The sequence below is a fragment of the Hemicordylus capensis genome, chromosome 5 (genome assembly GCF_027244095.1).
Source record: "Hemicordylus capensis ecotype Gifberg chromosome 5, rHemCap1.1.pri, whole genome shotgun sequence".
Lineage (NCBI taxonomy): Eukaryota > Metazoa > Chordata > Lepidosauria > Squamata > Cordylidae > Hemicordylus > Hemicordylus capensis.
The window spans coordinates 232,500,978-232,572,233 of NC_069661.1; the positions used below are offsets into that span (position 1 = coordinate 232,500,978).

General features: G+C 45.6%; 2 long non-coding RNA genes across 2 annotated transcripts; one reads left to right on the forward strand and one right to left on the reverse strand.

The window, feature by feature from the left end:
* The first annotated feature begins 26,996 nt into the window (after positions 1-26,996).
* On the forward strand, positions 26,997-49,968 carry LOC128327895 (uncharacterized). The gene is made up of 3 exons (XR_008308863.1): positions 26,997-27,087; positions 34,523-34,655; positions 49,583-49,968. It is a non-coding gene; the product is annotated as an uncharacterized LOC128327895 (long non-coding RNA).
* On the reverse strand, positions 40,827-50,886 carry LOC128327896 (uncharacterized). The gene is made up of 5 exons (XR_008308864.1): positions 50,793-50,886; positions 49,647-49,732; positions 43,748-43,842; positions 42,067-42,167; positions 40,827-41,415 (listed from the first exon to the last, which is right to left on the reverse strand). It is a non-coding gene; the product is annotated as an uncharacterized LOC128327896 (long non-coding RNA).
* Positions 50,887-71,256: the final 20,370 nt, after the last annotated feature.

The following is a 71,256-nucleotide window of genomic DNA, read 5'->3' on the forward strand; positions in this document are numbered from 1 at the left end:
ATTAATCCAAATGGTCTTTCATTCTGTGTGTCCTATTCTGCCTGGGGGGATGTGCCTTCTTCTGGTCTCTTTTGTGTGAGGATTCCATTGAGCCCTTTCACCATTAGGAGCCCCTTCATCTTCATGACCTATTGGTTGTAATTCATCCAATTCAGCTTGGAGAAGGCAGTGCTGCTCACCTCTGGCTCCATGCTGTCTTACTAACTCACTCAGCTGTGCTTTAAAATAAAATCTCTGCTCAAAACTCTTGGGCTGCTGGGCCCATAACCTTGTTGGGGTTTGTAATTATTTAGCAAAGCGCCAAAAGGAAGCTACCCACTCTAGTTACAGAGCAGAGTGCAGAGTTTAGTTGCTGCAGTCATTTGAAGAATACACATGGAGATTGTTGTACAATCTAAATTAAATAAGTTTATTGGTGAAGTACATTTTGGATAGGAAAGACCTAGTCCTATCCAGGGGCGGAGCTACCATTGGGCCAACGGGTTCAAAGAACCTGGCCTGTGCCCAATCAGGGGCTGCACTTAGTGGCCCCGACACGCCCACCAGTGTCTGGTGTCAGATGCAGGGGTGCTGGTTTAGCACCCCAATGGGGGCCGCGTGCCCCCTTTCAGAAGTTAAAGGCTGCTGCATTCACGGCACCACTCCAGGCTGTTTTACTCCTGAAGGGGCCATGCGGCCCCTTCCTGTATTAAATGGCCGGCGCTGCATTTGTGGCACAGCCTGGAGTGGCTTTTCCCTGCAGGGAAGAGCTGCTCTGGGCTGGGCTGCGAACGCAGCGCCAGCCTGAGTCTAGTTCCTGAAGGGGCTGCGCGGCCTGACTCTCTCCCTCCCGTACAGAGCTGTGAGGCTCTGTTCAGGAGCCAGGCCATGCCTCCCACGTCTGACGTCAGATGCAGGGGCATGGCTAGCCCCGCATCTGACATCATACACAGGGAGCAGGGGGAGCGGGGCCGCTGCCACACACAGGCCGCTGGCGGTCAGGCTCCGCCACTGGTCCTATCTATTCACTACAAAATGGATAGCTAGGGAGAGCGCGATCTTTCCATCTACTCTCAAAGAGGAAAAGAAGAGGACTAACTCTATACAGGAAGTACCTGAGGAGTCAAGGCAGGGGCCATAGAACAGAGGCAAAGCAGGGACAGGTAAGGATACCCTCACCAACTACCTCTACTCCCAGTGCCCCCAGTGCTTATTAGGCTAGTTGGCACAAAAGGTTGATGCATGGGAACTCCATCTCGAACATTTATATCCTCTCAGTCTTTGAAGATCTTTGATGTCATCTCAGGGGCCCATCTCAGAAGAAGAATCTGCTTTCCTGGTCTGTTCCCTTTCACCCTGGTGCCATAGCTGAGGCAACCCATCATTCTTATCTTCTGTACCCAAGATTTAGAGAGTAAGGCTTCTTGTTATTCTCCCGGCCCTTGACTCTACTCCCTGCTTTGGCCTTGATTGTCTTCCAAACGTATGTTGCTCCTTTCCTGGCATTGGGGCTTTATGACCTCAGTTGGAATTCCAGAGGAGGGGAGAAGGGAAGGAATGTGGGGTAAGGTATAGTATAGTCTTTATTTCGGTCTTTGACCAGCACAACAGCAAAACAGACAAAAATGGTTCAATCTACGTCTACAAAATAGAAATCTCTGTAAAGTTACTTAAAGTAATAAATGGAAGACGTTAAAAGTTAAAACTATGGAGGGGTAAGGTTACAGCTGGCTTCCTTTCCAGTACAGAGGCAAACATCAAATACACTACAGAATATATACATGATTTCTCTAGTTTCTATCTCTAGCTATGGTGTGTCTAGCAGGGGTCTGGGGGTTCATCTAATCTAGCTTCTATACAGTTTGTAGGTGGCAGTCAATAAGGCTCTTGTGGTTTGTGCAGTATGACTCAGTCCCTCATCTCCATGGCAAACATTGCTTTGGTGTGTCGTGACAATTGAGCCCCATAGGATAAGCTCTGTGCAAAGCAAATGGAGGTGCAAAAACAGACAATCTTGGTAAGAGGACAGGGTACCCATGGCAGCCTCTGATGAGAGGCATATGGTACTAGGTACCAGAGCCAGCAGAGGTTTTGCTCAACAGCTTCTGAAAAATTTGGAATAAGAATTTGGAATTCCAGCAGCAGTGCCCTTAAAGGCCTAATCCTGCTCTTGCTCGCTTGCTCGCTCTCTTGCTCTCGCTCTCTTTCTCTCTCTTCTTTTTGGTGAACTGATTATGAGAACAGACCCTGTGGGCAGCCTCCTCCAGAAAATACAGCCAGCAAATGCATGTGACCCAAAGATCTTCAGCAAGCGTGTGTGTGTGTGTGTGTGTTAAAGTCACAGGAGGGGAACAGAAATTACTGGCTCTTACTCATGGCTCAAAATATGAATTGGCCCTGATCCTGGTTCCAAAACAAAGGCTGTATTTGTGTGTGTGTGTGTGTGTGTGTGTGTGTGTGTGTGTGTGTGTGTGTTTTAAATATAGTGTTGGTAGCGACAGCATGTCCTGGCTTCAGCAGAAACAAACACTCATCATATAACAAGAAAGTGTGGGAGAGCTGTGTTCTGTTTCCCGAGGAATACAGCAAAATTGAGTTGGCTGTTCATTCCTCAATAAGGATCCATGGTGGGGAAAAATCTCAGGCTGTTGAGGCCTATAGTTCCAGTTACTCTACATTTCAGCACAATTTGCTAGGAAGTATTCCATCTCTTTTTCTCCCTCATATCCCCTTAGCCGGGCGATCATGCACACATTGCCCCCAAATCAGCCCTACAAGTAATCTCTCTGAACATATTTTCTGGAAGTATTGGCCCTGTGTGGGTGAGAGTGATCATTCTGAGGAAACAATAAAAAAATCTGAGGAAAGAATTAAAAATCTGGAGCAATCACCTATGTCCAGTCTGTGCTTGCCCTGGTGAGTTCAATCAGAGAGAGAGAGAGAGAGAGGGAGGGGGGGAGAAGAGATCGGCTAAGTTCCAGCCTGCTGAGCAAAGGCAAGTACAGCGAGGAAACTGGCTTGTGGAGGTAAATCAGGGAGATGTGAAAGAGGCCCATTCACACGTTAAGTTCAAAACTCATATGAGTGTACATTGTACACAAGTACAGATCTGTACACGGGTGCAGTCATTCACATGCTATGCTGCACACAGGTACAGAAGAACATTTTTGTTTGTAGCATGCATTTGAAGGGCCTATATCCTGCTTCACTTAAAAATGTACACAGGTACAGTCACTCACACAAACATGCATACAAGTCTGAATTTGGCTCTGGATGTTGTGATTGAATCCATTCTTGGTGGACTGAAGGGGCGTAATTAGAGAGTGGCCCATGGGACACAGGCCCCCAATGAATGCCACAGAGCCCCAAATCCCCCTTCTCCTCCATCATCTCTTCCAGAGAGGGAGTGCAGTAGTGGAGGCCCCTGCACAAAGCATGGGAGAGAGTGTCTAGCCTCACCTAGATCTATGCTGTTTCCACCTTCATAGATGCTTTATTATAATATACAGACTTTCAAAAACATGCATAATTATTTGGGGGTGGAGTATGGTTAAGTTTAATTATCAGAAGGGGGCTATGGGCCTAGGCCCCCGATATTTTAAGTACCTAGCATTGTCCCTGGTGGACTTCATGGCCTGTTCCACACATCTGTATTGCACAGTGACCGGATGTGCATTTGCTCATATCCAGAATACCTTTCATCATTCCATTGCTGGAAATAGGGACATACTTGCAAATTTATAAGGGCATGGCCAAGCAACCAGGCATGGCTTACAATGTGTAGGGAGTTTGGCCAAACAATCTGGGAGGGGTGGCAAACTGTTTGTATCATAAACATGCCACAAATGGAAGGCAGGTAATGTTATGCAGAGCACATTATTTCAGATTACCAAAGCATATGAGCCAAGCCCATAGCATCTAACAGTCTGCAGGTGAAAACAGGGATACAGATTTATAACAAACAATTCTCATACCAAAGATGGCTGCCACCCCACCCACCCTGGTCAGTATCATTTATTTCTTTATTTTATTTATTGTTGCATTTCTATACCGCCTTTCATTGAAAGACAACCCCAAGGCGGTTTACAAAAGTTAAAAACATACAATAAAAGGACAATAAAAACATCAAGCTAAAAAATATAAAAACATATTAAAAACATGCATAAAAACAATACAAATCATACATTGCTGAAGACTGGATTCCACCTGCTGGATGCATAGTGATGTATTATCGCACACCCATTTTCGTGCAGAAGCACTAGAGAAACAATGCATCTTCCCACCCATTTAAAGATTTAATTTCTAGAGACCCTGGGGATGGAGCTGCATGCTGAAGAATGACAACTCTCATGGAAAAAATTGAAAAACAAAATTGAAAGAGGCATCCCCAAGAGTCAAAAACAGGGACAGAATAGGGACAGTGATTTACCAGGGACAGGTTCCAGAAAATAGGGACTGTCCTTGATGGTAAATAATAGGGATGTGCAGAACTTTTCAATGTAGAAAGGTTTTGACTCAAAACAGGCCATTCTAAGTGCTCTGAGTTTGAAACAGAACATCCTTTAAATAAAGGTCCTGTTTTGAGCTTGGAGCAAAACAATCCCGTTTTGACCAAAATGTTTAAATCTTTCGAGTGCCATTTTGGAGGCCTTTTTCCATTGGTGATTGATTTTCTGGTACTGGCTTCCGATTGGCTTGCGATGTCTTTGCTTCTTGGTTGGCTTATTACCATACAAATCAAGTGTTTTCATGGGCAACTGTGCCTCCATTGGTTGGGGGGGGAGAGAAAGGAAGGGGGAGCCCACAAGGAGGGAGTTTCAAAATGTATTCAAAGGGACTGGGAGGTCCCTCTTGAAGAGGATTCATCAGGAGAGGAGGAAGGTAGGTTTGATTTTGTGGTTTCCTTTTCTCAGCACTGAGGATAATATGCTGTGCTAGTGCTGCTATAACTATCTGTTTCTGCTGGATCTCAGATTGACAAAGGCAGAACTTGGGTGTGTGCCTTCCTTGAGTTGTGGTTTGTTTTGTTTGTGAGATAGTGCTGTGATGAGAAATGGATAGTGGCAACTGTGTGTGTGTGTGTGTGTGTGTGTGTGTGTATAAGAGAGAGATATTTCTTGGTGATTGCTGTGATGAGCTCCATGTGCTTCACTCACTGCTCTGGTCTGCTCTGCAATCTGCACTGCAAGGTGTAAGTCAGAATGTGGCTGAATTTGCTCTAAAGGTAAAGTGCGCCATCATGTTGGTGTCAACTCCTGGTGACCACAGAGTCCTGTGGTTGTCTTTGGTTGAATACAGGAGGGGTTTCCCATTTCCTCCTCCCACAAAGTATGAGATTATGCCTTTCAGCATCTTCCTATATTGCTGTTGCCTGATATAAGTGTTTCCTATAGTCTGGGGAACATACCAGTGGGGATTCGAACCAGCAACCTCTGGCTTGGTAGTTAAGCCATTTCCCTGCTGTGCCATGAAGTGGTGCTCTAGCTAAGCTTATATGCTTGCTGCTAAGTAAGGGTACTGCTGTGGCAGCTGTTGCAATGCTAGGAAGTAATGTAAGGAGTCATAATTGTGTTGAGAGAGAGTAACTTGTGCCAATGATGTTACTGCAGCGCAGGTACTATGGCTAGCAGGATGTGCAAACTGGCTTGACCTCTAGCCAGTTTGACATTGAACTGGTTTGGCTCAAGGGTTTGCCCTTGAGCTGGACTGGGCCTGGTTTGGCTCAACCTTGAGCCAAACCCCCCAGGCCAGCTTGGGGCTGGTTCAGGGGTTCTATAGTTTTTCAAAGAAATTTTTAACTTATCGCCAAGTTTGACAGTGGTCTCAGGGGGTGCTACTGTGGCTGGGGAGGGGGGTCACTGGTGGTTAGCCCTCCCCTGCCGGCCTCCCCCAGTCTCCAAAGGGCCATTTTGACCCAGTTTGGGGCCACTTGGGCTCTTTATGAGGTAGCGGTGGCCATTTTGGAGGCTGCAGTGCATGCGCCCTGGCCATTTGCACCCTGGCCTTTCCCCACCAACCAATGGCTCAGAGGAAGGCTAGATACATAGGCTACAACTATCCTTATTTACTAGGGATGTGCATGAAATGGATTTTCTTTTTTTTTTTTTTTTTGAAAAAAAATAACTCAAGAACTCCTGAACCGGCTTGAATTTGAGCCGAGCCGGGCCCCTCATTTGGGGTGACAAAATCAAACATGACCTGTTCGGTTCAAGTCCAGTTAGGACTCCAACTGAACTGGGTAAACTGGTTTTGTGCACACCCCTAGATTCTAGGTCAGTTATTCTTTCTGGGCCATTTTTGGACTGTGTTTGAAATGTGTGTTCTGTGTTGGGAGGGACAGATTCCCTTTTACTGGTCCCATGCTCCTACAGACACCAAAGTGGGTTGTATGGTAGAGCATGGCGGGTGCCCACAAAAGAAATTGGCAGGTGAACGATTTAAAACAAATTTTTAACCTCTCCCCCCCAAGTGAAAAATTTGTTAAAAATCACCTACTTGCCCATTTGCTTTGTGGGTTGCGTGGTGGGTAGCACCCGTCATGACCTACAACACATCCCACTTTGGTGTCCCTAGGCACTACCCATGGGGAACAATGAGGTGTTTCAAGTTTCCTCATTGTTCCCTGTGGCCGAAACACTCAAAACATTTCAGTTTGTTTCTTCAAAACAGGCAGATCAACTGCTGTTTTCAATAAAATGTTTCAGCCATTTTTATTTCATTTCGAGCTCGAAACAGAATGCAAAATCTGTTTCATGCACATCCCTAATAAATAAGGATAGTTGTAGCCTATGTATCCAGCCTTTCTCTGAGCCACTGGTTGGTGGGAAAAAGTCGGGTGGTTTAGATTGGAACCTAATATTAGAATCTAAGGGTCAAGCAGCATGTGATGTTTAAAGCTTATTAGCCCTTACTAACTTAGTTTGTCTATAGCCAGTTGGATTGGGCCCCCATGGGAGACTGATCTGGCTGTTATTCACTAAAGAAAGGTGAATCCCATCAAGGCTAATAACATTTTAAACTTCACATGACCCTAATTTCCTAAAAAGAAAAAGAAAAAAGACAAAACACCTGTGGCACACATTAGCACAATTCCTGCCTAAGAGCACATTTTTGTAAAGGGCAATTTTGTAAAGCAGAGGGGGAGAGTTCTGTTTAATCCTCCCCTTTACCACTACTTTTGTTCAACAAACAAGTTCCTTCCAGCCATATTACTCCTGAGTGGACTTTTACTCCTGGTCTCCCAGTTTGGCTGGGAGAAATACAGCTAGTCAAAGAGTTGCAGGGGGCATAAACAATGGGTGTGGGTAAGGGTTTAGCACCCCTCTCCCTCCAGCCACTCCTTTCTTTTCAAAGTTCTCAATTCAGCTTTAAAGCTCTGCAACAGATTTGTGTTCCAGAGGTTGAGGCCCCTGTAAGAGTTTAAGGTGTTCCTCTTTTATTTCATTGAAAGCTGCCGCTGCCACCACCACTCCAGTTGCCAAAGCTAATAATCCATATCTTCAATCCTCAAAACACATTTTTCTCCTCCACCCTAAAATCTGTTTCTTCTCCCCTCCCCAATTTAAGTTAGGAGTTGCTCCTCAAGCTCCCCCTCTGTCTGCACTTCTGCTACATTCTAACACATGGGTCATATGAATATAGGAAGCTGCTTTATACTGAGTCAGACCATTGGTCCATATAGCTTAGTATTATCTACACTGACTGGCAGCAGCTCTCCAAGGTTTCAGGCAGGAGTCTTTTCCAGCCTTACCTGGAGATGCCAGGGATTGAACCTGAGGCCTTCTGCATGCAAGGAGATGCTGTCTCACTGAGCTACAGTCCTATCCCCTAAGGGGAATATCTTAAAGGAGACAGCACTCAAATTTAGTCACCCATCCAAATGCAAACCAAGGCATATTCTGCTGAGCAAAGGGGACATTTCATGCTTGCTGCCACAAGACCAGCTCTCCTCCCCTAAGACTGACTGACGTCATCCCAGCTTAGGCATGATTCTAAAGGATCTTTCACTCCCAGAGGTTTCAAGGCCCCTATTTGTCCTGTAAGCTGCAAGCTGATTAGCATTCCTCCAAAGATATCCATTCCTAATGTGAAAGAAAGACACCTTTGATTCTGCTCTGGTAGGCGCTTTAATTTCTACTGGAATGAAATTCCTTGAATTCTGAGTCCACTTCTCTCCCTCCCCCTCCTTTCATTAGTGTGGTTCTTCGGTGTTCTCTGCTTGATAGGAACAATGTCTTCAAACTGCCTCTCAGGGAGGGAGCTCTTGAAATTCTTAGGAAAAGAGAAATGGCAGTGATCCAGGCCAAATTGTCAGCAGGTTTTGAAAACTGCAGTTGTTTCTCTTCCCCCTTCTCTCTGTAGTTTTCATCATTGGCATTCTCCTAATCTCTCGAGATTGCCCTTCACTTTCCCCAGACAGCCGTCTGCCCTTCTCCGGAAACTTTTTTTAAAACTTCCTACTATTTTGAATTTTTCAGCCAGCATTCAGTCCTAGGGAATGATGAATAAGAGCTGGAAAAGAAATTTGAACTTTTTATCTTGCTCGCTCGCTCTCTTCAAATATATGAAGCGATTTTTCATTTCGGCTTGGGGGTCTTAGAAGGCATTAGGCGATGGCTCTTTTATCATCATGGCTGCTGCACATGGCGAAAGTTGTTGCCATGAAACTTTGCCATGGCCATTTGGGAGCAGGGGCTGCTTCCAGAGCTTCATAGCAAAGGTGTAGCTATCATGGAACAAGGTAGAGGGACCGATGTCCCTGGGTCCCTGAGGGAGGGCCCCCTGTCGGCAGAATGACACCCTACTCTTCAATCTTCACTGTTAATGTATGGATATATGAAGTGGTTGTGGTAGCTATATGTGTTAAAAATGTTTCTGAACTGGGGAATGTGTGTGCACAAGTGTGTGTGTGTGTGTGTGTGTGTGTGTGTGTGTGTGTGTGTAAGTGTCTGTGTCATGCCTGGGGAGTGTCTGATATCATTTGCACAGGAGTGAGAGAAGAGGCATGCCGAGAAGGTTTTGTTCAAAACCATGTCCTTACAGCTCTTTTGCAGCAAAGACACAGGGGTAGGAGAAGGAGAAAAAGGTGGGGTGGGGCAGGGGGTTCATCTTTGCTTCTTGTCTCAGGACCCACTCCAATCTTGCCATGTCCCTCCTGTACAGTGCTGCTCCACTGGGCTTGCCCCCACTGGGAGTGAGGATAGTGGGGGCAGGTGTAGGGGGCACACAGCCAGTGAGGTGCAGTTTTGTGGGCATCCAGATCAGGCTTTTGAAAAGGGGCTGGATCATGCAGGCAACCACTTCCCCTTCCCCCAGAAGCCCTCTGTGCCCCTGAAACTATGTCCCTGAGGGCTGTGCAACCCTCAGTGACATATTTTTGGGTGGCACAGAGGGCTTCTGGGTTGAGGGGAGGTTGTCGAAAATCTGCCCCCACTGCACAAGTTGAACCAATCAGCAGCACCAGTGCTTCTAATGTGGCATTGGAATTTCTTAGTTGGGATGGCAGCCAGTGTATTATCCATACCGATCTATACCCATGCAATGGAAACCAAAACTTGAAAAAGATCACGCGGAAATGAGTAATGACTAAAGCTCCCTCCAGCCATGTTACCATACCAATAAACTGAAGCTGAATCCAGATAAGACGGAGTTACTTATTGTGCGGGGTCAGAACTCCGCAGATGATTTTGACCTACCTGTTTTAGATGGGGTCACACTTCCTCAAAAGGAACAGGCTCGCAGTCTGGGAGTATTTCTCGATCCACATCTCTCCCTTGTTTCTCAGGTTGAGGCCAGAGGTGCTTTATCTCAGTTCCGGCTGATACGCCAGCTGAGCCTGTTTCTCGAGATCAATGACCTCAAAACAGTGGTACATATGTTGGTAACCCCCAGACTTGACTTCTGTAATGTGCTCTACGTGGGGCTGCCTACTGTACGTAGTCTGGAAACTTCAGTTGGTTCAGCATGCAGCAGCCAGTTTGGTCTCTGGGTCATCTCAGAAAGACCACATTACTCCCTTGCTGATGGAGTTACACTGGCTGCCAATAGGTTTCCGGGCAAAATACAAAGTGCTAGTTATCCTCTCTAATAAAAGCCTTGGTGTCCATCCGTGGACACCCAGGCGTGTGTCCGTGCCTCCCTTGGCCATTCTGGGCATGCGTGGAGTGCATGCCCAGAATGCGCCGAGGGACACACGACCGCGGCGACCAGGCGGCCATGATGGCCGGGAGGAGAAGCCGGGCGGGGGGAAGAGGCGGCGGGGGAAGCCGGCTGAGGTGGTGGTGGTTGATTTTAAATTGAATTGTTTTACATTTTTATATGTGTTTTACTTGTTTTATCTAACTGTTAACCGCCCAGAGATGGAAGTTTGGGCAGTATATAAATTTGATGAATAAACCCCTGCTAACTGGGCAAAGAGACACCTTTTACCATGGTGATTCTCTTTATTTAGCAGGGGGAGAGTAACTGGCCCTGTCCACCCCCAGCACAGTACTGTGACTGTTGCTGGTGCCTATCTTATGTTGTTGTTGTTTTTTAGATTGTGGGCCCTTTGGGGACAGGGATCCATCTTATTTGTTTGTCATTCTCTGTGTAAACCGCCCTGAGCCATTTTTGGAAGGGCGGTATAGAAATAGAATTAATAATAATAATAATAATAATAATAATAATAATAATAATAATAAATGACAATATAAGTGGAAAATCAGACATCACCAAGACCTGGCAATGGCTTAAGAATGGCAACTTGAAGAAAGAAACAGAGGGTTTAATACTGGCTACACAAGAACAGGCACTAAGAACAAATGCAATAAGAGCAAAAGTCGAAAAATCCACCACAAACAGCAAGTGCTGCCTTTGTAAAGAAGCAGATGAAACCGTGGACTACCTAATCAGCTGTTGTAAAAAGATCGCACAGACTGACTACAAACAAAGGCATGACAAGGTAGCAGGGATGATACACTGGAACATCTGCAAAAAATACAAGCTACCTGTGGTCAAACATTGGTGGGACCATAAAACTGAAAAAGTTGAAGAAAATGAAGATGTAAAAATATTATGGGACTTCCGACTACAAACAGACAAACATCTGCCACACAATACACCAGATATAACTGTAGTCGAGAAGAAAGAAAAAGAAGTTTACCAGGGGATAGCAGAATAGAAGAAAAAGAAATAGAAAAAATAATCAAATACAAAGATCTACAAATTGAAATTGAAAGGCTGTGGCAGAAAAAGACCAAAATAATCCCAGTGGTCATTGGTGCCCTGGGTGCACTTCCAAAAGACCTTGAAGAGCACCTCAACACCATAGGGGCCACAGAAATCACCATCAGCCAATTACAAAAAGCCGCTTTACTGGGAACAGCCTATATTCTGCAACGATATCTATAACAATTGACAATAAAATTCTGGCATCCCAGGCCCTTGGAAGGACTCGATGTCTGGATAAAACAAACCAGTCAATAACACCTGTCTGACTGTGCAAACAAGAAATAATAATAAATAAAGTTGCATTCCTGTGTGCACAGGAGTAAGCCATGCTGAGTGCAGGTAACATTCTCCTGAGTTAGCCTGTATAGAATTGGACTCATCATCCTACTGAAACCGATGGAACAAAATTGCTGTGACTAATTAAATCCCATTGCTTTGGTTGAACTGAACCCAGAACTTAATGTGAGTCAGGTCTCACCAACTCTTAACCTTGTCATAATATGGCACCACTTGGGCTCAGAATGCCTTAGAGCAAAGTTTCTTAACCTTGGGCCCCCAGATGTTTTTGGACTACAACTCCCATCATCCTCAGCCACAAAGGCCATATCTGGGGATGATAGCAATAGCACTTACATTTATATACCACTGTATAGCCGGAGCTCTCTAAGCGGTTTACAATGATTTAGCATATTGCCTCCAACATTCTAGGTACTCATTTTACTGACCTCGGAAGGATGGAAGGCTGAGTCAACCTTGAGCCCCTGGTCAGGATCGAACTTGTAACCTTCTGGCTACAGGGCGGCAGTTTTACCACTGCGCCACCAGGGGCTCCTTTGATGAGTTGTAATCCAACAATGTCTGGGGGCCCAAGGTTAAGAAACCCTGCCATAGAGCATGGGTGGAGTGCCATTAGGAACATTGGAAGCTGACTTATAATGAATCAGACCATAGGTCCATCTAGCTCAGTATTATCTCCACAGACTGGCAGCAGCTTCCTAAAGGTTGCAGGCAGGAGTCTCTCTCAGTCCTATCTGGAGATGCCGGACATGGAACCTAGGACTCCCTGCTTACAAGCATGCAGGTGCTCTTCCCAGAGCAGCCCCATATCCTAAGGGGAATCTGTTATAGTGCTCACACATGTAGTCTCCCATTCAAATGCCAGCACAGCATCGTGGTTAGAGTGTTGGACTAGGACGGGGAAGACCCGAGTTCGAATCCCCATTCAACCTTGAAACTTACTGGGTGACTCTGGGCCAGTCATGTATCTCTCAGCCTAACCTACCTCACAGGGTTGTTCTGAGGATAAACATAACCATGTACACTGCTCTGAGCTCCTTGGAGGAAAAGCGGGATATAATTTCTTTTTTAAAAAATGCAAACAAATTGAATGAATGAAACCAGGGTGGACCCTGCTTAGCAAAGGGGGCAGTTCATGCTTGCTACCACAAGACCAGCTCTCCTCCCTGCAACTCTCTAAAATTTCTGGGGCCCAATAATCTGGGATGCAGAGGAATGGCTCCCAGAGCAGAAGCCATGACTTGCAGGCAGGCCAATGTGTGCTCTGATAGCTCTCATTCTGGACATGACAGCCTATACAAAGGTGCTGTGTTATCAAAAGAAATCTCTCAGCATTCCTAATTGTCATGCCGCTCTGCAAGTGGAATGGGAAATCGTGGCCCATTTTTTATTTCTGCTGCTAACTCGGTTTCTGAGTGGCTGTCTTTCCCCTTGCATTCTGAAGAAATGCTAATTCTTGTCAAGGTGAAGGAGGTGGCAGTGGACATCAGTCACACCTCCGGGTGGAGAAACACATAAGCTTTATCATCCTGAAATCTTTGGTTATTACACTAAATGCATAGATGCTGCCACTGAATGGGGACTTATCACAGATAAGGGAAACGGAGCCTGCATAATGATGAAAGGGAAGGAGCCAAGCATCCTTCCTGGGCATGGACTACAATTATTTCTTGAAGCAATTTCCCCACTTCTAGCCCAAACTACACTAGAAATGACTGTGCAAGTCTGCTTTCTCCAGTCGATGATTATTTATTTGTATCTGGTTGTCATCGGGCTTTCCGGGACCGTGTCTCGTTTCCTTGTTGAGCATGTGGGTGTGCTGCTGGGTTTCAATAAGGGACGGACAATTGCACCAAGTCATGCTTCATGGGGGCATCTCAGAAATCCCTCTGGACCATCTGAGACCATAAGGCAGTGGCAGAGAGCTGGGAGGAGAACTGGTTGTGTGGTAGCAAGCACAAATTATTCCCTTTGCTAGCAGGATCCACCCTGGTTTGCATTTGGATGAGAGGCTACATGTGAAAACACTCTGAGACAGTGGTTCCCAAACTGGGAGACTCCAGATGTTGCTGAACTGCAACTCCCATCAGCCCCAGCTACAATTTATTTTGGAACATCTGCTCTAAGATATTCCCCTTAGGAGATGGGACCACTCTGGGAAGAGCACCTGCATGCCTGCATGCAGAAGGTTCCAAGTTCCCTCCTATGGTCCTAAACTCATGATGAGGGATGTGTGCACACATGCTCATGTCCCACTCTCACTCCCAGCACGCCAGCATATTTCTGCACAGTCATGGAGAGGCACAGACCACCCAGATCTCCCTTCAACATACAAATTAAATATGACTTCAATGTGTTTAATTTTCACATTAAGCGGCAGTTCCCATGTGATGTTGTGGAGGTATGTGTGTATGCCAGGAGAGGAGAGCTGGTCTTGTGGTAGCAAGTATGACTTGCCCCCTTAGCTAAGCAGGGTCCACCCTGGTTGCATATGAATGAGAGACTAGAAGTGTGAGCACTATGTAAGATATTCCCCTCAGGGGATGGAGCTGCTCTGGGAAAAGCAGAAAGTTTCAAGTTCCCTCCTTGGCATCTCCAAGATAGGCTGAGAGAGATTCCTGTCTGCAACCTTGGAGAAGCCGCTGCCAGTCTGTGAAGACGATACTGAGCTAGATAGACCAATGGTCTGACTCAGAATATGTCAGCTTGCTATGTTCCTATGAAGTGCTATGTATGATATTTATATATTCACCCCTATTTATGAGTTTAGAAGGGCTGGTCAGGTGGTATCACCCAAACTGGCCTACTTTCACTTTCGAAAACAGAGATACCAAGTCTCTGTCATGTCTGGAAATCACAACATCTGATCTGCATGCCCTTCTCTGGAATTCCAGGTGCATAATATGCATGTTATGTTAAGAACGTCACTAATTTTACTCTACTGTATATAATAGCCATGAGGGCCTGATCCAGATCAGAACTGTGGCATGGGTGGACAGAGTCTTGAACCTCTTTTGGTAGATTACAGGAGGAGTCTACCATTGCCTCCTACGCGCAGTATGAGATGATGTCTTTCAGCAGCTTCCTATATCGCTGCTGCCCAATATAGTACCAGTGGGGATTTGAACTGGCAACCTTCTGCTTGTTAATCAAGCATTTTCCTGCTGCTTACCCTTCTGTAATGCCATTTGTGTGCAGTTGTGTGTCTTCCGTCTATGCAGTATTACTGGACTGATATACCCTTGTGTGGTATGTCAGCCAATAACAACAACAACAACAACAACAACAATTAATAATAATATATTTATTAATAATTAATGAGGAGGCCCTCATTTCCCACAGGTTCTCCCACTGTGGTTTTAGCTGTTCACAGTTGGACTATAGGCACCTGGTTTCCATTATTGTGTGGTGATAGTCCCCTGCTAACTGAGCAAAAAGGCACCTTTTAAAAGTGGTGCTTTTCTTTATTTAACAGGGGGAGAGCAACTGGTCCTATCCAACCCTAGCACAGCATCCCTCCAGTGGCTGTTGCTGTTGTCCATCTTATTTTTCTTTTTTAGATTGTGAGCCCTTTGGGGATAGGGAGCCATTTTATTTATTTATTTATATTTATGTAAGCCCCTTTGGGAGCGTTTTTTGAAAAGCGGTATATAAATATTTGTCACATTCATATTTTCAGCTATTCATGGTTGCTGCTCAAATGTTTCACACTTTTGGTGTCATTTCTGGCTTTGAGGCAGTTTGGAGCCATGTTGGGGCTTTCCCCCATTATTTTGAGGGTTTTTCGGTGGTGTGTGTGTATGTGTGTGTTAAATTCATAGGATTTAGGGGTTGGGAGGCCATTTGGGGCTTGGGAGAGCCAGCGTGGTGTAGTGGTTAGAGTGCTTGACTAGGCACCGGGGAGACCAGAGCTCAGATCCCCATTCAGCCATGAGACTTGCTGGGTGACTCTGGGCCAGTCACTTCTCTCTCAGCCTAACTGACTTCACAGGGATGTTGTGAGGACAAACTTAGTATGTAGTACACTGCTCTGGGTTCCTTGGAGGATGAGTGGGATATGAAATGTAAATAATAATGATAATAATAATTACTGGAGGCACTGGAGAGCTGGAGGGTTCAAAGTACTGTGCTGTGCTGTGCTCCTTTTATTTCTGCTACCCTCCTTTCTTTTTGGTGTTTTTTAGCACTTGCTCTGAAGAACCTAACCCCAAGATTCCTATAGGTGCAAGCTTTCCAAAACCACAGTTTCCGCATTCACAGTTGTGAGTGGGGACGTAGCTCATGAAAAACGAGAGCCTCCTGTAACAACGATAGCCGACATGACGGGCAACTGCGTGCTGATCCCGAAGACCTGCTGGGGCTGCAAGAAACCTGGAAGGCAAGCCGCTATGTGGTTGCACCACAGGACTGCTTCCGAACAAATTAAAACTGCTTCCGGGCAATCATGCAGTGCTGCTTCTGTTGTTTGCCATGGAAGCATTATTGTTTTTCTTTATTTAGTACATTTGTATACCGCCCCATACCAAAAGGTCCCTGGCTGGTTCACTAGTAGCGCTGCACAACTGACTGGAAGCAGGTTTAAGGTATTCTATAGCAGCCCCGAAGCTACATCTGTGCAAGTTGTGCAGCAGCAGCCTCAGTGGGTCCCTAACATCAATGTAGGACTGCCTGTCATATCGACTAATAACAATAATGACAACAACAATAATCAATATAAAATAAGTGGAGGTGCCTACTAAAGAGATGAGGGAAAGACTTCAGGAGTCGATCAGACTGTTGCAGAGAGGCCCTGTCTTAAGAACTCAAAAACCTCTGAGCATGTGTTGGTTGATGAAAATTGTTTCCGGGGGGTGGGGAGTGTCCCGAGGGGCAGAGAGAAATTTCTTAAGCATGTTTTTTAAAAGTGAAATCTTAATTTACTCTAAGGAATATCAGATTGGAGCAAAAGGAAGAATTTCCCCCCTCCCAAGGGATACATATTTAAAGGGACTCATTGCAAGGATTTCTCTTTAGTAGCAAACTAGAACTGTCATAACAGATTAATAAATGAGCATTTTGACATTCATTTGCAATTATGAGTAATTAGAAAATGCATCTAGAAGGATGCTTAACTGAGTCTTGCCATTCATAATTCCTGAATATAATTGAATATCCTCATTTGCAGTGACTCAGAATGCTTAAAAAGTACACAGTAACTCCACATGTTTAGTCATAGTTCCCCTCAACAATAATTCCTCTCAACAATAATCTATCCTTTTCTTCTTCTGTGATTCACCTTATCTGTTCTTCTCCTTCCAAAGTTTTTGAGAGATCTGAACGGTGCTGGAGGCAAGGAGGAGCTTACTTCTGGTTGTTGGAACATCATCTGTTTTAGAGTCTGTCTCTCTCTGAGACAGACGAAATTACTCCTGAGTAGTTCTATTGAAATTAATAAGTCCTATAGAGTAAGTCCTGAGTATTACTGTTGAGTAACTTAGTCTGGATGCTGCTTTTTAGGTTACATAGCAGCAGTAAGTCTAAATTCAGAAAAGAGACATGACATTTCTTCTAATGCTGACATTAATGCCACTTGTCGTTGAATCAAAAAGAACGTTTGTTAAGCTCTTGGAAAATGAGAGCAATTGCCTTTTCACATTTTGAAAATGAACAGACCAAATGGGTAACTGAGAAACAAGACTGCTTACTGTGGTAGGGGGAATCAACTTGAAGCAATGGGGAGCAAAAGACGCCCACCCATGCCTGAGATAGTTTCCTTCTCAGATGCAAAAAGAGGAGTCTACTGGCCTGTGCCAGGGAAGTCGGTCTTGTGGTAGCGAGTGTGAATTGCCCCCTTTGCTAAGCAGGGTTTGCCTTGGTTTGCATTTGGATGGGTGACGACATGTGAGTGTTGTCTTCTGTAAGACCCTTAGGGGATGGTGCTGTTGCTCAGTGGTAGAGTATCTGCTTGCATGCAGAAATCCCTAGGTTCACTTCCCGGCATCTCCAGATAGGGCTGGAAAAGTCTTCTGCCTGAAACCTTGGAGACCTGCTGCCAGTCTGTACAGACATTACTGAGCTAGATGGACCAGTGTCTGACTCGGTACAACTCTTGCCAGCTGAGATAAGAGACACCTTTCAAAGTGAAGGTTCTCTTAGTTCTTTAGCAAGGGGAAAGCAACTGGCCTAATTCAACCCCAGCACAGCACCCCCTCAGTGGCTGTTGCTTGTTTCTGCCTTGTTTTTCTTTTTGGGTTGTGAGCCTTTTGGGGGACAGCAGAGCATCTTCTTATATGTGTGTTAATTTTCTCTGCGGCCCACTCTGAGAGCTTCTGTTGATAAGAGGTATATAAATATTTGGAAGAGGAGGAGGAGGAGGAGCAGTAGAAGGCAGCTTCCTATGAGCCTATGACCTGTAGCTGAGTGGCAGAGCACATGCAGAAGATCCAGGGCAATCTCTGACATCTCCAGGGATGCATCATCATCCATGTTGTGATGATGCACTGGCAACCCGGTCCTTGAGCCTGACTCTGTGCATGAACTGCTAGCACAGCACCTCATTGGGCAAGGACATCCGACACTCTGCACATACCCTCACCATCACACGACCACAAAGGTAGTGGGCGTGCGCCCGCTACTTTTAGTTTGCTGTCCCCATCTCTTTGTTGAAGCTCATGCGTCCCGTTTGCCTCGGAGAACATTTCCATGGCTTTACATGGGAGTGTAGGGAGCTGCCGTCTACTGGGTCAGAGCATTGGTCCACTCAACTCATTGTCTACACTGACTGGTTGTGGTTCTCCAAGGTTGGAATCTGGAGTCTCTCCCAGCTGTACCTGGAGATGCCATGGATTGAACCTGGGACCTTCTGCATGCAAAGCAGATGCTCTACTTTGGGATGCTCTACCTCCATCCCTAACGCAGTCTTTGTGACTGCATCTCACTCAGAGCAAAGATAAGACTGGGCACCAGTGCCCAGGGGCATAGCTACACTTGAGCAAGGGGGGAAAAAAGGAAATGGAGGGCGGTGGGCTCTAGTTGGGTGATAGCTCACTCTTTGGTAGCAAAGATAGGGTGAGCAGGTGAAGAAGTCCCAGGGCTGAGCCTCGGTTTTTGTCCCAGGGCCCACCAAAACCTTGCTACACCCCTGCTGGGTACCAAGTCCAAACCGGTTTTGTGGTAGCAAGCATGACTTCCCCCCCCAGCTAAGCAGGGTCCACCCTGGTTGCATTTGAATGGGAGACTTGATGTGTGAGCACTGCAAGATATTCCCCTCAGGGGATGAAGCCACTCTGGGAAGATTATCTAGGTTCCAAGTTCCCTCCCTGGCTTCTTCAAGATAGGGCTGAGAGAGATTCCTGCCTGCAACCTCAGAGAAGCCGCCTCCAGTCTGAGTTGACAATACTGAGCTAGATGGACCTATGGTCTGGCTCAGTATATGGCAGCTTCCTATGTTCCTATGTCTCTGTTCCTTAGCTTAGCAACATACATAACAACATAGAAAGCTGCCTTCTACAGAGTCAGACCATTAGTCTATCTAGCTCAGTATTGTCTACACAGACTGGCAGCAGCTTATCCAAGGCTGAAGGCAGGAGTCTCTCTCAGCTCTGTTTTGGAGATGCCAGTGGGAGGTGGGGGGGGGGCAGGGACGGACTTAGGACCTTCTTCATGCAAGCATGTAGGTGCACTTCCCAGAGCAGCCCCATTCCCCAAGGGGAATATCTTACAGGTCTCACACATGTCTCCCATTCAAATGCAAACCATGGCAGACCCTGCTTAGCAAAGGGGACAACTGTTATGTGCTGCCACAAGACCAGCTCTCCTCCAGAGAGCTTTTCCCCATCAGACCCACTACTGGATCCTTCACCACATTCAGAAGATTGGGCTACTTAATGCATCTGTCTAATTGCTTAAGAGAAGGATGTTAGGCACCCACTGTTTCTAACTGTGCCAGTGACCAGCGCCTCTGTTAAGATAAGAAAAGTATGCCATCTTGTGGAAAACAGAAAGCATCCACCTTCTGATTTATTCTATTGAACATGCAATTTGACCAGCTTGCCCCCAGGTTAACATTTAATTATGTTGCACAAAATGCATTGAGAATAATTGCAGGCTATGGGTATCAGTTGGCATTAAATCCCCTGTCAGGAATTTATTTTTATAACCTCGCCTGTTACAGAACTGTAAGGAACGGAGCACAGGACTCAACAGCACTGACAGGGTTTCTTTAAGCACAGAGAAAGGGAGAGCCTTGACCCACTCTCCCCACACATGAGCATTCCGCCCTCCCTGGGCGGCCAGGCGGCCACCCACACAATTACTGACTCCGTCACAGAGCCAGTAAGGGTGGTGGGGATTGGGGGCCACCTGGCCCCCAGAAGTCCAAGAATGCCATTCTGGGGAGACCCCTGATGCTGGGAGGCTTGTTGTATCCTCTCGGTCGGGGGCCTCCTCGTGAGTTGCCACGGCGTGGAGCTGCAGTGTGGCATCTCACAATCAAGAAAATGGGGTTAGCGGAGCACTCACTCTGCTAACCTCATTTTAGGGGAGGGCTACTTTGGTGGGCTAGCCGCCATTGAACCACCGGGCTTGCCTGAGAGCCTGGTGGTTCTCACGATGGGGAAGAACCCGGCTGGGCTCCCTTAGCCCAGTCTCCCCACATTGAGAGATTACCCTAAGTACTTCAAGGTCATGTTCCCTTTCCAGTAGATTTGAGGTAGAATATAGATCTAGGAATGTGGTGCCCAAATAAAAGGTCTTTCAGCGGGAGGTTTTATTTTAGGGGCTACATCTCTTCAGTACGGTAAGTTTCAGATACTCGGGACTGTTTCATACATCACAAAAGGGTCTGGCTGGGTCTGGCTCCAAGCCAGGTGGCTGCTGGGGGGAGGCAAAGGCAGAACTGAAACCAATGCATCAGGAATTTTCCATCGTGTATTTGTTTGTTTAGCAGTTTTCCTCTCCTGTCCCTCCTGCACAGGGCTGCTCAGAGCAGTGTATGAGAAAACAACACTCTACATGACAATGAAGCAAGCACAAAACCAAACCGACAGCAGGATAGAATGGCAGACAGGACTAAAATGCAGGCTGCTCCATGTCCAGGGATGGCCTGGATTGTCCAGGAATCAGGAATCCCCAGATATTGTTGACTACAACTCTCAGCATCCTCAGCTGCAATGGCCTTTGGCTGGGGATTATGGAAGTTATAGTCAACACCATCTGGAAATCTCTGTTACATGGAACACAGCTTTCTAGCCATCGCAGTCACATGGTGTCAATGTTCAGAAGCTCCATATTCTTATCCTTTATCTGGCACCAAGTGCTGGCGTCTCTCTCTCTCTCTCTCTCTCTCTCTCTCTCAGAGTAACCCCCTTCCCCTCCTTTCTGGATCATCTCTAGAGTTACTGAGAGTGGCAGTGGGCCTCTGGGTGTAGCCGTGAAGTATATGGACACACAGGGAGACCCTTTTCTCTAGCGGCATTGTTGGGATCCCACTTCTCTCTTGAGCACTCATTACCTGATGCAGCACCTGCAGTCTTGGGAGGACCCCTCTAAGTCAACTGGAAATGTCTTCTGCAGGAGGAAGCAATGCAAGGAGCCACAGGCCTTGAAACACAGCTGCCCTTTATTGTTAAATGCTCCTAACCCTCTCCTGTGCACAGAATGCTACAGGGGAAAATGTGCAAAACAGCTGCCAGGATGCACTGTTGAGCATTCTTTCCAGTTTAGTTTTGTTTGTTTTTTAAAGTAGGGTTTTTAAATCTGTGCTCCCCACACCACCCCGCCCCGCTCTGCCCCAGGATGTGCAGAACATTATATCAGCAGAATGTTCCTGTAGTGGGCAGCTAGCCAGTTCTGATAGAGTTAACTGGGGAAAGTAGTTGACCTTGATTGACAGACTGGAGACCCTAGATCATGACTCAGTCGGTTAACAAGTTGGGCGGGACTAAAGGGATCATGAGGGTCTTCTGGGAAGAAGAAAGGGGTGCCCATGTGAGAGAGCAGCAATAGAGTCTTGCTAAATTCTCTCAGGGTGAGTTTTGCAAGTCCCTGGCAGGGTTTGCAAGTCCCTGACAGGGGTGGGTGCGTGGGTCAGTCAGGAATTGCAGGGAGTTGGTCTCATGTAAGTCCTGGTGAGGTCCAAGGGAAGGAAGCCAAGGCATATGGCTTCAGAAGTCTTAGGAGAAAGTGTAAGACTTACATTAGAAGTTATTTTCCTTTCTCTGTGTTGCTTTGTATACCCAAGTATCCACTTGTAACTAACTACCTTCAATCTTAACCTAGTAACTGATTACTTTAAGTGCTGCCTGAGAACAACTGGGCATTTTGAAAAACTCTTGTAACCATTAAGATATTTCTATTTGCAACTGATATGCTGAAGCCTACAATGGACTAGTTTTTTGTAGTAAATTATAAATCGTTTTTCTCTGTTTTACAAGCCCTCTCAGAGTGTTTGACTGACTCTGGGAGAGGAGGAGGTGAAGCCTCTAGTGCACACGGCCTCTAAAGGACTGTAAAGCCTACTACTTCCTCAATTAAACATATATAAATGGAAACATGTTTTTATATTTACCTTCTAGCAAAGTGAAGAGAGAATACTGGAATTCTTAGCATTCCAACTCCAGTCCGTAGTAATCTCTGTTACTAAAGGAGTGCTTGGTGGCAGCGAGACAATCTACTGGAGAGTCCCTACTTAATTAAATAATAAACCCAGTCAGCTCCCCAGGTAACAGGAAGCAGTGACTCAGCAATAATTCCCCTCACGTGAGCTGGCTGGGTCTGTTCACTACAGTTCTGACTCAAAATGGGGTGTTTCGAGTGTCCCAAGATCGGAACAGAATGCCCTTCAAATGAAGGGCTCTTCTGAGCTTGGAATGGAGCAACCCAATTCCGAGTCAGAGTGGTCCAAGTGTTCTAAGTGCTATTTTGAACTCCAAAATGGCACTCTTCTGGCCTCTGCAAATGCGTGGCAACCATTTGTGTGGTCAGCACCACTACACAAATGGCTGTCGTGCATGTGCAGAGGCCAGAAGAGTGCCATTTTGGAGTCTAAAATGATGCTCAGAATGTTCCAGCTCAGAATGAGGTCGTTCCGTCAGAACAATTGGCTCAACCAGTTGTTCTGACAGGACGTTCCGGGTATTTGCGTTCTATTCTGAGCTCGGAACAGAATGCAAATGCTATTTTGTACACATCCCTACCCCACACCTTGCCAGTTGTTCCCAGGAATTCTCTCTGACAAACCTCTAACTGCAAATGATAAAAACCAGAAACCAAATTAAAACTAAATTTAAAATGCTTCTTTTCAAAGGGAGGCTTTTCAAATTATTTTCAAAACTAATGGAGGATGGGGACTTACACTTGTAGGAGGACATCCCAAAGATGGAGGGCCTCTACTGAGAAGGCTCTGTCCCTAAAGTAACTTGGGTCTGTTCTGTATTTCCAGTTTTTGTGCAGAGCACTGTACATGAAATATTCTTTTTGTGCATGGTTTTATTTATGTACATGACAATGGGGCCATAGTTCAGTGGCAGGGCATTTACTTTGCATGCAGAAGGTCCCAGGTTAAATCCCTGGAATCTCCAGGTACAGCTGGGAAAGACTCCTGCCTGAAACTCTGGAGAGCCACTGCCAATCAATGTAGACCAGGGCAGCACAACTTGGGCCACACAGCTGTTTTTGGACTGCATCTCCCATCATCCCCTGCCACAGTGGCCAATAGTCAAGGACGATGGGGAGTTGTAGGCCCACATCTGCAGGAGGGCCCAAGTTATGCAGCCCTGAGAATGCTGTGCTAGCTGGACCAATGGTCTGACTTGGTATGAGGCAGCTTCCTATATTCCTATGTACACTTGTGCACACCCGAAAAAACATCCGCATAAGCTGGCTTGACGTAATTGAATGTATGGTTCTATCAAGACTCTTTTGTGGGTTCTTTTCCCAAAGTAGAGGAACATAGTTTGCATTGCAAAAATATGCAATTATAACACTGCATATGCCATTATACATCAATCACATGAAGATTACTCTTCTGCAGTGTTTAATCAATGCACGTGTGCACATCAGTAATACTTAGGCAAGCTGAGATAGTGGAGGAGAAAATGTAAATAAAGTGAAGGAGCTGGAAGTTGCAGCAAATTGTAGATGCTCTGATTATGAAATTAGTTTTAGGAGCTCCCCTTGTCAGGGGGTGTAGGAAGGTGGAGTGGCCCCCCCCCGGGACAAACGAAGATGGGCCCCCTGCCTTCTTCTCCTTCCTGACCACCCTTTCCCTGTGCCCAGGGACAAATGTTCCACTTTGCTCCATCATAATATGCACCCCGCTTCCTGGTCAACCCGGAATTTGGTGGAATACAGGGCAAAGTGCATCAGACAAATGTTAAAAGGACAGAACAGAATGCTCTTCATCCCTAATTAGGACACTAACATGTTTGACCAAATAGTGCTACAGACTGATAAACACACAAAGGGATACAAAGAAAAGAGCGTTGACCTTATAGTCAAGGACCCCTGTGGGGTTAAGGCTCTAGTGAAGACATTGAGGCCAGCAAAGGAATGATGTGGAGTTCATTTGAAAAACAAGACAACCTTGTTTTAGTTCTCAGAGTCCTCACAAGCTGGTGCCACACGGTAGGAGGCATTCCTCAGAGCACAACACTGATAATGATGTGTCTTTTCTGACTATCAGCTATTGTGTCATGTGTGGGAGGGGAGATCTGTGGAGATGGTTTTTTTGCAGAAGGTTTCCTAAGGACAAAGAGTGATACTTTCCCAATTTCTCTCATCTAGCCTGCAGTTTGGGAGAAGCACCTTCTGGCTCTGGAAGTTTTTAATGCTGGAGAAGTTGAGATACTGAAATAAGAGCCTCCCCATCTTTGACGGTGTTCAGAAAGACACTTATTCATCCAAGCTTTTAACCCAGTGATGTTCTAGGTTTCGCCTAAGCAAAACTTTTTACTTTTCTTTCCTCTTACCTGGTTTTTGGGGTAAAGATTTCCAAGTTCCAGATATTTTTTGAGACCTTGGCATATCCAAAATTCAGACTTAAACTGGATTGTTTCTCTCGTCTTATGGAACTGTAGAACCATAGTTCTTTTAGAAGGGAAATACAGTCTTAGACAACTTTCAGTACACTCACCAGCATTCATTTGGGAGGAGTCATGACCACTCAGCTGGTATAAAATAAGCATAAAATTATTGTGTAGATATGCCCAGAGGCAACAGATCTCTCCACCTCTGCCCTCAGCTCACAGAAAAAGTAAAGTTGTCTCCACCAGTCAAAGGAACAAATAATAAAATCAACATTTTAGTGGCATCATCATTTTACTTTATTTTATTATTTTTATGTAGCATATATGTATACCACCCCAAACTCACATCTCTGGGCATGAGGCGTGATATGTAATATTCTATTACAATAAATATAATGTGAAAATTAAAACAGTGTTTAAAACACTAAAACTTTAAAAACAAATTCAAAATTCTACATATCTCATTCAAAGCTTGGATGAATAAGTGTGTCTTCAGTGTCTTTTTGAAAGCTGTCAGAGATGGGGAGGCTCTTATTTCAGCAGGGAGAGCATTCCAAAGCTTCAAGATGGCAACAGAGAAGGCACGTCCCAGCCACCTGATGAGCCAGTGGCAACTGCAGACGGACCTCCCCAGATGGCCCCGATAGATGGAACTGACTGCAGAATCCACTTTTTAAGGGCCATTTCCAATGATACAGCCCCCAGCCAGCACAAACATTATTATGAAGGATGCACTGATGGCACACCCACTGTCCCACTGTAACATCCTCTGTGAATATCCCAACATCCTACCAGCACATCCCTCTATCACTTGGGGAGGCTATTCATTTGCATGGCCTCTATGTACATGTTCTTCAGGTACTTGTTTATACAAGTACTTGGAGAGTATCTACAGCAGGAGCCATTCAGATGAACAGCCTCCTCATAAATAAAGGGATGCTCCAGGTAGGCATTGGGACGTCTATGGAGGATGCCCTGATGGACCTGTTCTTGGAGTATCCCCTTTCTAATCATGCCTATCAAGGGTTGTATCATCTGAATTGGTGGTAAGAACATAAGAACAGCCCTGCTGGATCAGGCCCAAGGCTTATCTATTCCAGCATCCTGTTTCCCACAGTGGCCCACCAGATCCTTCTGGGAAGCCCACAGGCAAGAGCTGAAGGCATGCACTCTCTCCTGCTGTTGCTCCCCTGCAACTGGTACTCAGAGGCATCTTTCCCCTGAGGCTGGAGGTGGCCTATATCTCTCATACTAAAAGCCATTAATAGACTTGTCCTCCATGGATTTATCTAGGCTCCTTTTAAAGCCATCCAGGCTGGTAGCTGTCACCAATTTGTGGCAGATAATTCCATAGATTAATTATGCGTTCTGTGAAAAAGTACTTCCTTTTGTCGGTCCTAAATTTCTTGGCAAACAGTTTTTGGGATGACCCCTGGTTCTAGTGTTATGCAAGAGGGAGAAATTTTTTTCTCTATCCACTCTCTCTCAACCATGCATAATTTTATAGACCTCTATCATGTCACCCCTCAGTTGTGTTTTTTTCTAAACTAAAAAGTCCCAGGTATTATACCAGTACAGGGATCTGTACTGGGACCAATGCTTTTTAATTTATTCACAAATGATCTAGAAGTTGGGGTAAGCAGCAAGGTGGCCAAATTTGCTGATCACACCAAGCTATTTAGGGTAGTGAAATCCAAGACAGAATGTGAGGAGCTCCAAAAAGATTTCTCCAAACTAGCGGAGTGGGCAACAAAATGGAGGATGCAGTTCAATGTAAGCAAGTGTAAAGTGACCCAGCTTCACGGGATCTGAGCTGTCGCTGACTGACCAGGAGAGAGATCTTGGGGTCGTGGTGGACAGCTTGTTGAAAGTGTCCACACAATGTGCAGCAGCTGTGGAAAAGGCCAATTCCATGCTTGGCATCAATAGGAAGGGGATTGAAACTAAAACTGCTAGTATTGTAATGCCCTTATATGAATCTATGATGTGGCCACATTTGGAGTACTGTGTACAGTTCTGGTCACCATATCTCAGAAAAGACATTATAGAACTGGAGAAGGTGCAGAAGAGGACAGGCAAGATGTCGGGGCCTAGTGCACCTTCCTTATGAAGGTGCTCTGTAAGTGATCTTTGAATGAAGGGCCTCTGTGATACTATGGGCTTCAGGAATCTATCAGGGCAGCCTAGCAACCAGAGGTGGATCTACCATTGTGCAGCCACATTAGAAGAACATGAATTGCTGAGGTCCCCACTGGGGAGGGGAGTTGGCAAGGGGTCCCCTATTCGCTGTCTCTGCCCCAGGCCCCTCCTGCCTATCCCACTATTTCCCACCAGCTGCCTCCTTCATGGGTTTGCACCCGCCCCACCCATGCCCTCCCTCCCTCCTTCCCACCACTGGCTTCTGTGGCCCTGCTAACCACCAAAGCTGCCATGGCCGGCGAAGGGAAGCAAGCTGGTTGCAGTGCGTCATAATGATGTCGCTGCCTAGCACCAAACACCAGGCAATGTCATCATTCTACTGCTGCCAGCTTGTGTCCCTTTGCCCTGTTGCAGCGGCTGTGGTGATCAGCAGGATGATGGAAGCCAGTGGCAATGGGTGAGTGGGGGAGCTGCAGTGGGGGGGATCCACGGCAGCAGCCTACCAAAAAATCTAGACACGGGCAGCAACATCCCATGTCACTTTTGTAAGATAGCTCAGGGGAGATTTATTGATCTTCCGCAGCTACAGCAAGCACAGGTGAGGGAGCACGGCTAATTAATGTTGTCTGGAGATATGCAGTTAAAGTTCCAAATCAAGTAGTTTATTTAGGAAATCCATCAGGGAGACAGATAAGGTCCACATGCTTGGTTGTTAGCTTCATACAGGAAGAGAGGAAGGGAGAAGACGGAAGTCTCTCTTTCAGGTGAGAGAATGAAACCTGAGACTATCAGTCTAACAAAAGGGGGAGTAGAGAAAGCATGGTCAGAGAGGGAATGCCCTCACTGGCTGTCTCTACCCCTAATGCCCCTAGTGGTCAATAGGGTTGCTGGTGATAAGAGTCAATGCCATCAGGAGCCGCATCTCCAACAACTTTCTGGTGACACTCTACAGGCCTGCTCAACTTAGGCCCCCCAGCTGTTTTTGGACTGCAGATCCCATAATCCCCTGTCACAGTGGCCAATAGCCAGCGATTATGGGAGGTGCAGGCCAACATCTGCAGGAGGACCAAAGTTGAGCAGCCCTGTTCTAGAAGGTTAGTGAGGCAGGAGTATAACTGTGAATGTATCCAAGAACAGGTCTTGTGAATCTTGCCCTCTCATTGCCTTCCTACTGTGGTGCATCCAGACTCAGTCATGAGTAAGTCCCCTTGAAATTTTAAAATTTGGATGTGTTTGTATCTATTATGATTTTTATCTTTTTATGAATTTTAAATGTTTATATTTCATATGTTTTTAATTCTGTACACTGCCAAGAGATTTTATATTAGGCGGTATATAATTTAAATATAAATAAATAAATGGGACTAACTCATCTCACTGATTTCAATGTTTGCATAGTCATGATTAACTAGTCCAGATGATGCCCACTGAAAATCTGAAACAGCACTCCAACTTCCCCTATTGGTTTCAGTCCTGTCACCAAAGGAAAAGCCCACACCCTTTGAACAGTGTGAAGAAACTGGGGGATTTCTGTCATTTGAATGCCACAAAATTGGATGTGATGTATAAGAAAGCCACTAATCAGCCCATCTGTAAACAAACAACTTTATCTAAAGTCTAGTCATCATTAATAGCTATAATGAAGATGCCTAATCAGACGAAGCAAACATGATTACAGTGGTCTTGCATTTTGTGCTAGCTAATTAATTTCACTTTATTACCCATAAAAGAAAATAAAGTTCAGAGTGATTTTTATGATTTTACGATGATGCCAGACTTGTTTCAAGGCCTGGCTGTCAGTTTTAATGCACAGATCGCTTCAGTGTGAGTATCATGTGCGCCAAGTTATGGTAATTCATTCAAAGGCTGAGCACAAGACTGGCAAGTGATGGTTCATCAGGGGGAAACTACATCTTCCCACTGTGGGGAAAATTAGTTGGCCTAGTTGAAGGCATAAATGTCTTCCTGAAGATGTGAAGAACTTTTTCCAAAGTGGAAATTTTCACTGAATTTCAGGGTTTTCAGAGTTTTCCAAGGAGAAACTGAAATTGTCTCCATATTTCAGGGGTCCCCCCAAGGAGAAAATTCAAATAATTTTATCAGATAGTGAGCAGCATCCAGACTAAGTTAGTCATTAAGCACCAGTGAAATAAATTAGACAAGTTAAGTCATAAGTATCTTAAATCCCATTAATTCCAATAGGACATAGTCATAGGCTGCATTCGCTTGTAATGTGGAACTGCGGGTCCAATGGACTCGTAGTTCCGCTCCCCCCACTCTCCCATCTGAATTCGGACAGAACATAGAGCTCCTTCTCTGCAGTCAGTGAGACTGCATAGAGGAGGGGGAACTGGATGTGCAGGCTTCCTTCTTCCTGTCAGGGTCTGGCCAACTGCCAGGGAAGATCACGGGACAAAACGGAGCTGCTGCAACAGGATACGGCTCGGAAAGTTCGTCTTGACCAGACTTGGCTGCACGCTGTCGACACGGAGGTTGACAAATGTTGCTTTTCAGCAGTGAGTAGAAAGCTGGTGATGCAATTTATAGTGCAAGCCGAGTGCTCCCAGCTGGCAGGAATTCAAGGCTTATCAGCCCTCTGCAAGAGGCGTTTGCTCCTCTTAATAGTCTCTAGTTGAGTCCTGTGTCTCGTAAGACGCCGCTGTTGTGGAGTCAGTGGAGGTTGATTGCATAGCTCCTCTTCGGATTGGTCCTTCACGATTTCTCCTGTCTCAGGTTGTTGTGCCTGCTCTGAATCATTAGCTGGATCTACCACAGCTGTTTCTTGAACACTGATAGCCGGGCTCTGCCCCTCAGACACTCCTGCATCGGCTGGAAAGTTGACAGCTTCCCCTTCCTCCTCACTGTCTGAGATCGAGGGCGTGACACTTCCATGAAGGACAGCCAGCACAGCCAATCATGGCCGAAGTTGCGGGAGAAGCTTCACCCCCCAACTCCAGTTACAGGGGACGCAGTCAGCGGTTCCGCATTCTGACGCAACACAGGCTGCATCCAACCCCGGGCTGCGGCAAACTTACTGCAAACTCGAAACTTACTGCAACCCGAAGGTTCAGAATGGAGCAACAAATCTGAAACCTGGACTGAACTGGGGGCCTCCTGCATGCATAGCCCCAGAATTTGGTCACAAGTGCTAAACCCCATTTGCCCACATTCAGACGTAACCCTCGCAGAACCTCTGGCCCATTCAATTGCAGTTCCATGTTACATGTGAATGTGGCCATAGGAACATAGGAAGCTACCTTATACCGACTTAAACCATTCCATCTAGCTCAGTATTGTCTACAATGACTGACAATGACTCTCCAAGGTTTCAGGCTGGAGTCTTTCCTAACCCTATCTGGAATTAAACCTGGGGCCTCCTACATGCAAAGCAGATGCTCTACCACTGAGCTACGGCCATGGCCCCAGAATTTCTTGGCAGCAATTAGCCCGGATGCTGTCCAGTTTCTCCACATATCTTTAATCCTCTATGTTATATCTTTTATTATTATTGATGTTCTATATCACAGAAGGCTGAAGATGTTGTAGGCCTCATGCATAGGAAGAGGTGATCCATCAACACAGGAATCTGCCTTAAACTGATTCAGGCCATTGTTCCATCTAGGTTGATTGATTGATTAAGTGCAGTCAAATCTGTGTCGACTCTTAGCAACCACATAGATGGATTCTCTCCAGGATGATCTGTCTTCAACTTGGCCTTTAAGATCTTTCAGTGGTGCATTCATTGCTGTCATAATCAAGTCCATCCATCTTGTTGTTGGTCATCCTCTTCTTCTCTTTCCTTCAACTTTTCCCAGCATTATGGACTTCGCAAGGGAGCTGGGTTTTCACATAATATGTCCAAAGTACGATAGTTTGAGCCTGGTCATTTGTGCCTTGAGTGAAAATTCTGGGTTGATTTGCTCCATTTGCTTGTTTTCCTGGCTGTCCATGGTATCCTCAAAAGTCTTCTCCAGCATCAAAGTTCAAACGCGTCAATATCATTTCTATCTTGCTTCTTCAAAGTCCAGCTTTCGCATCCATAGAGTGTCATGAGAAAAACCATTGTCTGAATGATTCTAATTTTTGTAGGAATAGACATGTCTCAGCATCTAAATATTCTTTCCAAGGCCTTCATTGCAACCCTCCCAAGTGCTAGTCTGTGGTGTATTTCTTGACTGCTGGATTCTTTACTGTTGATGGTCGATCCTAAAAGGCAGAAGCTATCCACCACTTCATTGTCTTCATTGTCAATTCTGAGGTTGGTTGCTGTATTTGTTGTCATTATTTTAGTCTTCTTTACATTTAGTCTTAGTCCCATTTTTTCACTGTGCTCCGTTCTTGACTTTCATTACTAGAGCTTGCAGATCATCTGCATTCTCAGCTATCAGAGTGGTGTCATCAGCATACCGCAGGTTGTTGAGGTTTCTTCCTCCATCTTTAAAACCGTGCGCATCTTCTTCCAATCCAGTTTCTCTCAGTATATGTTCAGCATATACGATGAATAAATCAGGAGAAAGTATACAGCCTTGGCTATCTGGAACCAGTCTGTTTCGTCATGTTCCGTCTGGACTGTGGCTTCCTGTCCTATGTATAGGTTTCTCATGAGAACAATGAGATGTTCTAGAACGCCCATTTTCCTAAGGATATTCCACAATTTGACATGGTAGACACAATCAAAGGCTTTTCTATAGTCAATAAAGCACATATTGACGTCTTTTTTATATTCTTTGGCTTTCTCAATTGTTTAATGTGCATCAGCAATAATGTATCTTGTTCTTCGGCCTTTTCTGAAACCAGCTTGAACATCCAGCATTTCCCTTTCCATGTAGGGCTCTAATCTGTATTGGAAGATCCTGAGCATTATTTTGCTAGCATGTGAAATTAAGGATATTGTGCGATGGTTTGCGCAATCAGTTACGTCTCCTTTCTTTGGTATGGGTATGTAGACTAACATCTGCCAATCTCTTGGCCACTGTGTTGTTCTACAAATTTGCTGGCATAGTTTGGTTAGAGCCTTGAGTGATTCTTCTTCTGTTGCCTGCCATATTTCTATAGCTATTCCATCAATTCCTGTAGCCTTCCGACTTGGTAATGACCAGAGTGCTGATCTAACTGCATCTTCCTGTACTAGACAGAGATACTTGCAAGCTACCTGGAGATGTCAGGAACTGAATTTGACTCCTTTTGCATACAGCACTGCTGCTCTGCCACTGAGCTAAAGCCCCTCCCTTGGGGGGGGCGTCTTTTGCTGCTCTATTGGCTCCTAGCCAGGAATGTATCATCTCCCTGTGCAAAACTGCAATATTCTCAGTCTTTTCCTGGAATGGGAGGCCTGTTATGAGCAGCTCCCATAGCAATCCAGCCTTTTTGTTCCTCCCCATGGTTTGGGTGAAGAGGCCCTCAACATGGAAGGCTGTCTTAGAGCAGGGAGCACTGACCCCAAGGTATGCCATTAAGTCCAGGCTAGAACTCAGCTCTTAATGGCTCTTGCTTTTCTGAACAGGAGGAGATAATTGTCAAGCCCTGCCAGTTCTGCATTTTGGAACAATCACTAATGACTACACATATATTACAATTATCAATTTATTTGCACAGAATCATAAAACCATAGAACGTTAGAGTTGAGAGAGAGTTTGGAGGTCCTCTCGTCTAACCCCAGTACAGGAACCTGCTACAGCAGGGGCGGAGCCACAATTGGGCGAACAGGTTCAAAGAACCTGAGCCACCGCCAATCAGGGGCCACGATCACAGCCCCAGACACGCCCCTCGCATCTGACGTCAGATGCAGGGGGCATTATTTCGGACCGAAATTGGGCCGCGCAGCCCTGTTTGGAGCCAAAATTGGCCCGCAGCCAGAGTGACTCTCCCTGCCTTAAAGGCATGGAGAGCTGCTCCTGGTCTCCCTGCCAATGCAGCGGGGCTGATTGATCTCCTTCCCAAATGGAGCCGCGCAGCCCCGTTTAGGAGAGAGATCAGTCCTTGCATTGGCAGCATGGCTGGAACGGCTCTCCCTGCCTTTAAGGCAGGGAGAGTTGCTCCAGCCCATGCTGCCCAATGTAGTGCAGGTCAATTTCCCTTCCAAATGGGTGGCCGCATTTGGGAGGGAGACCATCTGATGTCAGACATGGGGGCGTGGCTAGCCGGGCCCCTGAGTCTGACATCAGATGCAGGGGGTGGGGCCAGGGGGCCGTGGTGGCAGCCACACATGGGCCGCCGCCAGCCTCCCTACATTGCTGTGCTGCAGCATCCCTGACAGATGGCTGTCCAGCCTCTTTTTGCAAACTTTCAGCAAGGGAGAGCCCACCATGAGATGAGGCAGATTGTTCCACAATCTAACAACTCTTACAGTTAGGAAACTTCTCCTAATCTCTAACCTCAATCTACTACCTTGTCATTTCAACCCATTGGTTCTAGTCTTGCACTAGGGAGCAACAGAGAACCTTCTTCTCTGGTTAGAGTGTTGGACTAGGACCAGGGAGACCCAAGTTCAAATCCCCATTCAGCCATGAAACTTCCTAGGTGACTCTGATCCATTCACTCATCTCTCAGCCTAATCTACCTCACAGGGTTGTTGTGAGGATAAACATAACCATGCAGGAAGAGTTGAATATAAATGTAAACAAAAACAAACAAGCCCTTCAGCTATATGAAGATGCTGATCATATCTCCCCTTAGTCTGCTCTTCTCTGAGCTGAACATACCTAGCTTCTTCAACCATTTCTCATAGGACTTGTCCATTCCCTTCACGATCTTTGTCGCCCTCCTCTGATCCTGTTCGGAACCTGTTATTTTATTTTAGTTCAGTGCTGATAGGATTAGAAATGATGAGAACATTATCCTTCGTAACCTGGTTGGAGAGCTACTCCTCAGAATTAGCAACATGAGTTTTCTCTCCTATTATAGGAACTATTGCTAGATAATGTGTGTGATCTGATGAACATATTGAATCAGCCCTAGTGGATATACTGAACCAGTTAGTGATACAACCTTTACTTGGGAACAATGCCACTGATGAAGGCCTGACTCTGGCTGAAACACGTTTGGCAATTTATGAACACAACAGCTAATTGGGTATTTGCATATACAATTGGACTGTATCACTGGACTTGTATCCTTGGACTTGGGTAATGAGTATGGACTCATGTTGGACAGACACTGGCAAATTTTAACTGTGACCTTGATATGAATTAGTTTTTTCAGTTTTGTACTTTGTGGATAGATTGCTTTTACAGTTGTTTACTAATTCATCTGTTGGAATGTTCATATTTTATTACAATCATTTTATTGTGACAATATAATTCGAAAATGTATTTCCCTGGATTCTTTTGTAAATTGGTTGGTTGTGTGTGAACTCAGTTATGGATCTTTTTCTGTTTCCTTCATAATTTGAAGCTTCCCTTTTCAGAAAATTTCCTTTAAAGAATAGGTAAATGGAGGAAGGCCTTTGGGACCGATTTGTCCACTGATCTTATTTGAACTGGTGTGACATAACAAGCTTCTGAGTAGTTAAAGGACTGTGACCAAATGCCATAAGTTTGTAGGACTCATTTTTCTCATTTATTTTACAATGAAAAGATGCGCTAACATCTGGAGATTATGGTATTGTGGCAGTCAGGATGAATACTGTAAGACAAAAAAGTACATTGCTTGCTCATTTTGCCTTTCTCATTTTAAAACTCTTAACTACCCTGTTTGTATAAATATTTTAAGTGATCATAAAGTGTTTGCTTTTCCTGATGGGGTATCTCCTGCTAACTGTAGAATATGATTTTGTCTCATTTATTTACTAAAATGAAACTATCTGCAGCTGCTGTTGCTTGTACATGCTAAAAGTTACTCAAGACAACTGTTCCCGTGTTTATGGTGTAATATATTTTATTTATTTCTTCCAGTTTCATCGGAGAACAATATAGCTGCAAACTTTAACCAATAACTTAAACTTTAGTAGATCATTCAGTGAAGATGAGTGGTGATACCAGAAAAAACGTGAAGAGGGCACCGAAGGGGCAAAGTGCATTTTACTGGGTAAGCGAACTCTGTCCCACATGTTAGATTTCTGAAAAAGAAATGGCGGGGGGGGGGGAGATGTGGAGGCAATTACTTTTCTAAGGGGAGTGCTTGCCCCCTGGAGCCCCCTTGGCAAAGACAAACACTAACCAGTGAGTTTGTGAGTATACACTTAGTTTGGGGTTTTAAAGACCACAATCTTATCTACACTTTCCTGGGAGTAAGCCTAATTGAGTACAGTGTGGTTTACTTTTGAGTAAGCATGTGTAGGATTGTGCATGTGTAGGACAGTGATGTTTTGGTTATGGTGTTATCAGAACAGACATGCTCCATGACCAAGGGGTCTTGGAGCTCAGTGGCAGATCATCTGGATCATTTGCATGCCAGATGTCCCAGGCTCAATGCCTAGCATCTCCCAGGTAGTGTTGGGAAAGATTCCTGCCTGAAACCTTGGAGAGCCATGCCAGTCAGTGTAGACCAGGCATCCTCAAACTGCGGCCCTCCAGATGTTGCTGAACTACAACTTCCAGCATACCCAGCCACAAAAAATAGTGTCTAGGGATGCTGGGAGTTGTAGTTCAGCAACATCTGGAGGGCCGCAGTTTGGGGATGCCTGGTGTAGACAGTGCTGTACTGAGCTGTACTGAGTAAGATGGACCACTGCAGCTTCCTATGTCTCTCTGTCTATCTGGTCTGAAACAAGCAGGGGTCAAATTCCAGAGCAGCAAACAAGAATCAAAGGGGCCAGATGTAGCTACAGAATCAAGGTCAATTAGAGGTCAAGATCCAAGGCACTGTATAAGTAGCAACCACTACCATGTTGTTTCACTTTCAAATAATTCAACCACCAGAGTTTCCTACTAGAGTTTAGTAATCGTATATGTGGATACCTCCCCAGATAAAAATTGGCTGCCCATTTTCACGGCTTGAGAAGAATATGGTGGGAAATTGAGATACATAGAGAACATTGCAGAGAAAACTAAAAGGACTATTCAAATCAAATCCATCTGGAGTCACACTTATTTGATTTTCATTAAAGACTGCACAAGCTTTGTTAAACTCAACAGGTGTCATTGACATAAATTGCTATCTAGATCTTATTTATCCTATCTACATACCATTATTTCCAGGATCACATTGAATGTTTCCAAAGTTCTTTTTAAATATATATGGGTACCTATATGGATCCATCCTGTGCTAATCTATTTATGGGCAAATTCAAACAAACCATCCTTAAAAATGCTTCATAAAAACCTCTGGAATCGTGGCATTATATAGATGACATTTTTGTAATCTGGACTAAGGGGAAGGAAAATCTTGAAAATTTTACTTATGACATCAATGATATTCATCCCTTAATCAAGTTTACCAGCAACAACACAATTGAAAATCCAAGCATCTTCTTTCTTGATGTTCTCCTAACGACAGATCTATACAGCAAATCAACAGATACTCATCTATACTTGAACTATAAATCCTGTAACCCTAAATATATCGAGAAAAATAACAGGTATGGTATGCCTCCTAGAATTAAATGAATCTGCAATAATGATCTAAATTTCCTCAAAAGAAGCAGGGAACTGAAAGAACATATTTTAAACGTGGATACCCTTCACATGTTATAGGTTCCACCATCAGTTGGATATCAGCCATATCAAGAGAGTCTCTTCTCTACAGAAGTAAAACAAATATGTGCAAAGAAAAAAGGATCCCATTTGTGGTAGACTTTCGTTGTGCTTCACCAAACTATCAACTGGAAATAAAAGAAAGCTACCCACCAATAACAAATTCTGAACATCTGAAAAATGCGATCATCAAGCCTCCATGTATTGTTTTCTGACAACTATCTATTCAGGCTATTAATGAGAGGTGTCCTAAAACTACCAATCAGCAGTCCTGGATCACACTGCTGTCAATCCAGCCACTTCATTACTTGCACTTTCCTAAGGGAGACCATCATCTTTAGCAGTACAGTACTGCTACAAAGAGTGCTTATTACATCAGAAAGAACTTCACCTATACTTCCACCTATGTCATTTATATTTAATATTATAGAATGCAAACATCCAGACTACTGGACAAACAAGAAGATGTCTGAATATCTGTTTCAGGACCCTCACACCTCATGGACTGAACTTGGAGGATAATGGATAAAACCACCTTATACCAATCTACAACATCTGTCCATCATTCTTTTCATATCAACTGCCCTGGAAATCTGCTCGCACCGCATGCTTAGCTGTCACCTTGTTAACAGTGAGCCCTTTCTCACAAGTCTTAAAAAGCTTACCCCCCTGCAGACAACCTTTGTTGAGAGTCCTGGTGTGGAGATCACGTGCCCAGATGTGCAGCTGCCTCCTCAGCCAGCATGGAGATCAGGGTGCTGGAAGGCGTCACCCCACCCCCTGGAAACTGCATAATGCACTGTGCGAGTGCGTGGAGCATTATGGGAGTCCCCCCTCCCCTCCAGCAGCCGGGGTTGCTGACTCCACACAAGCAGCCAGGAATGGCAGGTGATTACAAAAATGGGGTTAAGAAAGCATTTGCTCTTTTAATCTCATTTAGGAGGGTGGCTGGTTTGGTGGATTTGTCACTGAGGCACTGCCGTGATTGGGCCCGTTCCTGGTGGTTTTCACGCACGTGTAGGACTGGGCTTGGCTTTGTTAGCCTGATTTTGGCTGCGCACGAGAACAGCCTCCTTGTGTGCTCAAAAAACAAACAAACAAACAAACCCATCTGTTCCTGATGAAGGTAGAAGCTGAAACATTCAACTAAAATTTGGTTTCCTCTATCTCTGTTGTCAGTCATCCTTTTGTACTATATATCTAAAAGTGCTGATGACAAAAGGCAGCCCTGTCTTGTGCCTCTCTCTAAATTTATATATCTTATTTATTAATATATTAATCATGCTTATCATTAATATATAGGTTCATGTTTGCATTTTGGTATTGCGAAGTGATCTATTGATAAAATTTAGGGATCATTCTCATTTTTTATCCAGAATTTGCCTTTAAAAAACACATTGTACCCTGAGTTTACTATTAGAGGGATTAAACAGAACAAAATTGACTACTGTAATGCGCTTTACATGGGGCTGCCTTTGTATGTAGTCTGAGAACTACAATTGGTACAGAACGCAGCAGCCGGATTGGTCTCTGGGTCATCATGAAGGGACCATATAACACCAGTTTTGAAAGAACCACACTGGATGTTTCTGGGTGAACTACAAAGTGCTGGTTATTACCTATAAAGGCCTTAATGGCTTGGGACCAGGCTATTTAAGAGAGCTCCTCCTCTTTGTGAACCTTCCCACCTTTTACGATCTTCTGGAGAGGTCTGGTTGCAGTTGCCACCAGCTCGTCTGGTGGCGACTCAGGACCGGGCTTTCTCTGTGGCTGCCCCAGTGCTTTGGAATATGCTTCCTGCTGAACTAAGAGCATCTCCTTCTCTGTTTGTTTTCAGGGAGACCCTCAAGACTTTCTTGTTCTCGCAAGCTTTTAATTAAAATTGTGATAATTGTAATAAATTGCTTTATATTATTTTTATCATGTTTTATGTATTTTAACCTGTGATTTTAATGTTGGGATTTCTACACCGCCTAGAGATTTACATATCAGGTGGTATTAAAATAGGATAGATAGATAGATAGATACAAATTTTAAAAATGTTGTAGATGATTGAGAGGTGTGTTGATGCTACTTGGAAGCAGGATGGCAACAGTCACTGAGGGAAGGAGTTTCTCCTGATTGCCTGGTCAGTTGCAGGGAGCGGATATTGGTATGGCAGGTATCGGGAGAGGGAGATTTGCTGGTACTGGAAGTCCTGGAACATAGCTTGGGCAGCCTGATCTGTAAACCTGATTAAAAGGCAAACAGACTTTTATTTAAGCTGAAATCCCGGGCACCCATACCAGACAGTAAGACCCATTGAACGCAGCAGGAATTACTTCCAAGTAAAGATGTGTAGGCTCAGGTTGCAAATCTGGTTTATGTCCCTTTGCAAATCCAGTTTCTATTCCTATCAATAGGATTGTATTCTAATCTAATGATCAGGATTGAAAGAGCTGGACTGTAAAACCAATTGGCGTGGACCACTGACTCGATTGCTAAAGAGAATGGTGGTCGCACTGTTCTACTTTAAAGACTCTTCGCAAGAATATATAGAGGTCATTCAGATGACTGGGCGGGTGGGGCAGGGGGCAGGCAGGGGGGCAGGCTTTTTAAAATCACCTTCCCCCAGACGACGGATTTCATGCTGCTGGGAGCACAGAAAATGGTTTATAAACATGCAAGCTAGACGCCAAAGGGTAGTTTTTTTTAACCACAGGGGTCCTGCGATGTTACTTTGGGGGTGTTTGGGAGTACTGGTCATTTTTACATAATTATGTATATAGATATTCCTTTATTTAGTTATTTTAAAATAAAGTGGTGTGTGTTTTATTTTATGTTATTTTTTATTGTTTAATTTGTATACCGCCTTTTATTAAAACAATGCCAAGGTGGTTAACACAAAAACTAAAAACAAGACTATAAAAAAGACACAATTAACATATTAAGCTAAAATATAAAAACAAATCTAACTAAAAGGATTTAAAACACAAGCATAAGAACTGTACAAAATAGAAAGAAGCAACAGTAGAGACAATCATATAAAAGCCTGGGTAAAAGGCCAAGATTTAACATACTTTCTAAACACTTTGACGGAGACTGAGGAGTGAATAGCCACCAGGAAAACATTCCGGAGCCTGGGAGCAACAACAGAGAAGGCCCTGTCCCGCGTGCATGACAACCGAGCTTCCTTCATTGTCATCACCCAGAGCACAGCCCCCTCAGATGACCTCATCAAGCGGGCAGCAACCCTTGGGAGCAGGTGGTCCCTCAGGTATCATATAATGAACTTTCTGTCTGGAGCCCTTAATTTTGCTGTTGTTGCAATCCTTCTGATTGGCTGGGCAACCCTTTGATAACCCTTCAACCAGGAAACCTAGCTACCCAAAAAGCTTACAGGAGTAGGAACATAAGAACATGATCTTCTACGAGTCAGATGATTGGTCCATTTAGCTCAGTATTGTCTACATCAGGGCTGCACAACTTTGGCCCTCCTGCAGATATTGGCCTATATCTCCCATAATTCCTGAGTATCGGCTGCTGTGGCTGTGGATTATGGGAGTTGTAGTCTAAAAACAGCTGGAGGGCCAAAGTTATGCAGCCCTGGTCTACACAGACTAGCATTGATGCTCCACGGTTTCAGGTAGGACTCTCTCCCAGCCCTACCTGGAGATACTAGGGATCTAATCTGGGACTGGCTGCACAGGTGGGGGGACGGGCTACTGGGCTTCTTCCTTTGCATGAAGGACAGCCACAGCAGCCAATCAGAACAGAGGGAGGGAGGAGCTTCCTTCCCTCAACTCTGGTCTTGGAGAAGGCTTCCTCTAGTTCAGCTTTCAGATGTAATGACCCCAAACTCAAACCTCAGCTAGGAGCAGCGAAACTCACAACAACCCAAGGGTTCAAATTGGAGTTTGAGGAGGTTAACCTTGGGTCACTTTTTTGAATGGGACAGAGGTTCCATGCATTTCGACATACAAGAAATACAACCTCTGCCCCATTTAACTCCATTTGTTCATTATGTGCAAATGTGGTGTTAGTGTTATAAGGTTCTACAAAGTGAAGTATTTGTAGGAAAGCTCTATGTAAATATTGGGTTGTAATTTAGAAGACAATACAGGATACTTTCAATGTTAGAAATTGGATTTTATAATTAGAAGCGTTCCAAAGAAGCTGTGTAGTAGCTTCATACGATTGCATTATTGTATTCTATATTCTATCTTTTGTAGCTGTTTAATTGGTTAAAGTTTCTTTTCTTTTTCTTTTAATTTGCTGATCAAAGATTGTAATAAAGAAAGTAAAGTAAATATTGGGCAATAATAATAATAATAGTAATGGCTGACGTCCAGATTAATGCTGCACCTACACATGCATGTTATGCTAACACAAGGATGTGGTACTAGCTAGCTCCCCTAAGGCAGGAGTATATGCTCCAGACCAGTGTGGTGCTAGGGTGTGCAAGCTGAGACAAGGCTCTTGCTGTGACATGCCCACATCCTGTCCCACTGTCCTTGGAGGGCAAAGACCGTACTTGTGCAAGCAGACTAAGGGCACAAGGGATTGTGCAACTTTGACCAGACACACAGCTATGCAACCTTCCTGTGTGTGTGCAGTTATGTTCATTGCTCTAGCATGGAGTTAGTCAGAAAATGTGCTCAAGGCAAGAAAACAGCAACATAAACACAAAATTAAAAGCATTGCGTAACACACATATTCATTTATTCCGGATTATCTTCCCAAAATACTCACATGGCACATGAAACATTTCCTTCTATCAAAGCCACATGGTTAATGAAGGATGCCCATTCTTTCTTCAAGTACATATGTATTGAAGAAGTCCATTAATGACCCGTGGTCAGAGACAGAGGAGAACAAATTGATGTCCCAGCCGACTCATTAATCAGTGTCTTGACATGTCTTATTGTATCGACATTACTGGGCTGGCTCATAATTAGCAGCTAACAGGGTCTAGCCCTTCTCCTAGAACATGAAATCCATTAATCCCTAAATGAGCTGTTTGCTTGTGATCAATTCCTGAGTGTCCTGTAGTGTCCCATTTACTCAGACAGAGCAGCAAATGTTATTTCCCCCAGCACCTCCTGCTGACAAGGGAGTAGGTTTGCCAACCTTTCAGGAGTCTCCAGGCATCTGCTTCAATCTCCAGGTGATAACTGGAAACAATAGTGGAGACGTTAATGGCTTGATATGGTGGGAAATGTTGGACAAAATATTGGGGGGAAATAATCTCCAGGAATAACTTCAGAACTGGCAAACCTAGCAGGGAGGCTGTAGTTCAAGCTAATCTGGGCGGACACAACTGGAGCTGTTAGTTTTGTGCATGTTTAGGTAAGCTCTGGCTGTGGGAAGTGCAGCTAGTTGTATTTCAAATAGCTGGCGGTATCTCAGAAGTACTTTAGCTAAATCAACTGTGTGGTGGTGGCAGTGGGTGGGCATGGGCAATTCAAATCAGGACCATGATACATAGTGGGGAGGAGCCTAGACTCTGTTTCCCCCTTGCTCTGTTTCCTCACCAAAATCCCCCTCTCCCAAGGTGCCATTTGCCCCGTTCACACATTCAGCTGCCCTTGTCTCAGGAGTCACTGGTTCTCTGACCTGAAGGAGACCCTCTCAAAGGCAGAGGAGCATGGCCCAGTTGAGATGGATGAAAGCCCCCTAGATCTAACAGATCCTGAAGGGTCAGAGCTTCTTGTCTCTCAAACATGGAACTTTGGAGGCAATCCAAATCCTCCCTTCATATATTCATCTGCACACAGATTAAACATTTACACAGGGTTCAAGTGCAGAGAAATCAAAGAATGTACCTGCATGTGTGACCCAGGCCCAGGGCTGCCAGGTTTTAGGGTTTCACCAGACATTTCAGGCTTTTGGCATTGTTCTTGGGATGCCAGATGAAGGAATAAACCTAGGATGAAGGGCCAGAATTAAGGAGATGGGAGTTAATTTTTTCTTGACTTGCTTGACTAATTTTTGCTATTTGCTCCACCCACCTCATGTCCATCAAGCTCCTCCTCTAAGCTATCTGGCATATTCAGCTTCACCCTACTCTACCAGGCCCCACCTTCTTCACTAGGTACTACTCTTTATCTCCCAAGTACCATCCATGAGCCTCAGAAGACCTGGCATCTCTAATCAGGCCTCTCTGACACTGTGTTCTTAAATTTATTTATTTGTCACATTTGTATACCACCAAAAATGTGTGTTTCATGGTGGTTAAAGACTTGGGAATAGAGCCCGGAAAAAATGGCAGCAGTCCTACTTTTAAAGCATGTTCTCTATGGCAGTTTTCCCAACCTGTGGTCTGCAGACCTCTTGTGGTCCATGAAGGCACTGTTGGTGATCCATAGTGAAAAAAGTAAAGATAATAAGGCTATTCACACGATGGGGAGAAAATTGGGCTAGCAGAGGCTAGTCCAATTTTCTCCCAACGTGAGAACCACCAGGCTTGGCTGCGAACCCGGTAGTTCGTAAGCGGGTCACCCACTTAAATAACCCTCCCCTAAGCGAGTGCTCCACTAACCCGGGCTCTATGATCATGAGTTGCTGTGGCTCACGAGTAGACCCCCAACTGGGGGTCTCTCCAGCAGGGCATGTTGGAGCTTCTGGGGGCCACGTGGCCCTCAATCCCCCCAGCCCCTGCTGGCTCCATAACAGAGCCGGCAGTCATGTGGGCAGCTGGTTCAGCCGCCCGGAGCAGACTCCTGGGTTGTCTGTGGGGAGAGGGCTAAGCCCGATCTCCCCACTAACCCTGCCGAGGCGGTTCCCACTGATTGTGGGAACCGCCTCAGTGTGGTGGTGGTGGTGATGATGATTGATTGATGATGATCAGCTGTAACCCTCTTATGCAGCCTCCCTGTGTCACATGTCACCCTGTTCTGGAAGGCCCCCAAACCCTCAGCTGCAGATTGGGGGGGGGGTTTAAGTCTACTCTGATGAATGCAATATGTTTGTGAGCATAATAATACTCGAAATAGCTGCATTTTAAATACCCTTTGATAGAGAAGTTTGACTTCCATCAGACATAGGCTGTGTTAAAAAAGTTTAAATGTTACTTTGTTTAAAACAGCGTGTTTACGTGGTGGTCTGCAAAAGCTTTCGATGATGACATCATGGTCCACATAAAGGAAAAAGTTGGGAACCACTATGAGAAACCCAGTTTTCTATTGCATAACATGCATACAGTGTGGATTTTTACCTCCCAAATGTATATACAACCTAAGCACTGGACACTGTGCCACATGAATACCTTTCTCTGCCCACAGCTGAAGGATCTTCTCCAACTATGTCTTGTTTACATAAAAAGAGCTATCCTGAAGTAAGCAAATGTGAAAGTATAGGCTTAAATAGCATTTAAATGTTGATTCACTGTACAGTGATCCCCGCTCTCCTACTGGCATGCTTTTATTTATTTTGATGAGGTGCAACTTTCAGAGAGATGTGTCATATGGGAATGGAGAAGGCTGTGGAAAGGGAAATTGGACTCACTAGAGAAATTTCCAGAATACTTGTCCATAGAAGTGCCGTTCTTCATTCTACCATATCAAATATGAAGGCAGCATTCCAGAGGGGCTCTGTGGCTTCTGTTTTAAACGGAAAAAGTAGAGGCATGTGTAAAGGAACACTGTGCCATCATAATATAAATAGCTTTGGCTGCCCAAAACAGATCATGGTGCATCTGCCATGTGTTGCCTTTTGTTTCTTTGAGACCTGCCATGATGTTTAATTCAAGGAGCCTACTTGCTAAAATAGCCCTAATATGTCTCTCTCTCTCTCTGTCTCTGTCTCTGTCTCTGTCTCTCTCTCTCTGTGTGTGTGTGTTTTGGAAATGTGAATTTACTGGGGGGGGGATAAGAAGCACTATATATAATATGCATTTTTGTACAATCTGTGTGTGGAGTGGGGATGGAGGGTTGGTGGTTCTCTTATGTTTATCAGGGGGAGAACAACTGTCCCTTTCCCGTCCCAGCATAGCATCCCACCTCCAGTGGCGGCTGCTGGTGTCTACCTTGTGTTTCTTCTTACTGTGAGCCTTTTGGGAACAGGGAACCATCTTCTCCTCCTTCTCCTTCTCCTTCTCCTTCTCCTTCTCCTTTTTCCTCCTTCTCCTCTGTAAACATTTTTGTTCAAAAGCAGTATATAAAGAGGCTCTTCTCACAATCAAAAACTGTGTCCAAACTGGCATTGAGAGCTCTGTGTGCTCCCAATTTTCAGTTGTATGGAAGCAAGGTTAGAGGAAAACCTGGGTAGAAGTGATTGTGTGGAAGCAAGGTAGGAGGAAAACCTGGGGCGCTTTTCCTCCTACCTTGCTTCTGCACAATCACTTCTACCCAGGTGTTTTTTTCCTAACTTTGCTTCCACACAACCAAAAATTGGGAGCACACACAGCTCCCAAACCCAGGTTGGACACCGTTTTTGGTTGTGTGAAGGGCCTCAAATAGTAGTAGCAGTTGTTCTCCCTTCACTTAGCAGCCACCTGTGCCTCCCAAAAATATTACCCTGGGGGACTCACAGCCTCAAGAACATTTTTTTCAGATGGCTGCAGGGTCAAAGAAGAACTGGCAAAAATTCCCTCTCCAACTTTGTGTGATGGAAACCATTCTTCTGCCTGAACAATGCCAGCATAATTGCCAGCATTGATCCCTTACTGAAATCCAAATCCCTTTCCCTTCTTCACCTCAGTTTTGGCTAAACCATGCCACCCATGTAGGCTGTCCAAACACAGTATCCAAAAGAGCCATCCCCAAAGATGGGGACAGCCTGCTGGCCCCCTGTAATTTCAGTGCTATATTTTGGTCCGTTAACTACTATGCAAGAATATGAATATGACAAATATTTATATACCGCTTTAGCCACTGGAGGGATGCTGTGCTGGGGATGGATAGGGCCAGTTGCTCTCCTCCTACTCAATAAAGAGAAGTCCAAGGAAGCAACAGGTAGGAGAAGTTGTGATATCCTTGTATACTGCTTCACTGTGTGATTTAAAAACATGTGGAATTTCTCCAGGTTGCAGCCTGGCAAATGTACAGGAGAGCTTGTGACCAGATTGTTTGTACAAACTTAAAAAAAATGAGCATCAGTTAATTGTGCTCTTGAATAAATATTAATCATAATATGTAAACAGCCTGGTCCTGTAGTCTACATTGCTGGCTGTGGATTAGAAAATGGCAAAAGACCTTTCTGAACCCTTTTAGAATAATCTTAGATTGAACATGGTTTATGAAGGCATATTTTTCCCTTGTGTGGAGTTTGCTTAGCAAATTACTTTGGCTTCCATTAAACTCTTCACATTCCTTCATTTTAAAAACCAAAACATTAAATCTCCAGTATTAAAGTCCTAATATTCTAGAAATGTGTAGTGAATTTATACCTCTCCTTTAATGGGGCTACAGTGGAGAGAGAGAGAGAGAGAGAGAATATCATTGATTCATTGCATAGTTCAGTACTTAACGAATGATGTAACTGATTAAAAATGTGTCCAGGACACCAAGCTAAGTTTGGAAGTAAAAGTAAATTTCCAAAGAGAATTCCAGGGGTAGGTGCTGGAGGCGGATGCTCACTTCAGAGGCAATGGCAAAGGCATCATCTCATACTGAGTGGGAGAAGGCAATGACAAACCACTCCTGTGTTCTACCAAGAAAACCACATAGCTCTGTGGTTGCCAGGAGTCGACACCGACTCGATAGCACAATCTTTCCTTTGCTAAGAAGAAATATCAGATAATTTTCTCAGACCATTTCTCCACTTCTCTAGACCAGGCTATGTTGCTGTTGCCTGTTGCAGTCCCTTTCCGGAGGTGTTTCTGCTCTTGCTCCGAGAGGTTTCCCTTTGGGTCAGAAGCGAGGCTGAATTCAGAAATCCCTGGCCGTAGGTTACCAAGCAACTGGAAATGAATGCCTTCCCGTTGGCTTATTACATACAGGAGCATGTAGGGAGGGAAACCCTAGCTTTGAATAGCTGTGAATTCATTTGGACTTGAAATGAAGAGTTTAATTTCTGTGTTCAGTCCTATTGTTACCATTACATTTAACAATGCCCTCCTGAAATGCTTGTTCTTCTATTGTCTTTTGATGTATTTTAAAAAATGGGGTTAAATGGTTTCTGTTTTTAAATGGATTCTTTTTTTATTCTCTTAACTTTCTTAGATTTCAAATGTCTTATGATATCCTGATATTAGCCACCCTGCGTGTGGCAAGGGCAGAATATAAGGGGCCAATAGTGTTGGCCCTTTAAATGCCTGCCTACAGGGAGTAATGGGCTGGATGAGGGATAATAAACTGAAGATGAATCCAAGCAAGCCAGAGGTGCTCATTGTTGGGGGTCATAATATGCCAGATGGGATAAAACTTATTGTTCTGGACAAGGTTACACTCCCCAGAAAGAACAGGTTCATAGCTAGGGAGTGCTCTTGGATTTGGGTCTCACCTTGGTACCTCAGGTTGAGGCTGTGGCCAGGAGTGTTTTTTACCAGCTGTGACTGATTCGATAACTCCACCTGTTCCTTGAGCAGAATGAACAGAAAACAGTGGTACACCAGCTGGTAAACTCCAGGCTGGACTACTGCGATGCACTCTATGTAGGGCTGCCTTTGTACATAGTTCAGAAACTTTAGTTAGTTCAAAATGCAGCTGCCAGATTGGTCTCTGAGGTATCTCAGACAGAACAGCTTATGCCTGTTCTTAACAGCTGCATTGGCTGCCGATATATTTCAGGTCAAAATACAAAGTGCTGGTGGTTATTACCTTTAAAGCCCTGAATAGTCCAGGTTACCTGAGCACCTTTCTCTACAACAGGCCTGATCAACTTAGGGCCCCCAACTATTTTTGAACTACAACTCCCATAATCCCCAGCCACAGTGGCCAATAGCCAGGGATTATGTGAGTTGTAGGCCAACATATGCAGGAGGGCTGAAGTTGAGCAGCCCTGCTCTACAAGATCCCCACCGCTTATTAAGGTAATTAGGAAGGGTCCATCTTCAGGTACCATTGGTTCATCGGGTGACAACCTGGGGTCAGGCCTTCTCAGTTGTCTCCCCTCGGTTGTGGAATACACTCCCTGTGGATATGAAAGGATTATCTTCCTTGGAGGCCTACAGAAGAGCCTTAGACCCATCTTTTTACCCTGGCTTTTAATGATGTCTAGTTTTTGATTTTTGATTTTAATCTGGTTTAAATGTTTGTTTATTTGTTGTTGTTGTTGTTGGTGGTGGTGGTGGTGGTGGTGGTGGTGTGTGTGTGTATGTCTGTGTGTGTAAATGTAAACCACCCTGAGCCACTTTAGGAAAGGTGGTATATAAATCGAATGAATGAATGAATGATTGAATGAATGAATGAATGAATGGTGGAGGGGAAAGGAGTTTTTCTCTGATAAGTGATCATCTGTACTGAGTTTTTAAGGAAGGGAATACACACCAAAAGGAGCCAAATAAGCCCTCTCTGCACACAATAGGGTGGGTTACATGATTCTAATTAGGGTAGGAAATGCATCTTACCCAGGTTTGGGAGCTGTGTGTGCGCATGCCTATTTTCCGGTTGTCTGTGAGTACAAAGTAAGGTAGGAGAGGGAGGAAGCAATTGTCCGCTAAGCTGCAGCTAGCTTGGAGGGCTCTGTCCGGAAGTGACTGAAAGTATCTGGTGCATGTGTGCACATCGGGCACCGTGCAACACACGTCATACTCGCTTGTGCATACATTGGGCGTGCGCAATGTGTACACACCTGACATGCTCATGCGCACTGGGTACTTCCGGTCACTTCCAGTCCAATGAGGCAATGGGGTGGCAGGGAAGTATGCTGCTGCCCCACCAGCCCTTTTTAAGTTGCAGCGCCAGCAGAGGAAATGTGGAGGGAGGGGTAAGAGCACCCTCCCCACCCTTAAAGGTACTCCCCGTCTTCGAACCGGCTGAACCACCAGTCATTCGAACCTGTTTGGAGGACCATAAAAGGGCCTCCGAACAGGTTCATGCTCATCCCTACCATGAAACCATGGTTTCAGGAATTCAGACATACACGATTTCCAACCTCAGCCCCATTAAATTCTGGTTTGGTGTTATGTGTAAATGGGCCCCCTCTCTCATTCAGATGTTATAAAGTCACCCTGCTGAAGCTGTGTACAACAGGGAGAAGCAAGAGGAAGTCCCACCCCCCTGCATCAATTAGCAGTGCGCCCCATTGCTCACGCTTACAGCGGGGCTTATCCAAAGAGGGGAAAGCTGAAAGCATGATGCTGGGTGCTTCTGTGATTGCAAGACAGGATCGATATAGTCTTGTAATCATGGAAGCACCCACCATCCCGGGTAGGGCTCTTCCCTCTTCAGACAAGCCCCACTGTAAGCGGGGCATGAAGGTGATTGACACAGCAGGGATAGGACCAGGGGAGTAGCCAGAGGAGAGGTGTCCCATGTTCGCACCTCTCCCCAGTGTCCCCTCCGAGTGAGGGAGATAATGAAGAAAATAGGGAGGGGTGGAGCTGGGGCCCCTCAGAAGATGGGGCCCCCGGGTTCTTTGAACCCATCCACTCAATTATAGCTACACCCCTGGATAGGACTACTTCTTCCTTCACCCCCTATCACAGCGGGGCGATTTTATAGTGTCTGGATGAGGGTTCTGTTTTGCACAAACCACTATTTCCCTTATTTAGCTGAATTGCTACAGCCTTGGAAAAGACTACAAACCCCAGGAACACTTGCACCATTGCCTGGATTCCATGGGAAAGAGAGGGAAATTCCTTTTAAAAGTCAAGCCATGAAAATGGCACACCCTTGTGTTTTCTCCCTAGTCCTCTAATGGTCCTAACAGTTCACATCTTTCTCCAAAGGAGAATCATTTGAATGTGGTTGAACATAGGAAGCTACCTTATACCAAGTCAGACCATTGGTCCATCAAGCTCAGTACTGTCTACACAGACTGGCAGCGGCTTCTCCAAGATTACAGACTGCAGTGTCTCTCAACCCTATCTTCTAGATGCAAGCATGCAGATACCCTTCCCGGAGCCGTTCCACCCCCTAAGGGGAATATCTTTCAAATGAAAACCAGGGCAGACCCTGTTTAGCAAAGGGGACAATTCATGCTGGCTCCCACAAGACCAGCTCTCCTTCCATAATTCCTTTAATTAATTAATTAATTTTTATACCGCTCTTCCTAATTTGGCTCAGGGCGGTTTAGTTCCGTTTTGCCCAGTAGGTCCCTTCCCAGAGAGGCTTCAAGAATAGCCCAAATTTTTAAATGGGGGAAACTAGAACTCTTCAGAAGTATTATCTTGCAAAAACATATGCTTATAACCATTTTATCTCTCAAGTTCCTTTCTGTTTCTTTCTATTAAAACAGAAGGATAGACACCCTCATCATGGCAAGGACAGGACAAAATAATCGATTTTTATGGACGCATAACCTGTGAATTCTGCAGAATGTCCTTCTCCTCCTCTGCCCTCTGTTATGGAGAAATGGCTCAGCTGCTGGTGTTTTCCGCTGGGCTTACTGTCAAAATAAAAATAAGAAAGCGAGATAGCAGAGGAAATAGAAGGGAAGAGAGAAAAGAAGGGATCATCCTTCTTTAATTTATAATTTCAAAAAGGATTATGTTAAATTCCTTTTCCTTTTCCAGTTTGCTAATGTTTACAGTTAATCTCACTTTCAGAGTGGCTGTATCTGCTTTAGCATAATCTCCCTCCCCCTTCCCTGTCTCCCTCATCTGAAATAAAATACAGAAATCCATGTTTGAAAGGTAGAGTACCATTTACTTGTTTCAGAAAAGCTTTGTGCAAATACTCTTGAGTTGTAAGAACCTGGACTACCAGTAATACCCACTACAACTCTGCAGTGAGATCTCGATTCGAATTTGAATTGAATCGAAAAATTTGTTTGCTGCACGTCCCTTTAATATCTAGAGGTTTTTCACCATGTGACACACCCTCATGAGGAACTTGTATCCAAAGTCTCATTGTAAAGACAGACAAGTGGGGACTTCAGCCAGGGAGCCTCTCAACAGAGCATAGGTTGCCAGAGGGAGAAAGTATCCCCCAGGTGAGTAGTTCACGCCTTCCCACCCTACATTTCTGGATCCCTGTGTTTACTTGAAGGAGAAACACTTTTTGTATGAGTGCTTTTCTTATCTATCTATCTATCTATCTATCTATCTATCTTAGGGCTGTGCATCAAATCGGAACAATAATCAGACCCAATTCAATACAGGCCCAGAAGCATTTTGCATCACATTGGCTTGGTTCACACAGTCGTTTGTATCTAGGGTTAACGTGGGTTACCAACGTTAGCATTATTGTGTGTGAACCCACATCCAAGGTGATTTATGTCCCAAAATGAATCCAGGATTCCCAGCTTGGCATGGGTTCACACAGTCACACTGATTTCAATAACCAACATTAAGCCTAGATTTGAACAATTGTGCAAACCAGGCCATCATTTTCTATGCAAAATTGCTAACAAACAAACTGCTAATATTAGCACTGCTTGATATATTTTCTGTATCATATTGTGCAGTATGAAATTCCACCTGATGATTGGATATCTGTTTACATACTTTTCTCTGTTGCTGATGATATTTTCTTGTTGCCAGATCTGGTGATATGCCACATATGGAAAATGCCAATGGGGTGATTGATTTTTCTGCTTCAATACTTTAGGCTTGCAGCTGCTTCAAACATGCTGCAATTGGTTCATCTCCTTTCCAATCACAATGCTTGCAGGACTTGATTTGTATATTACAAGGTGCCTGAGGCAAAATTCCCCCCTTCTGTGAGTGACTCTGTTTTTAGAGGAATGCATTTGGGAAGGTGTTTTACTGATGGCTGCAGAGAGAGAGAGGAGTCTGTAATTTGATTGATTCTAGTCTTTAGTGTCTGTGTTCTCTCAGTACTTTGTGTTTGCCTGCTTCTCTGAAACCTTGGCACATCTGCATGAAATGGCAATGGTATTAAGCTCTAGGAAGGGTCCACCATCGATTCTAAGAGGTCTACCATGCCTGAAAGTTTTCTCTGATTCTGTCTTACAATAATCTATTTTAATGATTTCATTGTTTCTCATGGGCCATCCTGGGTCATTTGTTGATGGCTCATGGGTCATTTGACTATGCACCAAATGATTTGATCTGAGCCAGTACAATTATCAGATGCACAATTTGATAATCACTTGCACTGGGACAGAATTGGATCAGATCTGATGATGTCATCCATGCACAGCCCTATTATTTACATATAATCTATCTATCTATCTATCTATCTATCTATCTATCTATCTATCTATCTATCGAACAAGCAGCCTGGAATCACTTCTATTTATGTATAGGATGGGACCATGGGTGTGAAATATACCATTATTTCTCTTTCAGAAATCTAACCTGTGAGACGAATATTTATGCGTTTGCTTTTTTGTTGCATTTATATACCACTTTTCAGATGAACCTCCCAAAGCGGTTTACATGAGAGTTTCAATAAAGAACCATACGTCAAGCAATGTTTAGATCTTTACGATGCTCTTTAGGCGCATTTCTTTCTTCTCTCCTCCCCTTAGAGCAGGGGTGGGGAACCTTGGCCCTCCAGCTGTTTTTGAACTACAACTCCCACCATCCCCAGCCACTGGGGATGATGGGAGTTGTAGTTCAACAATAGCTGGAGGGCCAAGGTTCCCCACCCCTGCCTTAGAGCAAGATGGTTCTTAGGTAGCTCTGAGGTGGCAGTTGGGAAGGGAGGCGCCACCTCAGCTGGCACATGATGGCTAGATGGTGGCAGCTCACCAGCCTCTCTCTCTTTCTCTCTCTCTCTCTCTCTCGTCTCCTCCTCTCAGAACAACAACTGAGTAGCCAGTCATTCTGTGGTGGCAGTTGGCGGAGGGAAGGGCAACCTAGATAATGGATATCTGGGTACCCAAGTTTGAGAGAAGCCAAACTTCTCTGAGAAATTTATCCTAAGAAGCCAAACATCCTTTGGTTTCCTTTGGAAGAAAGAACACTGGGCACTTACAATATGATGTTTTGTAACATTGGATGCACTGGAGGATTAAGGGAGAGGCAGTAGAGGCAACTGCCTATGGCGGCAAAATTTCCCCAGCGGCAAATTTTGTTCAATGGAATTTTTTTTAAAAAAATGTTTAAAACTGCCGCCGTGCAGGAGCGTGGTGGCGAGAGCTCCCTTACACCCACCCGCCTCCCAAATTATGACGGTGGCAGGTCAGGGCAAGAAAAAATTGCGGGCATGTGGCACGGAGAGAGTAGCAATACCCCTCCTAACCCAAGCGCGCCCACCTCCTAAATGATTACAGTCACCCAGTTTCTGGCCTTTCTGCGCACAGGCCCACAAATTTGTCTTGCTCTGGCCCGCAACCGTCATAATTCAGGAGGCACCACTCTCTCTGCGTTCCTGCAAATCTGTCTTGCCCCTACCCGCTGCTGTCATAATTTGGGAGGTGGGCAGGCGGGTGTGAGGGAGCTCTTGCCGCCACACTCCTACGCAGTGGCAGTTTTAAACATTTTTTTAAAAATTCATTGAACAAAATTTGCTGCTGCGTGAATTTTGCCACCATAGGCAGTCGTCTCTACTGCCTCTCCCTTAATCCGCCAGGGCATCCAATGGTGTGAGGGAGCTCTCACTCTCGTGCTCGTGTGCAGAGGCAGTTTTAAACATTAAAAATATTGATTTAAACTCCTCCCCTCCTTCCTCCCTTGCTGCTGGGGTGACAAATCTTTGGCTGCCTATAGGTGACAAAGAGCTTAATCTGTCCCCAATTGGATGGCCTCATGTTCTAGTGTTATGGAAGAACAAGAAAAAACTCTCTCTATCTGCTTTCTCCACAGAGTCCTGAAACAGGAATGCCGGAGCAATACCTTTCAGTCCTAGTAAGAGTGCGACTATTAATGGTATTCTATATTTATCCATTTTGACTCCTGGAGAACGTATCAGAAACTTTCCAGTCGACATAGAGAAAGTGGTTGGATTAGAAACTTTTGACCTATGGGTTTTCTCCTAGAGGCTATTCACACGTCTGTGCAAAACCAGGCTACGGAAGCCCAGCCCGGTTTTGCACGTGCATGTGAACCTCCAGGATTGGGCCCAATCTTGGCATCAGCACAATGGCAAACCCACCTGTGAAGCCACTCCTCAAAATGAGGTTAGGAGATCAATCTTGGCAATCCCGTCTTGGCAATCATGTGTCATCACAGCTGGCACATGGCGGGGAGTCCCAATAATGCACCACGCACTCATGCGGTGCATTATTGGAGCTCCAGGGGCAGAGCAATGTGCGGCGGTGCTTCCTTGCACCCCAACCCTTGGAGCTACCAGCAGGAGCCAGTGCTCATTTGGACAGGCGATCTGCCCGCCCAAGGATGGACAGTTGCTCATCCGCGGGGAGGGTGAGTGCAACTTGCTTTTCCTGCAGACCGCCCCAGAGCCCTTCTCACTGCTCGTGTGAAGAGCTCCCTACTTTTAAAAGTCCTTGGATACTGTAAAGCTAAACCACTCTGGAACAATGAATATGGGACACTGAATTACAGGATCATTTAAGATGAGTTTCTAAATATCCCATCCTAGGGGCCACTCGGAATGCTTTTGCACCTGCTAGCTACCTAACCAACTTGACAATTCCAAAATCTTTTATTTATGTTTGTTTGTTTATTTGATTTCTATACCGCCCTTCCAAAAATGGCTCAGGGCGGTTTACACAGAGAAATAACAAATAAACAAGATGGATCCCTGTCCCCAAAGGGCTCACAATCTAAAAAGAAACATCAGATAGACACCAGCAACAGTCACTGGAGGTACTGTGCTGGGGGTGAATAGGGCCAGTTACTCTCCCCCTGCTAAATAAAGAGAATCACCATGTTAAAAGGTGTCTCTTTGCCAAGTTAGCAGGGGTTAGGGTTAAAATCTTGCAGGGTGTTTACATTAGCCTGATTTAATGTGTTGGCATCTGCTCTTTTACAAGGGAGATCAGTGGTGCACCAAGGTAATTTTGGAGCCTGGACCTAAAGGCTTTGGAGACCCCCCTTCCCTGCTACAAGTTAAGCATCAGCCCCCTACACAAACACCCCATGATACATGTAGTATTTTTAACACATGGGTTCTTGAGGGCACAAACAGCAACTGAATTCACAAGAATGTAAGAATATGAAACACATAAATTTATGCAAATATGCATTAGCATAAACATTTCATCACACAACTTAACATATGCTCATCTCACATATTTCTTTCCCCCCTCCCCCCTCTGTCTCCGAAGCAGAGGTCATGCTCGGCCGCCCGGCATAGGACACAGTCACACTCGGCTGCCTGGCACAGCATGGGCTAGCAACACAGCAGCGTGGCAACCACACCATCCGGGACAGATTAAAGAGGATCTGGCCGGGGCCCCAAGAGGTGTGGAGGCCCTGGACTTCTGCCCGGAAGTCCAGCGGTAAGAGCACCTCTGGGGGAGAGAGAGGATCCCTTATCATGAACGTATATGTCTTTGTGATGGTAGGAAGTGGAATCTGTGGGGCATATCCTTTTATGTTGCCCTTTCTATCAAGATATGAGCTCAGCCTTTATTACACTTATACTACAAGAAATCTCAGGTAGGACAGAAGACATTTATCTTTTTTCTCTTTGCTGTGATCAAAGCTCAAAGATTACAGAGAACAGCATCAGTGGGCTTTGTCTCTGCCTCACTCATAGCTTTTCTCTTCCTCCCTCAGAACTGGCTGGGTGCTCTGGGGTAGGCAAAGGGGATGGCCTGGGAGGGCTGATGGCCTCTGGGCAGCCCCTAGACCAGGCCTGCTCAACGTAGGCCCCCCAGCTGTTTGAGGGCTACAACTCCCATAATCCCCAGTCACAGTGGCCAATAGCCAGGGATTATGGGAGTTGTAGGCCAAAATCTGCAGGAGGGCCAAAGTTGAGCAGCCCTACCCTAGACACTGGTGACCCAGGGACATTTATTGCCTGCCCCCCATATTCAGTGGTGGCTACACCATGGACAAATTCCTTTATTTTACAGATAGATTGATATATAGACTCAAATATGTACATAATGAAGGAACAAATATGAGTGGGAATTTGCTTGTGTGTGCATGTGTGGCTATTGGAAATTATATATAGCCAACGGTGTATGTACACACAGACACACACAAGTGTATGTGTGTATCCACACACACCCATCTGTGTACGTGCATTGTAAAGGAATGAAAACGGGTGGGGAGATTTGCTATTTTTTCATTGCATATGCTTTTTGACCAGATTGCCAGGCTGGCAGAGGAAGCAGAAAGACAGAAAGGGAATGAACCTTAGGAAATGAAAGCCCTCACCCTTCCTAGGAACGTGAGAGAACATTTCAATGTCCTGCCAGTACATAGCAACACCAAGAAGGGTACTGGCAGTGGCCAGCAATGCTCAAATGAGTAGACCTTTTAAGTGCTAGTTAAATTAGCAGTCCCTGCATGCATGCACTCTGGTTATGTTTGATTGTACACAACAAGTCATACAACTTTTGAGTTGTACAAAGCCCATATTTCTAGTAGGGCTGTGCAGAAGGCATAGTGCTTGTACCTCAGTCTGTATGATTTGCATTTTTGCATGCACATATAAAGCTGGCAGGTATGGGAACTAGAGGTGTGTAAAAACCTCTCCCTTTATTTCCGCAGAAAATTTCATTTTGCTGTATGTTGGCCTCAGATGCCTGCAGAGGTCTCTGCAGTTACTTTCAGTCTCCATTCAGGTCCAAACCATCATTGTGTATGTGTGTTTTGACATATTTTCTTTTTTGGGGGGAAATCAAGACACTGGGTGCACGATCACTTGCTCAAGTACCCACTAGTTTCAAGTCACATTCTGCTGGTAATTTAAAGGTAAAGGTGTGCTGTCAAGTCGGTGTTGACTCCTGGCGACCACAGAGCCATGTGGTTTTCTTATAAACTCCCTTGTGGGACATTTGTAATTTGCTTAGTATTGCATCATGCACCCTCTGGGAAGCACAGCTTTAACCGGAATGAGCTCTGTTATAGCACAGGGCTGCATGCTGTCGTCATCATCATGGGTTTTGCCTCTGTGAGAGTTGCAAAGTTTACTGGCTGACATATATTGCAATGTCACACATGTAGCGGAATGTAATGTTTTCATGGTTGCACATGAGCGGTGTTGCACAAGCACCAACATTACGCAAATAAAGTTGTGCAACAATGCAGCTATTATATAATGAGACCTTTCTCACGATTGATGAGAGAGGGCTTCAAGGTCAGTGGGAAGGAAGCCTCAACTAGCTTACCTCCCCGCAGACGATCCTCATTGAGAATCTGGGTGCAGAGATCAGTGCTCAGACCTGTAGCTGCCTCCTCAGGCAGCGCGGAGATCAGGGTACTGGGAGGCATCATCCTGCCTCTCAGAACCCCCATAATGCACTGAATGAGTACGTGGTGCATTATGGAGATCCCCCCTCCCTGAAGCAGGCCAGGAGCCCCGCAGTCTGACAGGCCCAGCTGCAAGCAGCTGGAGCTGGCAGATTATTACAAAAACAAGACTTGCTCTCATAACCTTGTTTAGGAGGGTGGCTGGCTTGGTGGGTTTGCCGCCAAGGCACTGCCAGGATCAGGCCTGATCCTGGAAGTTCTCATGCACAGGCAGAATCAGGCTTGGCTTTGTTAGGCTGGTTCTGCCTGCACGTGAGAACTACCTCTATATATTGTGCATTATATAGAATATTTGAATATATTATATATAATGGCTGCACTGTCACGCAACTCAGTGGACGCAATGTTTGCGCTTGCACCTTATCTCACGTGGTGTTTAGATGCCCAGCAGGGATTGTGCACAATTTCCACAATTCCACCTGCTGGCCAGCTCTTGCTTTCCGAGAATAACCCACCCTTTTCTCCATTCACCAGAAAAGTTGTAATCGAAAAGGGTGGGTTATCCTCACAAGGAGATGGCACTGCAGTAATTATGCAAGATCCCTGCTGAGCATCGGAACACTGTGTGAGATCCCACTGGGAAAGAAGATACAAGCCAGCAGGAGTATAAGGATTAGGGATCAGAGACTTTCCCCCATTCTTTATTCTTTTTCACCCTGCCCTGTGTTCCAGTCTTCCTGCATTTCAGTTTAATTAGCAGAATTACTACATTTAATTCCAGAATTGGTGTGTGGACAGTAAGCCCTAGATTTCAATTGCTTCAGTTCATTTATTGACTATAACCTATTTTTCAATGTCATTCTAAAATGGGGGTGGGCAAAATGTGCATCATTACATATGGTGTTTTGAAGTCTCTGATACTATAATACAGCACCTAGGAAGCAGCAGAGAGCTAGGTGAGGCTAGGAGCTCTCTCCCATGCCCCATTCAGATGCCTCCATTGCTGTGCTTCCTTTCTGGAATTGATCATGGAGGAGGGAAGTGACACTGGAGGCCCCGAGCAATTCATCGGGGGCCGGCACCCCATAGACCTTCCCCAATGGTGCCCCTGCCTGTGGCAGTTTGTTGAAGGTGAGTATGTTCTCGCCTAGAAGAGGGGAGGGGGAGGAGAGTTGGTCTTGTGGTAGCAAACATAAATTGTCCCCTTTGCTAAGCAGGATCCACTTGGTTTGCATTTGAATGGGAGACATTTGTGAGCACTGTAAGATGCTCTCCTCAGGGGATAAGGCTGCTCTGGGAAGAGCATCTGCATGCTTGCATGCAGAAGGTTCCAAGCTCCCCGCCCCGCACCCTGTCATCTCCAAGATAGTGCTGATCTGCAACCTTGGAGAAACTGCTGCCAGTCTACAATACTGAGCAAGATGGACCTATGGTCTGATTCAGTATACGGCAGCTTCCTATGTTCCTAGAATTTGTGAAGAAGTTCCGCATGTTGCATTTTATTGCCATCTGGAACAGCCCCAAGTGGGAAGTTTTGCTGTATCTTGATGGTGTGATATCTTTGCACTCTGGTTTACTTCCAGAACTTTCTGGATCTCACATAGACAGTAAAGTCCCCAGGGCAAGGATGCAGCTCTTGTGTTCTGTCACACCACCCAGCTGGCACTATCTGAATGTTAAAATCACAATACATAGGAACATAGGAAACTGCCATATACTGAGTCAGACCATTGGTCTATCTAGCTCAGTATTGTCTTCACAGACTGGTAGCGGCTTCTCCAAGGTTGCAGGCAGGAATCTCTCTCAGCCCTATCTTGGAGAAGCCAGGGAGGGAACTTGAAACCTTCTGCTCTTCCCAGAGCAGCTTCATCCCCTGAGGGGAATATCTTGCAGTGCTCACACATCAAGTCTCCCATTCTGATGCTACCAGGGCAGACCCTGCTTAGCTATGGGGCAAGTCATGCTTGCTACCACAAGACCAGCTCTCCTCTCCTCTCCTCTCCTACCTGCAGCTTATTGGTATAGCCATGACACCATTCTTCCCCTTCTCACCCTTAGCATCTCCTACTCTTGCCTTGAGTTGGGGCCAGCCGAAAAAGCCAAGCAAAGAGGCCCCATTGTTGTTCATCTGGCTGCAGGCTGTTAGCTTTTGTGTCTGTTCCAGAAACAGGCACCACCTCACATTAGTAAGTTCTCTTCTCTTTTAGGGGTTTTCCCCTGCTTTTCTTCGGAATTATTATTATTATTATTTAATTTGCATGGTGAAATTGATAGACAAAGCCCACGGATGCTGTTCCCAATAACAAACCACAAACCCCTCTTCTGTGAACATTTAGCGTGGCGCTTGTTGACTTCGCAGGCTGGAAGGCAGGAAATTCTTTGCATTGTTGAACTTCCTTTATGATTCTAGCAGCAATTTCAGCACAGAGCTGCCGTCTGCTTGGTTTTGGAACTTGTTCCCTTTGTAATACCTCAATCTTACAGAGTTCTCTCTGGTTGGGTGGTGAGTGGGGCCTTGATGTGTAGATTGGCTGACTGCCGCTGGATTCTTACTCGGGGGCTACGGGGTATACAAAGTAAGAGATCTGAGCTTCAGAACAGAGAAATGTTTATATGCCAAACAAGACTTCTGTAGCCTTGGCTGAAAATGCATGTCACACTTTACTGAGACATGGAATAAGCCTCCAGAGATGTATGTGGTAGTCAGGTTGAACATGTCCTGGGGAAAGTCAAGCATCAAGTTGAAGGGTCAGAGACCCATTTTGGGTTGGAAAGTAGGACTCTGATTGCTTAAATGAAAATACATAATAAAGAGACAGTGGCAGACATCCAGAAGCACTGGTGCAGCGAGAGGTGCAAGCTAATAGCCAGGGCCGACCTGTTGACTTAGGCAGACCGAGGCAGTTGCCTAGGAGACCCACATCCCCATAATAGACTGAGAACTCTCTCCCACTGCATCTCCAAACTCTGCTAGTCATTTCCTGGTCATCCAAGGGGACTGGTCATTCAACCCAGCTCTTTGCAGTCAGGAAGACTGCAGAGGAGAGGGGGCACTGCCTGTGTGGGCTTCCTTCTTGCATGAAGGACAGCCAGGACAGCCAATCTCAGCCGGAGAGAGCCTTCAACTCCAGTTTCAGCCAGCTCAGCCTGCTCAGACGTACTGCAGGCAGCTTGGAACCTCAGGTACAAGCAGCAAAACTCACTACAACTCAAGGTTACAACCTGGAGTTGGGCAAGCAAAACCTCACGGCACTTTCAGTACGGGACCAGAGTTTCATGCATTCGGACATTCAGGTTTGGCAACCTCTGGACCCTTCAACTCATTTCTCAATACGTGCGAAAGATGCCAAGGAGTAAGCTGGGTGACTCAAGTTTAAGCTGGGGCTTTGCACTTCACAGCTGGTCGGGGGGCGGGTATGTGGTTGCCAAAGGCAAACGTCACCTAGGACTCAAAAAAACTCTAGGGCTGGCCTTGCTAACAGTACTTCCCAACTAACAACACCTGTGCATTAGGGAAGGGGTGAATTTTGATGAACATCCCCAGGAAGCCCTCTGTGCCACACACACACACACACACACACACACACACACACACACACACACGTCCTTGAGAGCTGTGCAGTTCGTTATTAGGCCTGTGCAGCACCAGACATATTGGATCAATGCCGATCCTATAATGATACGCCAAAAAAACCAAGGAGACCAATACGGCCTCCTCAACACTGTTAGCACTGGGTCAACACTGACCCTATATTTTACCAATACTCCTTAGCAGAAGCCGTCTTGGAGAGAAAGTCTCTCTAACCTGGTTCCAGACCTGGATTTAAAGGACTACAACCCCAAAATTGGTCCAGTGGGTGCTTCAAGTGGGGTTATCTTGATCCCCCCCCCCAGCCTTGATTTCATGGGTGCAGTGCTTAAAAATCAGGTCTGCATCTGGCTTGGAGAGATTTATTGCCCAAGCTGGCTCTCAACCTGGTTTTCAAGCACTGCACCCCTGAAATCAAGGACTAGGGGCCTAGGTAACCGCCCATGATGCACCCACTGGACCAGTGGGTGATCTTTGGGGGGTTACGTTGGAGGCAAAAACCCATCCCCCAATTTTGGTGTTGCAGGGCTTACACTCCAGGTCTTCAGCCGGCTTGCACGACTTTCAGGGACATACCTCTGGGTCACCGGAGCACTTCTGCAGGGAGGAGAGATCAGAAAAAACACTCCCCCTTGTGAGCCCATGTGCTGCATTTGTTAGACTGTTATGTCAGCCACTATCTTAAATATTTCATCAAATGGAAACTCTTTTTAATGCTTCCGGTCTCTTGTAATCTTAAAAAACATTTATCTATATAACTTTAGAAATGTGTTTACATTTCTTTTTGACTGCAGCGATGCCGAAGGGCATTTCAGGATCATTGGCGTCTTAGTGGTCCTGGTGTGGTGTGGTCCTGCCCCAAATATAATTTCTTATTGCAAGCAGCTGGATGCTGGGACAAAAGGCTAAGCTAGAGCCAGCCATAGCCAATAATGAGCTTCAACAGCCAATGATCTGTTTTTGAAATAACTTCTGTTCCTTGGACATCTGTGAATCATTCTTTTGAGGGGTGAAAAGTTGCCTTTTGGCTGAAATGCACCAAAAAGGCAGCGGGGTGGCGGGGTGGGGGTTGCTCTTCCCTAAGCCCGTTTTGACAGCTGATTCAACCAAGCTGTTGTCATTAGAAGAAAGATGGCTAGCAATCTCCGTGTCAAAGATCAGGCACCAGTGGTGTTAGGAGCATGGGAAACTGCCATTTCCTAAGTCAGACCATCGGTCCATTTAACTCATTATTAATCGCTCTAACTGGCAGTGACTCCTCAGGGCTTTACTATCTTCAAACCAAAAGATAGTAAAGACAATGGGGCTATTCCCACGATCAGCCAAAATCAGCCTTGGGGAGCCTAGCCCGATTTTGGCTGATAGTGGGAGACATTTTTTTCAGCCCAACCTGGAGATGCCAAGGATGGAACCTGGGATCTTCTGCATGCTAACCAGAGCCTCTTCCACTGGGCAACAGCCCCATTCACTAATCTTGGATTTGGGATGGCTTTATTCAAGGCTCTACCAAGGTTTCACCATGAACAACTGACTAGCTGATGTGCTGTAGTAAGAAGTCCTCATAGTTGGCTTGATTATCCAGATACTTAGAGACCCATTTCGGCTTGCAAAGTGGGATATAAGATTCTTAAATGAAATTAAATCAAGATACAGTTACCCCATTCAGCCACACACCCAGCAGCACCAGAGCCATTCCCCCCTTGCGTGATCCCATTCTACTAGCATCAGTGGTCATGGGTTCGAGTCCTTACTTTACCAAGATTTCACTAGGAATTCTTTAGCTGGACATTCTTAGCTGGCTTGAATGTCCTGCCACTTGGACTGTCAGAGAGTTTTTCTGAAAGGCACTCAGACAGGGCTAAAAGTGCATTCCCTCAAATGGGGCCAGGTTACCCAGTACAGTACCAAGCTTTTCATACCTATACCAGATAAAGCCATACATAACTGAATTTCATGACTTTCCAAGGTGACTAGTTGCATCAGTGTAACAGTCTGCGCTACTGAGCATTGCGTAACTGAGCTTGCAGGTGAGGCAGGGGTGTTGGCAAGGTTGGAGTGGGCCCTGAGAGAGAAATGCATTCCTGACTGCCCCGTGCCTTTGTAACAGCCCTCCTGACAGGGTAGGAGCATTCCAACTTGAAACAGGACTTCGAGTGTACTGAGCTCAAAACAGAAAGCCCTTCAAATGGAAGGCCTGTTTTGAGCCGGAACGGAATGACCCCATTCTGTGTTGGAATGTTCTGAGCACCATTTTTGGCGGGCTGTTTTCCCCTTGCTTCCTGTTTTTGGTAATAGCTCGTGATCTCCTTGCTTCTTGGTTAGCTTGTTATCATACAAATCAACTTGATTTGCATGAAAACAAGCCAACCAAGAAGCAAGGAGATTCCAAGCCAATTGGAAGCCAGTGCCAAAAACAGGAAGCAAGGGCAAAACAGCTTGCCAAAATGGTGCTCAGAATGCTTGGAATGTTCTGGGCTTGTTTCTTCAGAACTGGCTCACCCAGTTAAGGGCAGAATGCTCCAGGCATCTGCATTGTGTTCCGAGCTCGGATTTTCAGAATAGAAGACAAATCCCAGTCCATGCACATCCCTAGTAGGAGGCTAGCCTAGAGCTACCCATGTTTCCCAAACAGCTAGCCCATGGGGAGTTTTAGAATTAGACAAACTAGACACAGAACAGCAATTATCAAACAAAAGGGTGGTTCATTTGAACAAAAGGATAAGGGCCGGGGCGGAGCCACCATTGGGTGAAAGGGTTCAAAGAACCCAGGCTGCCAATGGCGAAAAGCCGCCAAGTGAGCCCTGCCCTGTGTGGCTCGGGCTCCATAGGAGCCCAGAGCGAACTCCCCCCTCCCATGCCGGGGCCGTCGAGAGCCCCGGCGAACACTTCACCAATTACTTCAGGCAGCTTCGACTGCCCAATAGAACATTTTCCCCTTCCTCTCCCTCTCTGGAGAGAGAGAAAGGGGAAAACGTCCTATTAGGCAGCCGACCCTGCCTGAAATGACGCGCCGAGAGCTCGTTCGGGCTCTTGGCGCGTCATTTCAGGCAGGGTCGTCTGCCAGAGAGGGAGAGGAAGGGAAAAACGTTCTATAGGGCAGTTGGAGCTGCCTTTAAACTTTTAAACTTTTGTTAAACAAACTGAAGGGAACTGCAAAACATTCATTTTGATTTGTGCCCGAATCAAATCACCCCTGATTTCTTTTGTGTCCAAATCTGTCCCCCGAATCACCCTAGATTCGATTTGGATTTGATTCAATTTGATTTGGACTTGGATCGATCCGGACCATTTATAAAGGTCCTAGGGGCACCAAATCTGGGTGATGGGTAGACCCCATGGGAGGGAGGGAGCAAAGAACAAGCTGTCACCCAGCTGGGCACTCGATCAGGGGCCATTTGTCCCTCCTTGTTCAATTGTCGCTACACCCCGGATTCTGGCAATGGCAAAAACAGCATGCCATTCAAGGCCTTGGTTTTGAGGTTGCCCTCAGGTCAGTGATGTTGGTGGCCACCTATGGCTACACTTTTGGGTGGCCCCCTGCCACTGCCACAGCTCGCCCTCTGTGCTCCCTGCTCACTTCTGCCTTCACTTCCAGTTGCCTCCCTTTGCTGACCACAATATTCTATAAGGATGTCACCACCCCAGCGCAAGCCCATCCCAGGAGTCAGGATGGTAACATCATTATTATTCTACATCGTGGCTGGCAAGGGAAGGCAAACCAATGGTGGCAGTAAGCAGGGGCTGTAGAGGCCAGCAGCAGTTGAGCACAGTGGGTGGCTCCCTCCATCCTGGCCCTACTTGGCAGTGGCCTGTGTACGCAGAACACATATTTGCTCGACGATAGATCTGCTCCTACCTCAAGCACTAGTGAACACTGGATGTCTGACAGTGGTCCATTTGTGAACAGGCACCACTGAAAAACATGGTGTGAATAGTTTAGTGATGTGAAGCGGTGTGGAAAATCTGTCTGGGGTGTTTGATTTGTGAAGGTGAACATAGGAACATAGGAAGCTGCCATATACTGAGTCAGACCATTGGTCTATCAGCTCAATATTGTCTTCACAGACTGGCAGCGGCTTCTCTGAGGTTGCAGGCAGGAATCTCTCTCAGCCCTATCTTGGAGAAGCCAGGGAGGGAACTTGGGAACTTCTGCTCTTCCCAGAGCAGCTTCATCCCCTGAGGGGAATATCCTGCAGAACCTTCTGCTCTTCCCAGAGGGGCTCTATCCCCTGAGGGGACTATCTTGCGGTGCTCACACATCAAGTCTCCCATTCAGATGCAACCAGGGCAGACCCTGCTTAGCTATGGGGACAAGTCATGCTTGCTACCACAAGACCAGCTCTTCCTCTCCATTCTGCATTCACATGTGCAAGTCACTCTGGGTGCTGGACTCAACAAGCCAAGACTGTACACAACGAGGGCCAGCCCGTCCACTGGGTGAACTATTTGCATATTTTCAGCAAGTGGGGAGGGGTACCAATGGCCCGGGTCATGTGCCACCCAGCGAGCCAAAAGCAGGTCCAGCTCACTTGCTAAGCAGACCTAGGCAGCTGCCTGGGGCAGCAACCTATAGGGTGTGTTTTCCCACCCTCCCACCCACCCCCTTCACCCAGGTGGGTGGGTGCCCCACTGGTCATCCAAGCAAGTAGGCAGGTGGACAGCCGAGCAGAAGCTCTGCATCCCTATCACCTGCCTGGCCTCCAACTTGCTCTCCATGCCATCTCCAACTGCTGCTCCTGCCTCTGACAGATGATTCTGGGCAGGTAGCCCGCTGCAGCTGATTATAATCATGTTGCTGCATCACGTGGTGACACCATCATGTGCCGCAGCATGCCGGCTGTCCAGAAGCCACCAGCAGTGGCAGGTGGAGGAGGCAGAACAGTAAGTAAGTGGGTGGGTGGGAGGGTGACGGGGACCGTCAACCCACCTGTTCAGATGATGAGGACTGCCCACCCACCTACCCACCCTCTCGGATGATGGGAGGAGTCCAGCCTGCAGGTGGGCAGGAGGCACCAAAGCTAGACTTTGTCTGGGTGGGACTCTAGCAGTCTTGGGCCAGCCCTGTGCATCACCAAATTCTAAGGTTCTTCATATTGTTATGCTTGGAGGGTAAAGGAGACTAACTTTCATGTGACGTAACTTGCAAAGGAGCCATGGTCTGCTTCACACATGTGAAGGAAACCCATATAAGGCTGGGACAGATTGGCTTCGGCTGCATATGATGGGAAGTTTCTTTTCCCCAACAAGAAACGCATGGAAGAAGTATGTGTTTCACCAGGTAGATATGGTTAGGTTACCTTTAGGAATTATCCCATAACAGAACATCATCCAAGATCTGTGACCTTCCAGTGTATGGGGGGAAAGTCCATTGAAACCTTTTTTAATGTTCCCCATAAATAAGTCTATCAGGCTTTCCAGACCAGTGGATGGCTGTGCTTTTGCTTCTATGACCTGATCAGCTCACAAAATGGCTTTCAGTTTCCAAGCATCTGGAAAAAGGTTCAGGCATAGACATGGGATGCCAAGGTTCTATCTGTGGCAGGTCACATCAAAGGAACTCCTGGGGGATCTCAGTTATTTATCATGGGCCTCCAAGAGATTGTCAGCCTGATCTACGATGTACATTCTTATATGCAAGCGCCAGGACTATTAAGTGCTTTCCAAGTACACCAACAATGCAAAGTTTATCAATTAAGGGGGAACAGGGGAATAGAAAAAATAGTCTTCCTTCCAACAAGCTGCTAGCTACTGTTCATATAGACTACAAAGCCCACGATGCAGTGACTTCAATGCAGTGGGACGAAAATGTGTTTATGTAGCTTTAATGTGACACACTTCATAATGAGAGGGTTGCAAGAACATGTGGGGGGGGGGCATCTGAGACATTGGATTAAAGAAAGCAGTTGATAACTTATTGAGAAGAAAACACAGAGCCATAATTGAAACAAGCTGAAATGAAAAATGGCCAGTGAGTCTGAGGAAAATAAATTGCAAATTAAATTTATATGGCCAATTACAGTACTTACTTGTTCAGACCAGAGTAATCATGGTCACATCTGAAAAGCAACATGTGAAGAAGCTCCCAGTCTGTAGTTTAGCTAATTAATTAATGTATTTATATGTTGCTTTTCTGCAAAGAGCTCAGAGCAGCTTATAAAGAATGCAAAGTGGCATTCAGGAAACATGCAAGGCCAAACCTGCTTAGCAACAACCAGAGGATAATCCAAAAGAATAATTACTAAGAAGTAATAAGTACTTTTAAAAAAAGATTGATAAAGAATTAACATTTATTGAGAGTTCAAAAAAAATACACAAACAATAGACAAACATATCAAAACATAAAATGAATTTTAACAACAACAACAAAACCCTACCCAGTTCAAAACAATACAAGAATCATGAGCAAGTCCATAGGGGCAGATGTCCCAGTTTGCCAAACAAAAAGGTCATTCACAAGTCAGGTTTACCTGGGCATCGGGAGGATTTGTGAGGAGGCAGGCTCCTCCCTGCAGACGAGCAGCAGATTCCTTAAAACTCTGCTGCTCCTGCACCCACACATATGCCGAGTGGTGAGTGATAGAGCACCAGCAGGAGCGGGGAAACAATCACTGGGTCCTCCATGGACCCAGAATGCAATGCGTGAGCCATGGAGCAGCTTCTCTCAGTATAGCAGCCACTCCACTCTGCGTGGTGGCTCCTTCCCTCTGGCTTGCTGCCAGAAAGAAAGAAAGAAAGAAAGAAATGGCTCCCTGTCCCCAAAGGGCTCACAGTCTAAAAAAGAAACTTAAGGTAGACACCTCCAGCAACAGCCACTGGAGGGATGCTGTGCTGGTGATGGATAGGGCCAGTTGCTCTCTCCCTGCTGAATAAAGAGAATCACCACTTTTAAAAGGTGCCCCTTTGCTCAGTTAGCAGGGGACTAGAATAGTCATTTTATTTTCAGCCAGACCTGCTTAACTTCCGCTATGGGATTGGATCATGTGTGCCTTCAAACCATTTCCCCCCATTTGAACCTGAAATTTTTTGAAAGGTTTGTTCTATGGGTGGAATAAGGAATGCCCTGCAATAATGGCGTGTTGGGGCCCCTTTCCCATCCACATTGCTACATTTCCACTGGCAGCATGCACAGGGAAATATTTCCCGTGCTTTATTTTTAGCAATTAGAGTGTGTCATACTCAAACGCTACATTGCCTTTATTAAAATGCACACACTTGGTTGAGGATTCCCCACGCCGAACCACACCACAAGACTGTGTGCTAAGCAGAGTAGCCAAGCAACCAGTGCACTCGGAGACTGAAGGCTCATTCACACAGGGCGTTCCCAAAGTACCTCTTGGCCCCAGAATCAGTTTGCCTGTTTACATGAAAGCGTCAGCACCAGTCCAGCTACGTGCACAGCATGTGCTGGCAGCTTCTTGAAGACAGGAGCAAGACACAGTCCACTGTATCAAGTACAAAGGATTCAATGTCATATGTCCAAACCTCTGGAGACAAACAGACCAAGATCACCCCATCATGATGCTCATATAAGCATTTTCCATAGAGTATTCAGATTGTTCAGAAAGGGCTAAACTTATACTACATTAGCCATAGGCGTAACAAGCTCTGAAGGACCCATGTCCAATAACTGAACATGGATTCCCCATTTTCTTTGCAACTACCAATGGAGCCACTGCGTGTGTGTGTGTGTGTGTGTGTGTGTGTGTGTGTGTGTGTGTGTGTGTGTGTGTGTGTATGGGGACTTTTTCTCTAAATCCCTCCAGCCTTTGGGGAGGCCGGCAGCAAGCACCTGTGGATTTGAGCTTCTCTTGCCTCTTGAATTTCACTTGGGTATCCAGCTCACTTTTCAGAAGTGGAGTGTTCAGAAGAGAACTTGAATGAAACACTGCAGCTCATTAAAGCTTTGCATTTCTGTTAAAACTGTTGTAGGGAAGGGATTTCTGTGATCCCAGGAATAACAGAGCAAACGTATGTGAGAAGAACCCAACCCATTAAGAGTATCTTGAGGCAGCCATTTAAGGTTCAAATACTTGTAAAGGTTTATTAAGGAGGTTACATACTAGGATAGGAAGCCTGTCTTCTTAAGCTTTATGTCTTCATAGTGTGAGGGCAGAACAAGGAAGGAAGAGTAAAATGCAATAAGCAAGTACGAAGAGGAGGGCGAGCCCTAAGAGTAGTAGTCTGCCAATCAGAAGCCAGAGCAGGGACAAAGAGACAATAAGAGTGGGGAAACCAAGAGGAAGAGCCTTGCTTATTATCTCTATTGCCAATGCCCCTAGTGTCAATAATTTAGCATAGGGAGGGCATCAGCAGCCCATGTTCAAGTTGCCCCCCCATCCAGAGGTGACCCCCCAGGGCCCCTCGCCAACAGTGCCCCCAGTGGTGCCCCTTCTCTCCCCACTGTGCACAGCAGCAGTGGTGGCAGCTGAGTGGCAGGCTGATCCCTCAGGGAGGCTCGCATTACACACATCATGTAAGGGAGAAAAGGGGTGCCAGGGGGGGGGGCTCCACTGGATGCCCATCACAGAGAGTGTGGCAGCCCTCATGGCAGCTGCGCATGGGTTCTTAGAACCCATCCACACAATTACAGACCCACCTCCAGGTCAATAGGATAGAAGGTGTAAAGAGTTGATGCTCCTCAAGCTGTATCTCCAACGCCAACAAGCCAATTCAACCGGCTGTGTCACAACTCCATAGAAAGACTTCTGCAATTGTGCCCATGAGTGGGCAGCTCCATTCCACATGTTCTGCAAAGTGTTGCTCCAAAGTGGCCACTGCGTACATTCAGGAGGGAGATTCGGCTCATCACAGCTTGACCAACAAGTGTCGCTTGCCACATTCCCAGCGCCATCTTTTCATTCCTTTTGTTATGCGACTATGTAAACCTTTGTTTGAAAGGCAGTATATATAAATATTCTTATTAAGGAATGCCCAATAAGAAGGGTGGTTTATACTCTTCACTGAAAAAGATAGTCTGCACCAAGTTAATATCAATTCTGTGTTGACAAAAGCTAAATGCAGCAAGGTGTATGGCATTTGTATCCTGCCTTTCCATTCTTATGGGGGCGGGGGGTGGGGAGACTGTAGTTCAGTGGTAGAGCACATGCTTTGCATTCCCAAGTCCAACCCCTGGAACCTCCAGGTAGATCTGGGAAAGACTTCCGTCTGAAGCCCTGGAGAGCCACTGCCAGTCAGTGTGTAGACAATACTGAGTTAGATGGACCAAAGGGCTGGCTCAGTACAGAAGCAGCTTCATTCTGATCACAGGATGCTCAAGTTGCATACAATAATTATTGCATCGATCAAACATAGTGAGGCTGTTCTTATGAGCAGCCAAGCCCATGCTTAGCCAGCCAAGCCTGGGCTTGGCTGCCCATGAGAAATCCATGTGGATCCTGGCAGCCCCGCAGTGCCAAACCCAGCACCGAAGCCCACTCTTAGCCGAGGCGAAGGGCACAAACATGCCCTTAACCTGGCTGCTGGGATCATGTGTCAGTGTGAGCTTCTTGGCTCACAGGCACCTAGAGCGCCCATTCCCTGAGGGAATCCTCCAGTGAACCATGCTTGATGCGCAGTGCACCGTGGGATACCCAGAGGCCAGGATCATGAGTCCCAGCCTCTGGTAATCCACGCTGCTCCTGGCTTGTGTGCCGCAGGGGCAAAGAGTGATCGTCTGGGGGAAGGTAGGATGAACCCTGCCTTCCCACCCACCCACCTGCCCATGCAGTCGTGTGAATAGCCCCAGTAAGCTGAGGACTTCCACCTTCTTCTCCTACTGGCAAGTGATGTCCAGGAGTCAGTAAAGGTCAAATAAAGTCAGTCCTTGGGCCTTTTCTTTGTCATTGCAGCTGATGTTCCCTTAACCAGCAAGAGGGAAGGAGAGCAAACACAGACCACTGGCTTAGTTTACATCATTTATCCTGCCACTTTTCTATTGTGCAAACTTTATCCTGGTTCTATTAGGCATACAAAGGAGCAAGGAGAAGCCCTGTAGCCATGACTCTGAGCAGTGTAAATACATCTTACTCTGCCCCCCTCTGGCTTCTGAGATTGCAGCTGTTTTTGCCTACACGTTTTTCAAACGTATTTTCACAGTGATGGAGGCCAGGGACAAAATCAAAGCTCTCCCAGATGGATACAACAAGGCCAAGGTATTAGAAGAGAACATCACATACACCCCCACTGCAAGCCGTGAAGCCTTTGAGGTTGTCACTGAGCCATGAAGTAGGGATGTGCATGAACCTATTTGGAGGCCCTTTTAAGGGCCTGCGAACCGGTTCGAATGACCAGATGTTCATCCGGTTCGATGGGGGGGGCATACATTTAAGGGTGGAGGAGGGTGCCCTTACCCCTCCCGCTGCATTTTCCCCGCTGGCACTCCCCATGTCCTGTTCGGCAGGAAGTAACAAGAAGTACCCAGCACATGTGTGCATGCCAGGTGCATGAGTGAGCAAGCATGATGTGTGCATGCGCACTGGGTTACTTCCTGTTACTTCTGGCCAAAGCTGCCCCAAAGGACACTTTTAATATGGAGCGCATGGTGGGAGCGGTAAGGGCACCCTCCCTGCCCTTAACGTTATGAAGCCTCTATGGTAGGGGCAGGCAACCTTGGCTCTCCAGCTGTTGTTGAACGACAATTCCCATCATCCCCTATCACAAAATTGTGGCTGGGGGGTTGCCTGCCCTTCTTTAGCGAATGACTAGAAATCCTCCTGATTTATTAAATTTTTATTTATTTAACATATGAGTATACCTCGCACTACTGCAGTCTCTAGGCAGTTTATAGCAATAAAACCAATTCTAATGCCAGGCCCGTATCTGAAGATGCTCGCCAATAAGCTGGCCTAGAAGTCCACAGACCCACACCATACCTACCAGTTGTTACTCGGAAACCTGACTAAGAGAAACAGCATGAGGTATTATATTATTATTATTATTATTATTATTATTATTATTATTATTATTATTATTATTATTATTACATTTATATCCCTCTCTTCCTCCAAGGAGCCCAGAGCAGTGTACTACATACTTGAGTTTCTCCTCACAACAACCCTGTGAAGTAGGTTAGGCTGAGAGAGAAGT